General features: G+C 35.7%; 7 protein-coding genes and 1 pseudogene across 9 annotated transcripts; 3 read left to right on the forward strand and 5 right to left on the reverse strand.

Annotated features, from left to right (window-relative positions):
* Positions 1-7,553: 7,553 nt before the first annotated feature.
* LOC130932736 (cystinosin homolog) lies at positions 7,554-11,633 on the reverse strand. The gene is made up of 8 exons (XM_057862144.1): positions 11,411-11,633; positions 11,198-11,330; positions 10,639-10,728; positions 10,401-10,525; positions 9,354-9,396; positions 8,974-9,091; positions 8,839-8,888; positions 7,554-7,954 (listed from the first exon to the last, which is right to left on the reverse strand). The coding sequence occupies exons 1-8, from the start codon at positions 11,527-11,529 to the stop codon at positions 7,799-7,801; spliced, it is 834 nt and encodes a 277-aa protein (XP_057718127.1). The 5' UTR covers positions 11,530-11,633; the 3' UTR covers positions 7,554-7,798.
* Positions 11,634-12,819: 1,186 nt separating this feature from the next.
* LOC130936590 (succinate dehydrogenase [ubiquinone] iron-sulfur subunit 2, mitochondrial-like) lies at positions 12,820-15,584 on the reverse strand. The gene is made up of 2 exons (XM_057866681.1): positions 14,773-15,584; positions 12,820-13,330 (listed from the first exon to the last, which is right to left on the reverse strand). The coding sequence occupies exons 1-2, from the start codon at positions 15,432-15,434 to the stop codon at positions 13,159-13,161; spliced, it is 834 nt and encodes a 277-aa protein (XP_057722664.1). The 5' UTR covers positions 15,435-15,584; the 3' UTR covers positions 12,820-13,158.
* A 2,378-nt stretch (positions 15,585-17,962) lies between these two features.
* On the forward strand, positions 17,963-19,026 carry LOC130934635 (serine/threonine-protein phosphatase 7 long form homolog). The gene is made up of 3 exons (XM_057864185.1): positions 17,963-18,669; positions 18,744-18,834; positions 18,940-19,026. The coding sequence occupies exons 1-3, from the start codon at positions 17,963-17,965 to the stop codon at positions 19,024-19,026; spliced, it is 885 nt and encodes a 294-aa protein (XP_057720168.1).
* A 6,076-nt stretch (positions 19,027-25,102) lies between these two features.
* On the reverse strand, positions 25,103-27,940 carry LOC130934636 (uncharacterized). The gene is made up of 2 exons (XM_057864186.1): positions 27,743-27,940; positions 25,103-25,540 (listed from the first exon to the last, which is right to left on the reverse strand). The coding sequence occupies exons 1-2, from the start codon at positions 27,938-27,940 to the stop codon at positions 25,103-25,105; spliced, it is 636 nt and encodes a 211-aa protein (XP_057720169.1).
* A 2,606-nt stretch (positions 27,941-30,546) lies between these two features.
* Positions 30,547-37,415, forward strand: LOC130936456 (NAD kinase 2, chloroplastic-like). 2 transcript variants are annotated; one of them, XM_057866522.1, is made up of 8 exons: positions 30,547-30,858; positions 31,988-33,943; positions 34,346-34,467; positions 34,558-34,699; positions 34,790-35,014; positions 35,489-35,563; positions 35,884-35,985; positions 36,961-37,415. In XM_057866522.1, the coding sequence occupies exons 1-8, from the start codon at positions 30,646-30,648 to the stop codon at positions 37,162-37,164; spliced, it is 3,039 nt and encodes a 1,012-aa protein (XP_057722505.1). In that variant the 5' UTR covers positions 30,547-30,645; the 3' UTR covers positions 37,165-37,415. The 2 variants fall into 2 exon arrangements, with proteins under 2 accessions (XP_057722505.1, XP_057722506.1); XM_057866523.1 differs by having other exon boundaries at positions 35,874-35,985; positions 36,961-37,197.
* Positions 37,416-37,545: 130 nt separating this feature from the next.
* On the reverse strand, positions 37,546-43,216 carry LOC130934637 (uncharacterized; annotated as a pseudogene).
* A 949-nt stretch (positions 43,217-44,165) lies between these two features.
* LOC130936730 (protein LOW PHOTOSYNTHETIC EFFICIENCY 1, chloroplastic-like) lies at positions 44,166-46,950 on the forward strand. Its single transcript, XM_057866871.1, has one exon. It carries the CDS (start codon positions 44,370-44,372, stop codon positions 46,764-46,766), a length of 2,397 nt encoding a protein of 798 aa, XP_057722854.1. The 5' UTR covers positions 44,166-44,369; the 3' UTR covers positions 46,767-46,950.
* Positions 46,951-50,286: 3,336 nt separating this feature from the next.
* Positions 50,287-51,264, reverse strand: LOC130932901 (ubiquitin-like protein 5). Of its 2 annotated transcripts, XM_057862357.1 has the most exons (3): positions 51,116-51,264; positions 50,715-51,034; positions 50,287-50,466 (listed from the first exon to the last, which is right to left on the reverse strand). In XM_057862357.1, exon 2 carries the CDS (start codon positions 50,949-50,951, stop codon positions 50,730-50,732), a length of 222 nt encoding a protein of 73 aa, XP_057718340.1. In that variant the 5' UTR covers positions 50,952-51,034; positions 51,116-51,264; the 3' UTR covers positions 50,287-50,466; positions 50,715-50,729. The 2 variants fall into 2 exon arrangements, with proteins under 2 accessions (XP_057718340.1, XP_057718339.1); XM_057862356.1 differs by lacking the exon at positions 51,116-51,264 and having other exon boundaries at positions 50,715-51,087.
* Between the last annotated feature and the right edge of the window lie 10,388 nt (positions 51,265-61,652).

Below are 61,652 nucleotides of genomic sequence, written 5' to 3' on the forward strand. Positions count from 1 at the left end.
TTCATTACCAGTTCCTCCAACATTGACAGCATTAACAGCACCCTTTCTTTACTTTGATATGAGTTGGTTAATTGTCTTTATTATTGCAAAAGTAAAGAGTAGATAGAATTCACACTGGGCCATGGTACTATCAACATAATATGTGATTTTACTATTGTGTACTGCTCATTTAACTCTCTCAAAATTCTAACAGCATATTCTTAGTCTCTATATTCTCTTATGATCTTCAGTCCACATGAGCATGATGCTCCACAGGCATAGGCTGAGATTGGTTTGAACTTATCAAATTCTTCCCAAATTTCTTTAAGTTTAGTGAAATATGCAGTGATGGATAAATCTCATCACAAACATCTCCTCTTGAAGATCAGCTATCCAAAACAAATCACCTTCATAGAATCTGTGCTTGAGATCATTTCAGAGCTCTGAGGCCACGTTACACCAAAGAACACTCTAAAGAATCTCTGTGCTTAGGAAAGAATGCAACCACAATAGTACAAAGGTGTTGCATCTGTCCCAAGCTTCATAGGTTGAGTCAGTTTTTTCAGGTTTTGGAATGGTTCCACTAATGAATCCCAACTTGTTCTTTGATTCAATGGATAGCCAAACCGATCTTTCCTATGAGTGATAATTTCAAATTGTAAGAGGAGTTTGAGTTAGTGATAAACCTGGGCTTTCATTTGGATGGAGGTAGAAGGGACTTATTTGATCTTGAATCAAATTCAATGTTGATCTCCCTATTTGCATTTGAAGGTTGGCAAGTTGATTCATTAATCTTATGAGATTTTGTAAATCATTCACTGAAAATGTTTGCAATTACGAATTTTCTGGATTATCCCTTCTCACTTCTCGATCTGCCATGGATATCACAGAAGGAAGGGTCAAAGTTCATAATTCTCCCTTAGCAATATTTGCAGCTCCTCCACACTCACCGCACCATGATGAAATCTGTTTTGAGCTGTAGATTTCTTGGTGAAAAATGAAGGTTCTGCTATGCAAGCTAAGGAAGAGAGAAATATGTCTATTGCATTAGTAGAAAAATTACACTTTTACAAAGGTTGAAGGTGTAGCTATATATAGCCAAAAAGAAAGAAAAAAATATTATGCTAACTACCTCTTCATATTCTTTATACATCTGTTATACTAGCTACCTTTTCATATTTTTTATACAACTGTCACCTACCAATGTCACACAATATCTACTATCACCAGCCACCTTCATATATCATGTATTAGTAGTACTCATACATTAATACATCTCTCTAGGACCTTGATAATGAGCTACCATATAACCCTCCTTGCAACCTTCGTTATAAACTCTGCCTTCATTATCATACCAGACTTCTAGACCTTCCTTCTTTATGTTTACAATCCATATTCCCATTACAATGTCTTTTAGTTTAAACATATGCCACAAAATTACAAAACTTAGTGTTTCACATATGTGTTTGAGATCAAACACAAAATTTACATTTAGCTTTAAACAAGTAATGGATTTAATTATATACTACATTTAAATAACCATCTCTGTATTTCTTGTATACTGTTCTTACTATGTCATTTGAAACAATATAGCCAAGACTGTGTGCCCAAGGAGGATAAGTTGCTTCACTCCATTCCTTGAACACAGTAGCAATAAGATAGATACTTAGATGAAAGTAGACAAAATAGAAAACAGAATCAAAGAGACAAAGATGTTAGAAAAATTGAGGTTCACAAGAATTTGTCTAACATTGGAAGTACCAAAAATAATTTTTCACAACCTGTGCAGTTAAATAGGCAACTCCAAAGATACTCAAAGTAGCAAATATAATGACAGAAATTAAGTAATCAAATACCGGAATTTTCGTTTTAAAGTTGTGGGTTCCACTTGAGTTGGGAATCCACCAACAAATTTCCCCCTCACCGACTCAAGTGGTTATAGGCTGCTCTACCAAGCCTATCTTCTCTTTGCAAGAATCAAACTTCTCTACAGGTAAACTCTTAGTCATCATATCTGAGTTATTATCATCAGTATAGATCTTCTCAAGTGCATGACTTTAACTCAAGCGCTTGACGTATCCAATGATACCTCACCTCTATGTGCTTCGATCTAGAATGAAAACGTCAGATTCTTGCTGAGATGGATAACACTTTGCCTGTTATAAAATAACACAAACTTTTCTTAATTGATGCCTAACTCTTGTAAAAAAATTTTATCCACAAGAGTTTCTTAGAAGCTTCAACAACAGCAATATATTCTGCCTCTGTAGTAGACAAAGCAACATATTTCTGAAGTCGAAATTGTCACAACACAGTGCCCCCTACAAAAGTCATCATATAACCAGAAGTAGACTTTCTTGAATTAAGATCCCCAGCCATATCCGCATCTGTGTAACCATCCAACATAAGTTGGCCACTCCCAAAGCATAAACAAACTTTGGAAGTACCATTAAGGTATCTGAAGATTCACTTCACTGCTTGCCAGCGTTCCTTGCCAGGATTAGGAAGAAACTGACTAACAACTCCAACAGTATGAGCAATGTCTGGCATTGTACAAACCATAGCATACATCAAACTGCCAACTACAAATGCATATGGAATCTTCTTCGTTTCTTCTTTTTCTTTCTCACTTGTGGGACATTGCCACGAACTCAGCTTGAAATGACTAGCAAGTGGAGTACTAACAGGTTTGGAATTACTCATGCTAAGTCTCTCTAAAACCTTCTCAATATACTTCTGCTACGACAACCACAGTTTCCCATTCTTCCTGTCAAGAGTGATACTCATGGCAAGAATTTTCTTTGTAGGGCCCAAATCCTTCATAGTAAAGGATTTGTTCAAGTCTTTATTAAGACTTTCAATCTTCTTAGTGTCATGTCCAACAATCAACATGTCATCAACATAAAGTAAGAGAATTATAAAATTATCATAAGAGAATTTCTTAACATACACACAATGATCAAAAAAAGTCTTACTATACCCAATTGTCTTGGCGCTTACTTCAGCCCATATAAGCTCTTTTTTAACTTGCACACAAGGTGCTCATTTCCTTCAACCTCAAAATCCTTTGGTTGTTTCATATAAATTTCTTTATCTATGTCAGCGTGAAGGAATGCAGTCTTCACATCAAGCTGCTCAATCTCTAAATTCAAGCTAGATGACAATCAAAGCACAACTCGAATATAGGACATCTTTACAACTAGAGACAAAATCTCTTCAAAATTAATACCTTTCTTCTACTCAAATCCTTTCACAATCAATTGAGCTTTGTACCTTAGCCGTGAGACATTTTTATTTACTTTCAGTTTGAGCATCCATTTATTCTCAAATGCTCTCTTATCATTCTGTAGCATCATCAAACCTATGATTCTCATGCAAGGATTTTATTTCTTCTTGTATGGCCTTCAACCAATCTTCTTTATGCTCATCAGACATAGCTTCCTGATAACTCTTTGACTCTCCAATCTCAGTGTTCATTACATACTCATGAGGAGAGTATCTCTGAGAAGAATGACGCTCTCTAGTAGATCTTCTCAATTCAGGCTCAATTAGTGGTTCAAGTGAAACTTCAACATCTGGTAAAACTTTTACATCTGGCACCTCAGGTTGAGGTGTAGATTCATCATGCAAATCATTACCATCATTATCAACTTGTACATCTCCCCCATCAACAAGAGGTCTAGCGGAAGGACCAAGTTCATCGTTAGTAGAATGTCAAACACTTATTGTTGGCTTATCTATCTTCTCAAGGTCTTCAATAGTTTGGTCTTTAAGAAAAATCACATCTCAGCTTCTAATTATTTTTTTTGCTCACCGAATCCCATAATCTGTAACTAAAGCCTTCGTGACCATAACCATGAAGATACACTGCTTTAACTTTCCATTAAGTTTAGACCTTTCATCTCTTGGAATATGAATAAAAATCCTGCAGCCAAACACTCGCAAGTGACTATAAGAGACATCTTTTTCTCTTTAAACTTTTTCTGGAACATCACCATTTAGTGGAACTGAAGGAGAAAGGTTGATCAAATCTACTACAGTTCTCATTGCTTCATCCCAAAAGGATTTAAGCAACTTTACATGAAAGAGCATACACCTGACTCGGTCATTGATAGTGCGATTCATTCTCTCTGTAACTCCATTATGTTGAGGAGTCTTAGGATCCGTCTTCTTAAACTTGATCCCATGTCCTTTACAATACTCTTCAAACGGACCCCTATATTCACCACCATTATCTTCTCGAACACATTTCAATTTCTTTCCTGTTTCTCTTTCAACACTTGCATGAAAGTGTTTGAAGATACCGAGTACCTGATCTTTAGATTTCAAAATAAAATTCCGTGCTTTTCGAGAATAATCATCAATAAAAGTAACAAACTATGATGCACCGCCTAGTGTCTTAGCATCCATAGTGCAAATATCAGTGTGAACTACATCTAGAATATGTGATCTCCGATGAGGTCCAAAACTATGAAATGATACTCTAGCATGCTTTCCAACAAAACAATGAGTACAAGTATTTAAAGTTGTACCTTTCACGGGAAGTGAGTACTTCTTGGCTAAGACGCTTAGTCCTTTCTCGTTCAAGTGACCAAGATGCATATGCCACAAATCAAAGGAGGAATCATCAACTACATTCGCCTCTTCTTTGCACAACTTTGCTTGTAATCGGTAGAAAGTAGTGAGACTATTGTCTTCTTTAGCAACAATGAGAGCCCTTTTGGTAATCTTGCATTTTTCACTACCAAAAGAAGTGCAATATCCCTCTTGATTTAATGCCTTCACTGAAATCAGATTGAACCACATATATGGCTCATGCCTAACATTCTTCAACTGCAACTTGCATCTCATGCTGGTTTCAAGCCACACATCACCCATACCAATGATATCACACGCCTCTTTATCTCTCAATTTGATTTTGCCAAAATTTTCAGTAGTATAAAAAGTGAAAAATTTATGCCTCGGAGTGACATAACATGAGGCACCAGAATTCATAATCCAAGTGGAATTATCACTGACAAGATTAACATAATTTTCATCATATGTAATAAGAATATATTCATAAACAATAGCAGCAGTTTTTTATCACTATCTTTACCTTTGTCTTTGTTTCTTTTTCTTGATTGTTCTCTTTTCAAGAACCTACAATACCTCTTGATATGCTCCGACTTGCCACAATAATGACAAATGAACTCCTTTGTTAGCTTGTATTTTTTTCTTGACTTGCTTCAACTCTCTAACCTGTTAGAACTGTGAGGTTTTCTACTTTCGCTTAGCTCCCGTGACTTTGAAACAAGTGCTTCTGACTAGGAAGAGACATTAATCAAACCCCGCTCTTTTCTTCTGACTTCTTCATTCAACATGCTCTCTTTAACCATTGCTAACATCAACTTTTCTTTTGTAGTTGAGTTAGTCAGTGTCACAACCAAAATTTTTCAACTATCAGGTAAAGAACTTAGTAACAACAAGGCTTGCAACTCATCATTTAAAGTAATGTCATTATTTGTCAGTTGGTTCACAGTCTCCTGAAATATGCTCAAGTACTCCAGTATTGATTTACATTCAATATATTTCATATTGACTAGCTTCCGAATCAAGAATGCTTTGTTTTGCACATTTTTTCTCTCATATAACTCCTTCAATTTCTTCCACATCTTCTTAACATTAGTTTCGATGTCAACATATAAATACACACTAAGATCGAGTCATTGTCTAATCAAAGCAAATGTCTTCTGATTCTTTTTCCATTCAGCATCAGATTTAGTACCTTTAGATTTATCCCCCTCCACAAGATCATACAAGTCCTTGTTGTACAGTATATCTTTCATGAGAATCTTCCAAATCGAGTAATTTTGGAATTCAATTTGACCATATTTAGCCTTTGAATATTTTCTTCCATTTAATCAACACAGAAATAAACAACCAAAGTTTTAGATACCACTTTGTTGAAAAAATTGAGATTCAAACAAGAACTTGTCTAACTGCGAAAGCACAAAAAATAATTTTTTACAACCTATGCAGTTAAATAAGCGACTCCAAAGATACACCAAGCAACAAATTAAATATATTGACAAAAATTAAATAATCAGACACCAGAATTTTTGTTTTAAAGTTGTTGATTCCACTTGAGTTGGAGACCCACTAACAAAAAGAAAAGACAATAAATAGCATAGATCTTTTTTATTCCAATTTCTAAGATAATATTAAGTTTCTTTGAGTTTTTGAGAATTCAACCTAATATGATAATTACTTTAGTAATGTTAAGGGATTAGTTTGTTAGCTAGGTTAGTTATGCAGTTAAAAAGAGTAACTACCTACTTATTATCCAATACTGTTGATGCGTATATTAAGTATATGGATATAAAAATCGTAATAAATTAACCCTTACTTCTTTCCCAAGTAACAAACCCTATACTCTCTGTTCTTGCTTACTCTATTAGCACTTCACTCTAAGGTGCTTTCATGGTATTTGGAGCCATTTTTCTTGCTTATTCTTTGTTATCATGGAAATCTCTCTCTTTCTCTCTTATTCTAACTGCAAGAAAACATTATTTTCTATTGATGGTAAAACAAAAATAACTACTCAGCATAAAAACATTTTGTCTTGTTCAAAATTCATAGTCTTAGAATAGAAAATCATCTAAACCGTTCCAAGATTTCTCTTCAATACATTACTGAAGAAGCCAAGAAGACTACTATCAAGTTTGAATCCTTCAAATCAGAGCGTCTTGAGAATCACGCACTCACAACATGAATTGTGGCATCTATGACAACCACGTTCAAGAATAAAGTGGTTCATTGCACTCAATTAGCTTGACATGATTCTATAAGACAAAATAGTAAATATTATGATAATGATCGAATATTACATGTACAATTTTATTTTTTATTTTTGAAAAAAGCTATTCTCTATATATTTTTTATTGTTATATGTACGTGCTGTTTAGGTTTGAGCTAAATGGCCAGTTTTGTTTGAGTTACCAAATACATATATCCTGGTTTCTATTATACGTGATTTAAACATTAGTGTATTGGATTTATTTTACAGTTATGATTTAAAACTATAACTCGTGGTTCGAATATTATTTTAAGGAGTGTGAACCTACCAATTTTTTTCCTTTTTTTGGTTCGATAAACTTACATTTAGGGTCATGTGTACAGTGTACCTCTTCAGTTTTGCTTAAAATAGGGTCATGAGTCAAACGGGTTGTTATTCAAGCTAGAGTTAACCTTTAAAGGAAAAGTCTATTGTGGATGCAAATTATAATAGCAAATCTAGTGTATTTTTCAGAATATATATATATATATTGGTGTTTTACGGGTATGTTTATGAATAATAGGCCTATGTTTATGAATAATAGACCTACACTCAGGCCGCTAATTTGCACTTCAGGCTAAGCTCCTTTAAGCCGAAACTCAACTAACCCATTTCCATATTAATCATATTGTACGATAGATATAGCTTGTGTGTTACAATCCTGATTTGGATACAGCTCTTTTTTTTTTTCAAATGATGATTTATTTATAGCTTTGATTAGATACATTTCTAATTTCTAATTTGATCTTGCGATATCTACAGAGGAATCAGCTTCTTGTGACAAAATAAATGCCAGGCACTTGATTAGATATGAATTCAGGATACAAATTACCATAAAGAATGTGAAGCTTAAATTATACAACAAATAATACCATTGGTGCTTCAGAAATCTAAACGGCGCCCCGGGAGTATGGCACTATAAAACATATCCTTTGGTTGTTTTGCTACTGATATGAAAATGGGAAGGTACTAATATACACACTACGAAACAGATCATGTGTCTTACACATTCTCTTGTGCTGTTTGATCAGGAGTGACAAGGTGCTCTCTCACTTGTTCATCTTGTTCGGAAGAGTCTACCCACTTGGAGCCTTTTTTAGCAGTTGGATACAACACATAATGTTGTATGATGAAAAGAATATCAAACAATACTGATACCTGCAGTGGTGTAGTCCATCAAAAAGACAAGAACTTTAAAACAGTAATATAAAAGCTTTAATTATTGACTGACCAATGTAAGAATGACTTATGTTTACTGATATTTTTATCTTTTTATTTTTATTTTCATCTTTTTGGATTATAATTTGAATTTAATTTTGATACACTAACGGTGTAAAACATTTTATAGAGTCATTTACTCATCTAATGACATTCATTTTTTTTGTATTACCATTCACACGGTCAATTTAAAAAATAAGTATTTTTGTTGATGTAGCATTACATAATTGAATGCACATATAAAACTACTTTACTACACCGTGCATCAAAATTAAATTCTTATAATTGTATCCTCTAAGTTATAAATAAATTTGCATAATGAACCTAGAGCAATGGTTTTAAAAATTAAAATAGATAGTTTAGGGTTGCAGCAGAATTAAGCGTCCACCCTTCTCTAACATAAAGAGACTTTTGAAATTAATCTTTTCAAAAAGAAAAATTCTCCTTCCCAACTTCAGAAGGTTTTCCAATTTTTTTTTTAATAATAAAAAATGGTGGTGTATCCAATACATTGAATACTTTTTTCAATGTTTTAGTTGCATCACTCTCTAGCCATGTTGTGACGGTTTGGAATAGAAACACATAATCTACTATTCTGTTTGAGTGATAAGATCTGTTGCTGTTATACCATCAATTTTTTTCCTTAACCGCCTTAGAATAGAATTATGAAATATGAATCTAAAGATTATTCGATATCACAATCAGAATGAGAACTAGAACCACCACTGCATGAAAAATTGAAGGAGAAGAAATAGACATAACAAATAAGTAAAACTCAAGAGTTGAGTGAAAGTGAAATGCTCCTCAAACAGAGTTTTCCATACCAGAGATAGCAGCACTTTGCCTATGTTCCCATAAAAGTTAACCCATGAATCTGGAAATTTGACATGTTTAAAATTTGTTAAATGTGAAAATACAGAATCAAATGGCTAGTTATAGCAATAGCAGAGATGACAGACCTTGATCTACAGATTGCACAACCATTTGTAAGTAGTTTCCGACCCCTCCCGAAAAATCAAGTAGAATGTTACCAATGCTAAAGCCATCAGTGCTTTTTCTTAGGAAGTTAAAGATTGCCTAAATTCACAACACAAGTTATTCAAGCGAAATAAATCTAGTCTTGAGACAATGATTATAGGGATTTCAAAAAATAAATAAATAATGAAAATATTCATCTGCCTTTGGAGCATAACCAACAAATTAGTTTCTGATAACAAATTATGTATAAAAAAAAGTCTCTGCTAACAGGTTTTAGTTTAAAAACAAAGAAAATAGACGAAAATGGGATTTCGACAATCATATAAATTCGAAGCAGAAATAAATTTGAAAGAATCCTTACCTGGGGAATATATTTTATAACTGTCATAGATACTTGAATTCCACTGCAATATAATCAATTTAAGAAAAAATTTAGAATGAAATTAAATCATATTTATGTGTCAAAGCATGGTGAAGCTGAAAGAGGAGAACAAATGTAACTCCACAGACTTATGACAGCTGATATCATCTGACTAAGATACCAACATACACAGTAGCAGGAAAAAGGAACACAACTCTAAGCTGTTGCACTAAGATAATACAATAAATAACCAACAAGTCTAATGGAAGGAACTGGGTACTGAGACACAAAAAGGAACACAATAGGAGTTGTACTTCAAATCATGTCTCCTAGACCCCTACCATAGAAAATGTTTTGTAGATAAGCCTATAATATATTATATATAACCAAAATATGAACCATCTCAAAAGAATTATTCATAAACCTGTCTAACACAACATTAAATCAAGATTCTTTGGGAGGCTTATCATGTAAGATTAAAAATTTTGTAGGACTCTCGAATTAGAACCAAAATACTTCCATTCAAAGCATCGATTTCTTAACACTCTTCATTACTTATTAGTGCTGACTAACTATATAGATGAATAGAATTTATTTGCATTGTTGCCTAAATTATTCAAAGTGACTACTTATGAGGATGTCTTCATGTTAAGATGATAACTAAGAACGGCTACATGGTTTGACATGTTTGACTAAATTGCTTATCATAATACTTGTTAATATCTTAACTATCATCTTCACATGAAAACATATTCATGTGAGCAGCCACCATTATTCAAAATGAGAAATAATCTTTCTCCTGATGTGCAACCAAAGTTCCAGTTAAAGGTGGAAGTATGATGGTCTCAGAATGCACTGAGATATATACCAATACCTACCACATCAGATCCCTCAAATTTATAATAAAACAAAATTAAATTCAACAATATCAAATCCCAATGCACTAAATCCAGTATAACGCTAAGATCACATCAAATCATATATTCTATGGAGTTAAATTGAAGGTTAGAAAGCAGGAAAGGGATGCAAATAAAAGCACAATCATACTTGAAAATGGAGAGAAGCCAGAGCCAGGAATGAGTAGGCAAAGCAATAAAGAAACAGACTGCAGCAGTAAGCCAAGCAACAGAGACAATTCCAATAGAAATTTTGGAGACTTTCTGTTCCCCGCGCTACAATGAGGGGGGAAAAAAACAAAAGTACCAAGTTCAGAAAAATAAAAAATTCAAGCAATAGAATGGAGAATCAAAATAATAATCTCAAATGGAGGAGATGTTCATCTTACATCATAGATTGCAATCTGGAATAGGGTGATTGCTGTTAGTAGAACAGCATGGATTGAGAAAGCAACATCATTGGCAGCCACAGGTATCATCTGAAATAGATTAATAAAAAGAATCAAAGTCGTAAGAATATGAGCTGATTTAAGATCCCAACATCAAAGATTTCATGAAAATGAGAACCAGATCCTTAACAGTATGGCATGGCACAAAAGAAACGAGTTTAGGTTAATGCTCACTTTGATTCTATATGCTTAAGCCATTTTATTTTCGAAAATTTTAACAAGTTAAAACACTCCCTATAGATAACAAACATGAGTCCACATTAAAGCAATAATCCGATTGGTGTTTGTTAGCTATATATTGAAATCCGAAATACACAGTCAAAATAAGTTAACCAATATATATATTTATACACAAATAATAATTTCGTGTGCAGATATCATTTTTGATATGCATGGGGACTAGAATATACATCAGTTAAACGAGTTTTGGTGCATTTCAAAGAAAAGTGAAAACAAATTGAGGTTACTTTGATTAGTGAAAAAAAGAGGAAAATCGAACCTCGCCATAACCGTATTTCTTGTAGTATTGGTTCTGAATAGCAGAGCTGAAGTACAGAGAAGCGTTGTATATGAGATAGGAACTGTGCTTTGTCAGATTCAACAGCACGAAATCGAAGTTCAGCCCCACAACACTGAAATTCAACACAAAATGAATTAAGAATAAATAGAAATAAAAAATAAAATAAAAAAGCGGAAAGGTCAAAGGAGGAACCTCTTCCTGCGAAAATTCAAGATGACTTGAGGGTAGAAGCTTATGGACCAAGAAAAGAAAGCGAACCAACCCAGGGCTTCGTAGGTGACTTGCAGTGGAAATGAATTCCATGAAGCCATAGTTTCTCACTCTCTTCTTCTTGATTCTCTTCTGTTCCTTCGGTTTCTCAGTTCCTATGCAAAAGTTTCTTCTCAAACTCTATTTATAAGAGGGACCGTGGACCCTTCATAAACTTAGAACTTAGTAATTTTTTAATTTTGTTAAATTAAAATTTTTAAATAAAATAATAATATATATTAAATTGATATTAGGAAAAATCAGTAATATTAAAACTTTGCATTTATTTTCAGATAAATAAAAACAGAAAAAAAAATGCACACATTTCAACAATGATATTGAATTGCTTTCTTCTCGTTGCAATGATTCATCACGTAACTGTGTCTCATCGGTGGATGGCTTCGACCATACCCATACTCAAAATCTCATGTTGTAGTTAGACGCTATTGAGGGCAGGTTCATGCTGAAAAAGTTTCTTAATAATTAATAAAATTATTAAATACAAATAGACGAATGAATATAGTTATGGATAGACCAATGAATATAGTTAGATCAGGATTGAATTAGTTTAATTAAATATTTAATAAAATTATTAATACAAATAATTTTATATTGATAATTTAAATGTTTTTTACATTTAATGCAAAGTAAAAGACCACTATGGATACTCTTATTTGGGGTTTTTTTTTTCCACATAAAAATATTTAATAATTTTTTTCTTTCACTTGTCCCTAAGGATTATGAATTTATGATTATATGTAGAGTCTATTTTGTCTATCATTGTAGTAGTTATAGTGTTATACTGGTTATCTAAATTTGACAACACTTAGAAAATATTATTAAAATTAGAAAAAGTATATAAAGCCAATAGAATAATATCATACTTTTTATTTATACTTTTCAAATTAAAAATTGTTTACAAATATTAAAAAATACTTTAATTTTATAATAGCCTTGAATTGAAATGATCTTCAACATTTTCCGTAACAAGCAAAAACCACCAAGGAAACCAAAGCTCAATTTAATCAGTCAAAAAGCTAACCGAATCCGGTAAAAAAAAATATGATAAGCAATTGTATCAACAATTTAGCAAGCAAACTGATAAACAATCAGCAACAACGTTGATAGCACAATTTCACTTATAGCAGCCACATGAAAGAGCACTTAATCAATGATATAACACATTGATGAACAATAAAAATTAAAACATAAGTAGCACAAATAACAGAGACCTAAACTTAATGCTAGAACAAATAGTCTTGTATTCCAATTTCCAAGATCTGTAGACCTAAGTGGCTAGACTTCAACACAATGGAGTATTCAGTTGAGGGGGAGATGGAGAAGAAAACAGATTATTTCAAATGAGGATATTCACATTAAAAAACTTCAAAAGAAAGTGTGTCAACTTTAGACAAATTGGTGAAGCCGTGCCTACTACAATAAAATATGATCTTGGCAAAACAAAATCACTGCAGCATGTGTAATTAAAAGGCTACCATCAGTTTGGTATCCAATTGGCCATTAATATTTATTCCAAAAGCAATGAACACTGACCACTCTAAATAAAAGAACGTTTTACAAAAGCGGGATCAGCTTTTTATTGGCTATTTTACCCCCGCATATGAAGGAAAAACAAAATCCCAGCATCAATGATGAAATGCAAACGTCATCATGCCTCTAAAATTAGAATTTCAAGCTTTGGGCTGAAGTGACTTGATATGTTGGATTTGCTTTCCGGGGTTCAAACCCTTTGGGCAAGCACGAGCACAATTCAATATGGTGTGGCAGCGATAGAGCTTGAATTCATCATTAATGGCCTCCAATCTCTCCTTAGTGTACTCGTCGCGACTGTCACTTATCCACCTGCAAATTTCATCAGAGACAATGTTTTAGGTTTAAACAACAAAACAAGTGACTAGTAAAAAAACCTAACAGAATACAGAAGATCTAGCACAAAAATTAAATGGGAAAGAAGAAAATAAACACCTTCTAACACTTATGATTCAGTAAGGTAAAAAAGCAATTTAAATTTATCCATTCCTAATAGAGAATGATTTATTTTTAAATCTTTGTTCATCTATGACATTGTTTGTTAGCTAGAACTACCATAAGACCTACCCATACATCTGATACAAACAAGAAGAAAAGCAGGGAGCTAATAATTCATAGAGCACAACGATAAGTTTGTACATCATGCACTATGCACAATTATCATATAAAAAACTCATGATAAAGCAGAAAAAGCAAGTAATGAAAGACAATATCTACTGCACTCAGTGATCTGCACAACCATAACATGAGTGACTAAAACAGAAACAACAGTATGCTAAACTACCAAACTAAGATCACATAAATATTTGAAAGCAAACAATACGAATATAGGGGAAACAAAGGGAAGGTAGGTATTAACTACCTACAACTGCAATATCATATTCAGTTACAAAAACGTCAAACTCTTTCGCATCAATCATTTTCATCAAGAACTAACAAACTCTTGGATATACATGCTCAATAACAAAAACCCCACAGAATTTAAAGCATGCACAACAGAACCATATATCGGGAAGCAACCATTGAATAAGAAACTACTGATTATTTTACAGGCCACAGAACCATCATTTCTTTCTCAATTATGAAGTATGTTCTTGTTCTAGATAAATGTTAGAAGAACAATACCTCAAAAGATTGTCTAATCGAACAAAAATTGTAATTAAGCACACTATGCAGGGAAGACAAAAAGGGTGAATCAAACAAGATCACAAAATAGAGCAAATAGCACACATAACCAAAGATTAATCCCTTGCCAAGGGAAACAGGTGAAGCAACATGAAAGCAAGATCCAATTTTTCACTATTAGCATAGAGGAAATCAGGAAAATATCCATAAAAAAAGGGGTTTTCATTTCCATGCAGTGTAATATATAGATGTAATTTAAAAGAAATACAACAGCCAAAGAAAGAGCTCAAAGTGTTATCCAATATTGCCGGAACTATAGAGAGATGTTTGATACTAATTACCCAATCATCAAATAATATAACCAAAGAGAAAATAATACAGTTAATATCAACAGTAGAGACTTTCTAATTTCTAAACTGATAAACAAATTAAGAGCACCACATTTCTAATGCATTTGAAAGGGAGACTGAGAATGGGAGACAGAAACTAACAGTTCCTATATTTCAGAACAAACTTCTAAACCATAATCCAGATAAAAATAAAACCAACAACCACCACCATACAGACATAACAACTAACACATAACATGCAAGAAAGCATACTTGAATTAAAAAAAAGAAAGGTGTTACCTATTAGCGTGGAGCAAGGCGGCAGGGCCCAAATAAGATTCAGGGTTCCACCAGTAACTAGGGCAGGATGTGCTACAGCAGGCACACAGGATACACTCATACATCCCATCAAGCTTGGAGCGGTCCTTCTTGCTCTGAAGGATCTCCTTCCCCAGCACCGACGGTGGGTTCTTCCTCTTCAGCCACGGTTCGATGCTCTTGTACTGGTTATAGAAATTAGTCATATCTACCACCAAATCCTTTATCACGAACATATGCGGCAGCGGTGTGATCGTCGATGCGTTAGACGAAGGGATCTTCGTCAGGCACGCGAGGCCGTTGCAACCGTCGATGTTCATCGCGCAAGAACCACAGATCCCCTCCCGGCACGACCTGCGGAACGTGAGCGACGGGTCGATCTCGTTCTTGATCTTGATGAGGGCGTCTAGGACCATGGGCCCACACTCCTTGAGGTTGATCTCGTAGTTCTTCAGCTCCGGCTTCGACGGGCTGTCCGGGTTCCAACGGTAGATTTGGAACGTCTTCATCGTGGAGGTGCCGCGGGCCTTGGCATCGACCTGCTGGGATTCAGGCTCCGACGCGTGGGCCCGGATTAGGGCCAGCTTAGAAGCCGGGGACGATGGAACCCTAGACAGAGACCTCCTCAACAGCCCGGTTGCCATAGTTGAGAAAGGACTAGAACAGAACAATAGGGACCAAGGAGAAAGGGAAATGGGAAATGAAAATGCCACGTAGGACTTCTTTTTCCCTTAGATGAAAATGGATATTTGTGAGAGGAGCCTCAGATTTTGATAGTCTGGGTTCTTGTGTATTTATATTGCTTGATAATCGGGTATTATTTTTCGTGCCGTGGAGAATGATGTTTGGGAGCAAGGGCGGCGAAAAGGATTTTGGTGATGACGTGGCTTAACGTTGAGCGTTTGTAGAGGGTGTTGCGACGTGGTGACTGGTGAAAGCTGCACTCCTTGTGTATTTTCTGGTCGTGAATAGCTGTGTCGCGTGGTCACCATATGCACCGCTTTTTCTTTTTCAAAAAAGAAAAAAAGAATTAACAAATTATCAAATAAAAAATTTTCATATTTTAAGCCTATACTTTAATCTTTAAAATATTTTAATTATCAAATTATTGCCTCATATTTTTTTTTATTATACAAATTTTAGAAAATTTTATGAAATTTTAAGTTGTTTTAAAATTGTAATCGACTAAATTTTTTCAACCATTCTATATGAACATAAAAAAATAGGTATAATTTGATAATACGTGTTTGATTTTTTTTTTAATTAATGATATTGTTGTAAAAATTTTAATTATAATATTAAAATAGTTTATATTAAAACATTTGATTATCAGTTAAAAAATAAAAATAATAAACTAAACATACTGTCATCACAATTAACTTCATCATATCTTTCTTTTATTAACCCCACTCCGAACAAAAAATAAAAAAGCAGAACATGAAATATATTTGTTCTAAATTCTCTTATTCAGTCACAAAAAAAAAATTCTCTTATTCTATTATCAACAGATCGTACAAAAGAAGCATAACAAAAGCAACATATAACATTATATTTATTCTAATTTTCCTTTAAAATATGACAAAATTAAAAAAAATTCTCAGCAAAAAAAAATGACAATTAACAATTTTCCTCCAAAACCATTTTAGCTTTCCAGATTTCACATATGTCTTGTACACTTTTTAATTTTTATATGGATCAAAGGGGTATGTTTTACCGGGTTATGGGAACCAGGGGGTGAACAAGGATGTAGTGTCAGGCGTTGAAGAAATCGGACCGTACGACAAAAGTTCTGCAAAACCGAAGGTCCAATTTGGTGCAACGAAAACGGATAGTCCGTTTTGTTGCATAGTGGCCACACGTCGAGCAATTGTATTTTCCCAAACGGTGTCCCACAGACCAAAATGATGGATGCATTAAGGAGTTTCACCCACCATCTGAGTTATTTCATTCAGCCTTCATTTTCAACCTCAAAATTCCATAGTTGTGCTTCCTTTCTCTGCTGCCGGTGGGTTTGCATGGTGAAAAAGATAACAAAATGCCAAAAAAAAATAAATCTAAAAATGTTGATCGCTCTGAACTTCATATAATGCACTATCTTAGTCATTCTGATTATGTAAGTTTATTTTAAATTTTTTTTAATTTTTATTATTATAATTATTATTGTTGAAAGTTAGTTGTTGTTATTATTATTGTTAATATCTAAACTTAGAATTAGGCATAGAATGGTTAGGACTATTTTTAATATTTTTCATTAATTTTTTCACGATTTCTGGATAAAAATAATTATTGTTAGTGTGTTAATGGTATAAACATTGTTGGACTATGTTGCAGTTTAAAAGAAAAACGCAATAGTTTTTTTAATTTTTTTAATATTTTTTATTATAATTATTATAATGTTGGAAGAAGGGAAAATATGAAAATATGTAGAAAATAAATTACAAAATGTTAACCGAATTGTTATTAATTTTTGGATAGAAAGTTTTTTTTTTTTGAAAAAATTTATAAATATTTAATTATTTATAATTATTAGAACATTAAATATTATTGTGGCCTTGCACATAGAAATAAATAAATAAAAACTGAATAGTTATTATTAATTTTTAAAAGTGTGTTACTTTATTCGTAGTTAATTGTAATTATGATTTTTAGAAAGTTAATTATTATTGTTATTAGAAAATAAATTTAAGAAAAAAATGACAAAAATTATTAATATTTTTTGAAATTTAGAAATTATGTGTATAATTTTACCTAACTTATCGTTATAGTTAATAAATAATTGATATTACAAATAATAGTAATATTAAGATTTGATTAGGAAATTCTTTTCCATATCACAAATAAATAAACAAACAACATCTCAAGTTTACTAATTTTCTTAAGATTTGATTAGGAATGTATATATATGTATGTATTATGAATCTATTTATATCTACTCTTTAGTTAATGTTATTAATAATAAGTTGACTGAAGCACTAATTATTTGTTTTAGTCGAATTAAGTTAAAAAATTTATGACACAGGTTTCAAGTAATATTTGTTATTGAGTTAGTTGTGCAGATTTTGTTAATGAGTGGTTGTAGCTTAAAAAATCTTGTCCTCTAGTAGTAAGTAATATAATAATAGTAGTTAATGAGTTGATTAATAATTTATTATGTTTCTTGCAGAAATTAAGAATGTTGACCTGTGATCATCCAATTCTGCCGGATCGGTACAACGATCGAGTGGAGGAGCATTTACGAGTTACTGGATTTTATCATGCATCTCAAATTGGTGTCGTACAAAATCAGAAAGCACTCGTGAATGCTCTAATCGAACGCTGGCACTCTGATACACATACGTTTCACCTTCCAATTGGTGAATGTGTCGTAAGTCTTGAAGATGTTGCTCTAATTCTTGGTCTTCCGACGGATGGTCTTCCAGTTACTGGGATGACAATGAGTAGTTTCCCAGCGTTGGAGGTGAAGTGTTTGCATCAGTTTGGAGTTGCACCGCGTAAGTCGGACTGTAGAGGATGCTGCATAAAACTAACTTGGCTGCGGGATCTAAAAGAAAACATTCAGTTGACTGATGAAATAAGTATACAAAGGTATGTGAAGTGTCACATTATGTTGCTGATCAGGACGATCTTGTTTGGGGATAAATCTGGGGCAGGTGTGCACTGGAAGTATCTACCATTGCTTCATAATTTTGCCAGTATTGGACAGTATAGTTGGGGATCAGCATGCCTAGCACACCTCTACAGGGCATTATGCAGGGCATCTCGTTATAACTGTAAGGAAATGGATGGTCCAATAACACTTCTGTTCGGTTGGGCTTGGATCCGAATGCCATACCTATCGCCGCTTCCTAGGGAACCCCACAGTTTTTCACTAGCCAACAGGTAATATTACGTTACAATCTACCTGTAACTTTATATTTAAAATCCAGTTTAGCTAATTGAATATATGATATTAGGTGGCGTAATTGGGAGCGTGGTGACAGACGATATAGATATCTTAATCTAGCTCACTTTAGGAAGGCCTTTGATGACCTCCAGGAAGGCAAGGTGTGTTTTAATTAAAGAATTCTTAGTTTCGGAACACACTTATTGAAAGGAACTCTGTTACAAAATTAATTAGCTATAGTGAGTGGTACCTATGTTGATGACCAGTTTCTGCAAGTACGGCGCCTTGAATTTTCTCAGAAAGTTCGACTCTATATGCCTGATGCAAAACATATGAAAAGCTCTAGGAGATGACCAAGCCCCGTTACTCTTTTCCACAGCTGCATTTATGGATTCGTGACGGTCGGATATCAGTTCCACACCAACCCGAGTGACAACATGCTGACGATGGTTACTTAGAAAAAAGTGTCACGCATCTGAAGTCTCTCCCTCCACAATCGCAAACGCAATTGGGACGATATTGTTGTTGCCATCTTGTGACACTGCCACTAGTAGACAACCCTTGTACTTTCCGTACAAGTGAGTCTCATCCACCTGGACAACTAGCTTACAATGTCTGAATGCTCTAATGCAGGGGTAATAACTCCAAAAGACACGATGCAACACTCGAATATCAGTCACCAAGTCATCGCCTTGATATGCAGGCATAGTCTCAAAATGAACAACAGCTGACGGCTCCTTGTGACACATGGCCTCAAACCAAATAGGCAACGCTTCGTACGATGCTTCCCAACCTCCAAATATTTTTTCCACTGCCTTTTGCTTAGCCAACCATGCTTTCCGATAACTAACAATGTAGTTGAACTTCGATTGCACCTCTGCTATAACCGATTTTACCTTTAAGGCGGGGTCAGCCTCAACCAACGGCTTAATTGCTTCTGCAATTGTGGTCGAATCCAGCTTCGAATGATCCTGAGAAATTGTTGCTCTGGTACATGTGTGACTGCCATTATACCTCCTTATAACCCAACAGTACTTCCGGCTGATCATGCTAACCCGGATAAGCCAATCACACCCTGACCCATACTATGTACACTTCGCATAAAATGTCAACGGCTCAGATTCATACACTCAGTAGTCTACACTTCTTCGAATAGTATACTCTTTTATCGCTTTAATAACAGCTTCCCTGAAACTGAATTTCATCCCAACGGCAAATTTACCATCTGCGACAAAAGGAATTTCTACCACCAGGACAACCATACAACCAATTTTAAAAAACACAAATATTTAAACATTCGAAAATTAAGGTAAAACATTCTTTACTGCATCAATTATTATAAAAACCTCCAAAATAATTATATTTAACTAATTTAGTAAATAAATACTAATTTATATTCAACTAACCGGCTAACACATACTAAATTTAATTTAACTAATTTGCTAGTTTACCATTCTATACTAATAAATACTAATTTATATTAATATAATTTACAAATTTACTAATAAATATTAGTAAATACCAATTTATATTTACTTAATTTACAAAATTATCTCATAAGTACTAACGGATATTTAATTAATTAACTTCATAACGAATAAATTTTAATTTATACTCAACTAATACAATAGCTCCCAAATAAATTTCCTATCTTAAAGTTAAATACACAAACAGGTAAACAAAAATAAATACTTATCGAGTATATTTTCACACACCTTACTACGCTACTTGGTCCAACTATCAAGATATATTAATAAATAATTTCAATCCTTCTTATGAGTTCGGAGAATTACGTACCTGCACTGATATAATTCGGAAACTCTAGAACATGCATGGCTTCCAAATCCAAAACTCGCATGAATGATGGCTCCTCAAACGGCACATTGTTTGCCAGTGCAGTTGCCACGTCAGACACATCCGGAGCTATAGCTCCCTCACCTGCAACCCCATCTCCATCTGGACCAACAAATTCGTAGTTGCTTTCGAACTCTTCTTCTCTATCACTATTGTAATCTTTCTGTAAATTATTCTGGTCGGCCTCAGATTGCTCAAATTTAACATACAACTCGATGAACAAGAGTTGACTCCGATTTTCAATATACATGGAAAACATATCTTGCATGCTCGCTTCGTCCGTTACATATTTCGTTTGAAACTGGACGAATCTACCAAACACTTGTATAGGATATCTATACAGAATACAAGATGTTCTTCTTGCCCTCTGAGAATTAATCTGTTCACAGATCACACCTTTGAGCTCTTCAAATGATATTGTGAAAGGAATCACAACATCTAACGGATTTTTACAAACAAATCTGACTCCTTCAGATGTTTGTAACAAAATCTGACCAAAATAATACACCTTCAATAATACTCTGTCACTCATTTCTCTCAATCACATTAACAAACTCATAAACTTTGGTTTTGTATCATGCGAAATTAGTAAAGAAGACAGGAACTAAAAACCAGAGTAAAGAGCCGTTGAAGAAGGAGAAGAAGAGGATGCGAGTTGTTGTTAGGCTCAGATCCAGTTTCACCAACTTTTATTTAAAGTCCGAACCAAATCGGACCATGCGATTACGTTTAGTGAATTCAAAAAATTAATAAAAAAATCATATCGGACCCTCCGATTTTATAAGCCAACACAAAAAAAGAATATTCACCTCTATCAAATCGGACGGTATGATTTACATCATCTGGATTTACAACATCTCTTCACTCATAACTCGGACCTACCAATTTGCTTTGCAAAAAATGAAACTCAAACAACTCGCACGGTCTGAGTTGTTGGGCCTCACAGTAATAAAAAAGCTGCCCCACATCTTTGTATTGCACCCCATAACTCTATATTCAGATAACACACACACAAAAGCCTCCATATCAAAAAAATTGAGCCATATCTTGTATCTTCTATGACACACAAATACACAGAGACTATTGTCCAATACTATACACTTTCACTTAATGATTAATAATATCATCATCATTCAAAATCATACATACTTAGTAGAGTATGTATAGTATTTAAATTACCAAATTTTTAAAATTACTTTCAAATCATAATTACACATTAAAAACAAAAAAAAATATTCTTAGCCAAAAAGACGGAAGAAAAAATAGAGATAAGACAGGAATAGAAACCATAAATAAATGACATAACATAATCAAAAGCCTACACAAAATAATCAAATTTAGTAATTCCAACCTTCATAATCATTAATTTCAGAAAAAACAATTGACAGGAATTAAGTGTTCTAAATTAAAGTCTCTATTTATATTAATAATAATAGTTGCAGAAAGCAAGAAACAGTTTTGTTCACACACCTTCACTAACAATGAAATGGATATAACATAAACGTTAAGCTGAATTTTTATCCAATAAAATTAAATGAATAAATAAATTGTACAATGAAACGGCCCACCTTCATTATAAACTGAAGTTCTTATTATTGACAATGCAACCACTGAAATACAATGAAATGGATATTACAAAATTTATTGATGCTAAAATATAGAAGAAAACTGCCAATTAAAATTTGGATTATTATGCTGACATAGTTCCCATTAGGCTCTTATATGGAAACATGGAGTTTCGGCATCTGAATCCTATTCTTGACAGAAGACGTAAAATAGTAAAAATACCGACTTAATCCATCTCACTGAGTTTATTGAGGAATAATTATGTTAATTATTTTTTTTCTTTTACTATTTTTTTTTTATTTGTCATACTGGCTTTTGTAAATTTGATTTTTGTTGAAACTGAGAACAGTTGTATTAATTTTCATTTTTAGGTGGATGAAAATGTTGTTGCATTGTGTTGTTTGTTTGACAATAAATTATGAGTAAATTAATGAATTATGGTTTTTTTTGGAACTGCAATATTTTTCAAAGACCGAGAAATATGTTTTTTTGTTTACTGTAGGTGATGATTTGGAGAGTTGACAGAAAGAACGGCCTGTGGTGGCAAATTCATGTCAGATTGACTGTAGCCGCAGCAAAGGTCAAGGACTTAAAAGATTTTATTTATTGTTGATATTTGTCTTTTTAACTGTTATCAATGCTTAAAATATATGTTGAAATAGTAATATTTACAGTATAAGTGCTCAAATTCAATTTAAAACACTTATGTGGCATTAAAAAAACATTTGTATATGTCTTTTTAACATTAGTTGTATTTGTTGTTTGAAAAGATATAAGATTTGAAGTAAATAGTGATGGAATTGGAAAAAGGAAATAAAAATAGATTAGGATTGAGACATGAATTTCATGTTCAATTGCCAATAATCCTTGAATCAAAGGTTAAGGATACACTTAGATTTAAAGATATATCAAAGTTTAAAATTGAAATATTTTTGTCTGTCATTTTTATCATGAACAAATATTTAATCTATAGTTGTTTGTAAGACCAATTTCTTATTGCTTTTTCTTTTTTTTTCTAACCTTTTTTACCATAAAGTTAAAATATTTTTATCGTTGTCTTTGTTGCAAACTGCTACATCTTGATGTAAATGGATTTTTGTGAGATTTGTGTTGAGATCATGATGAGTATGATATTGTGATTCTTCTCTATTGTTGATCTTTGGCCAATGCTTGATTTAGATTTGTTTTTAGATTGTGTTCTCTCTTTTTTTCTTATTTATTTGTTTTATTTTCACTTTTGAAAACATTCCAGATAAAAAGTCAAACTATTTTGTGTAAATTTCTGCAATTGAAAAGTTTCACTGTTACAAATTTATTTGTTTTATTTTCACTCTCACCTTTTTATGTCAGTTCAGTACATCATCTAACCCTATGTTAAATAGTGATAATTTATTAGCTAATATTCCTATATGCTTTGTGTTAGTCTCAATTGGTTCATTCCTTTTTCTAATATTTTCTTCATCTTCGTGAATTGTTTAAATATTTTTTGGTAGGCACCCTCCTCCCCTTCAGAATTCCTTCTCTCCTCCATTCTATGACTCACCATCTTAGCATTTTCCTCTACCTCCATTAGGGATGTCAATGGGGCAGGGCGGGGGCGGGGATGCCTCCCTGCTCCCCATCTCCACCTCCAGATTTACTCCTCGTTCCCGTTCCCGTTTTCTGCCGTGGGGAAATATTGCTCCTATTCCCATTTCTCACAAGCTCCATTCTTCACGGGGACCCCATTCCCCATTTATCTGATAATTCTAACTAATTATTAATTTTCATATGAATAGAGATGTAAGTATCTATTCTATATAAAAATAACAAGATTTTATACAAAAATCTAAACGACAAGATGGTGACTTCTTTCGAAAAGACGTAGTGGGAGAACGCAGCGGTGAACCAGAGGATAGAGAAGTGGACAAAGTGGGAGACGCGGCAACAGAGAGGAGAATAATGGACACGACGACAAAGTTACAGAAAGGAACGCCGCAAATAGAGAGCACGACGCAGTGAGGATCATGGCATGGTGAGGTGTGACGATGCGGTGAGAAGGGAGAGCGGCGAAAGGGTGGCTGCAGAGCGGTTGGATGGAGTATGGACAACATTAGGAATTTCTGAATTGAAGAAGAGTTATGCAAATGAGGATTAGGAGTTTTTGAGTTTCTTTGTGTGTGTGTGTGACTAAAAAACATATATGAGAAATGGATTTGGATCCTCTAAAGTTTGAATTTCACTTTAGAGAGTAAAGTGTGATCTTCTACTCTTAAATAGTTTCTCTTTCATATTTATTCTTGGTCCCACCTATAAAATCAATGGTGAGAGATCACACTTTACTCTTTAAAGTAAAATTCAAATTTTAAAGGATCCAAATCCATGAGAAATAAACTATTAAGGACAATTCAGTAAATTTATGAACTTCAGGGATTAGCGGGGATGGGGCGGGGATCCCCGCTCGGGTCCCCGCGCTTGCCTTGAGAAAATTTTGTCCCCCGTTCTCATCCCTACGGAAAAAATTTTCCATAGTCGGATCCCCATTCGGGGCAGTCCCCGCAGGAATCCCTGTGTCTCGGGGAGTTTTGCCATCCCTAACCTCCACTGCTAGGGATGGCAATATCACCCGAACCTGCGGGTACCCATCCCGCTCCTACCTGCTCGGGGCGGGTAAATTACCCGCCCCGCACTAGGGCGGATTTTTAGCGGGCGGATTTTCGGGAGGGCGGGACAGGGTTGGGTTTTGGTAATACCCACTCCTACCCACTCCGCTCTATATATAATATATATAATTTTAATATATAATATGTATAATATATATAAAATAATTAGTAAATAATTAATAATATTGTATCATATTTAAATTTTTACTTTAATTTATGTTATGTATGTGATGATGGTTATATAAATTTTGAAATTTAATTTTATTTATTGGATTTTAAAAATTATAGGGGCGGGTAGGGACGGATAGGAACGGGACGGGTTAGGGTTCAATATATTTACTACCCGTGGGTAGAAATGGAGCGAATTCTATGCGGATTGATGTACGGCGTAGTAGGATCGGGTAGAGCAAAAACCCACCCCTACCCGTCCTGTTCCCCTATCCACTGCTCCCCTCTTCAACCCAATAATTGGATTAAGCTCTCCGAACGATGCTTTTCGAGCTAAGTGCTTCAGTTTCAGCTTCTTATTTCTACTCATCAGAATTTTTGAGTTTGTCCCAACTTGGAATGAACCCGAATTCTCAAGTTCTCTCTCAATTCCCTGAGCTGAGTTCTCTTTCATCATTCTGATATCTTCGATATCTTCACTTTGCCTCGCCACTGTTGTATTGAATTGAGAGATTTGCTGTATCCCTGGACTTCTATTTTCATCCGAATCCCCATTATCTTCGTTGCTGTTTCTATTTGAAACACAGTTTTTCTCAAAACTTTTAATGAGACTAACTGGTGTTGGTCGTCTTGCTACCTGTGCCAAACCATATTCCTATCTTCTTTTATTTGGGTGCTGATTCTCCTTCATCTCTTCTATTTTCCACCCTACAAAGCTCGCATTTAGATTTGCCCTCCATCTTGCCTCCAAGTTTTAATCTTCATGTGTGCCTTCCATTGATGGTTTCAGTGGCTAAGAGAAGGGGGGGTTGAATCTTAGCCCCTTTTTTGCTTGCTGACACTTGCTGGACTTTAGATGAGACTTTTCTGTTTTATCTCGTCCCTAGTCACGAGACATTTTCATTTTGTCTCGTCACTTGGCATGAGACATTTTTGATGTTGCATCTTGAACAATAAAAACAGAATTGAAGTAGGAGAGAGAGAGAGAAGATAACACCCAGATATATCGTAGTTCAACTGCTAAGTGCAGTGCAGCCTACATCCAGTCTCCATCACAACAATGATGGAATTTCACTATAATCATCCAGATTACAACTTGTAAAGTGCTAACCCAACTTACAAGGGGATTCCCACAGAATCATGAAACACAACACAGATGTACAAAGGAACTCTAAGACATCTATAGCTTTTTCTTTTAATTTTGCACTCTCTGCCTTTTTTCGCTCTATGGCTTTTTCTTACAAACCTCACTGTTTGCCTTTTTCCATGAGACTCAAGACATGACAAAATTAAACAGAAAAATACTAAACAGAAAACATTGAAGGAGAAGAGAACTACTAGCTTAGGAAGCTCTGAGAACTCTGTGCCTTGCACTCTCAAATCTTACTCCTTGCTTCAAACCATGACTGTTCACCTCTTTTATAGAGAAGTGAAGCCTTCACGGTTGAACCACAAACCTGAGCTCAGCTTCTTTTCCTTCAACAAAACCGGTTCGGCCATACAGAGAGAAAAGGTAACTCATGCAAAAACCAACATGCAAATACCTCTAGTCCTTCCTTGGTCATCACTCTTCATCAATCCGAGCGCTCCATCCTTGGCTTCCTCTCCAAGATGGATTTCTGGCCCTTGATGCTTCATGATGATGATGACTTCATCTGCTTCAATCTCTGCCTTCAACCATCACTTCGCCACTCTAGCTACTCCCTGTGGTGGTTGATCAGAAACGAAGACAAGTCACGCCTCCAAGATCTTTCTGCTGGCCGAATCTTCTTCATTCTTTTTGGGTATGGAGGATCCGAGATTAACTCACCAAATCTAACCATATTTTGTGATTATCTCAGCCACTACATACTTTATGTTTTCTTGCCATCATTGTGATGGACTTGTAGCTTGTTCTCCCTTCCTTTCGGTAGCTTACATTTGCTTCCATGGCTACCAATATTTTCTGTGTAATAACCGAAGAGAGAAGAAGAAAGAGATGAGAGAGAACAGAGAAAGTGAAGAAAAGCAATTCAAAACAAATTAAATGAAGATAGCTTGCTTTTACTTCCCTGGGTGTCGTGCAACACTAATCATAATGATTCCCATCAAATCAAAGTCAAGTTCTCTCTCATGTTCCCCATGCTAGTTAATTAAATTTCAAATCCTTCCAAAGAATGAAATGGAATCCGTAGGAAGCTTGATGCTTTGCTTCATGGATTTGAATAAAGCATGGAAACTTTCATTAATGTTGGGCTAGGTTGCAATAATATTTATTCTTGGCCCAAATAAAAGCATTTGCTTTCCTGATGCATATTGGATTCGGATCAAGCATGAGAAGCTTATTTTTGGGCTTGTAACAATGTTAATCTAGCCCAATAAATCATTACATCAATTCAGCCATATATCATTGAATATTTTTGAGTCAATGCTGAATTGGAAAGCAAATTCACACTTGGGCTGCAGCATTTTATTTTATTTTCGGCCCAATTCAATTCCTGCATTACAAAATTATTAATTAGCATATAATCAAATAACATTGTATTAATAATTTTGTAATTAGATATTTTAACAATGTTTGTTCATCACAAAAATTAATTTGGAGTTTTCCAAACTCATCATCCATGATTATGCTGCAGTTTTTGGAATCATGATCTATGAATCCACAAAAACAGCAATATAATCCTAAACGTTCATACTTCAAAAGGGGTAAGTACGATTTTGGTCCTTTAAGTTTAGTGCCAGAATCGAATTCGTCCCTTTTGTTATTTTGCTATTAAAGTCGTCCTTAATGTTTTTTTTCGTATTAAAATCGTCCTTTTTATTTTTTTTGGACAAAAATACCCTCACCACTACCAACACAATTACCTCCTCCACCACCACCACCACCAACACTAACACCACCGCCACAACCTCCACCAACACCACCACCAGCACCATGACCACCACCAACAGCACCACCACAACCTCCCCCTCCCCGCCCCCGCCTCCCCTTCCCCTTCCCCCCACCCCGACGTCCCCTCCCCCTCCCCAACACCACCACCAACGCCGCCGCCATCCCCTCCCCCCTTTCCCCTTCCCCCTCCTCGCCTCCCCTTCCCCCCACCCCCACCCCGCGCGTCTTCCCTTCCCCCCACCCCGCGTCCCCTCCCCCTCCCGACCTCCCCTTCACCACCACCCCCACCCTGCACCCTCACCGCCACCCCCCACAACTCACTGCACCGCCACACCCACCACTCCCACCTCCACGCCCTCCCCGACACCGCACCTTCACCGCCACCCCACACAATCCCAACATCTCCGCCTTCACTCCCATCTCCACCCTCCCACCCCCGCCCCTACCGTGCACCCTTACCACCACCACCACCACCCCCATCCCGCACCCTCACCCTCAACGCCACCCCTACAACCCACGGCACCACCACAACCCATCCCACTCCCCACCCCACCCTCACCGCCACCCCCATCGCCAGTCCCGCCTCCCCTTCCCCCCACCCCCACCCCGCGCGTCTTCCCTTCCCCCCACCCCCACCCCCTCCCCCTCCCCCTCCCCTCCCCGCCTCCCCTTCCCCTACCCCCAAACAGAAACAGAGAAACACAAAGCCAGAGAAACATAGAAACAGAGAAACAGAAACAAACAAACACAGAGAAACAGAAATTCAAAGCACAAAGAAGAGATCTGGTTCGAAGAAAGGCAGCGGCTGCAACGGCGGAACGGCGAGACTGCGGCGGCGGCTTCTCTTCTCCCTTCATCGTCATCATCATCAGAGTTCTGGAAGAGGCGGCGGCGACGATGAGGTCACGGCGGCGGCGACGACGGAGGCTCCCTGGCGCCGTCCCCCTCCCCCCCTCCCCCTCCCCCCCCTTCCCCTTCCCTTTCCCTTTCCCCCAACGCGTTTTTACGTGTTTTCTTTTTTTTTTAATTTTATAATTTTTATTATTAAAATAGAATAGGGGTAGTTTAGGAATAAAACAAAAAATTTTATTGAAAAGGACGATTTTAATACGAAAAAAAACATTAAGGACGACTTTAATGGCAAAATAACAAGAGGGACGAATTCGATTCTGGCACTAAACTTAAGGGACCAAAATCGTACTTACCCCTACTTCAAAAGCACCTCCGCAACACTTTCACCTGGGCATGCTATTTTGATTGTTTGCTTCAGCTGTTTTGTCACGTCATGTTCACTCTCACCTTCATCAATCGATCAATTTATCAAATTTATCATACTAACAAACTAAACATTTGATATATATTATAATAACATACTAAACATTTGATATAATAGTTCAAATTTATCAAATTTTATATAGATCAATTTTTTTCCATGGACTATGCAAACTGATTCTTAAAATTAGTCCTTTTCCACGCAAACTGATAGATTTTACTCTTTTTCTTTCTTTCTTTCAAATAATACGTGTAATAATTGGTATCATATATACACGAAATTTTTTTTAATTAATATTAATATTTTTATATAATTTGCAATAAAAAATATAAATTTAAAAATTTTGATGCACGGTCAGTGTAAAGCAATTTTATACATACATCTAATCACGTAACGCCACATCATCCAAAATAACTCTTATTTTTATTGACAGCGTAATTGGATGACTGTGTAAATTTTACACTGTTAATGTATCAAAATTAAACACTAAAAAATATATACATGATTGATTTATTGAATTAAAAAATATAGTATAGTGACAAAATAATTTTTATAAATACATTATCATAATTCACAATTGTTTTTATCTTTTATGAGCTTTAGAGTTTTAACTTTCATTTTTAGTTTTATAGACTTACTGGAAACCCGTTCAATTTTTTTAGATCGTTGATTTATAATTTGACCCAAAAAGGAGAGCAAAAAGTTTCAGAAGATTTTCAATACACCTTCAATATTGCCATGAAAGATAAATCAAAGCTCAGAATACAAAACAGCCAAAGTTCAAAATAAAACAGTAAAAAGCATCACACAATACACCTACTTTTAATTTTTATACAATTCAACTTGCACAGTAAACACCTTACATGCTCCTCGCTTATGTGAAGTTACTACTTACTCCATTGCATCCAGCCATCCACCATAAATTAAGCATGAGACCACAATTACAATGATCTCATTTCATTCCCGCGCATGTAATTTCTATTTTCCCACACTATTATATTACTTTTTTTTTTGGTCATACACACTATTTACATTACTTATCTAGTATTTATTCCTCAAGCACCCAATGAATACTAGTTTGCCCTTTTTTTTTGGTGACTATACTAGTTTGCCCTTTAACTTGAAGAATTGTGTCTTGTAATCTCGTAGAATATATAATGTTGTCGTGGCCCAATCATATTATAAAAAAAGGATCGGATAATGCGAAGAAAAATAAAAGAAAATCCATAAGTATCACATCACAAAATAATAGCAACAAATATAAATATGAAATATGAAATATGAAATATCCACTAGCAGGCAGGACAGTTTGCCTCCACCACAAAAATCATTTTTATTGTTATTATTATTATTGTTATTGACTGCAATACGATATTCCCCGCCATCATCCAACCACACATCTTTTGTCTAAATCCATCCCAAACAGACAGGCAAACACCAACAACGTATAACTGAACAGGTTAAAGCACATAAAAATATAAATATAAAACATAAAACAAATAATCAATGAAAATTATATCTTAGGGGATCGTTCGTTTCGTATTATGGTAACTTGTAATGTATCTACAAGTGACACGTGGTGTTCTTCGTCGTGATGAACCCGCGTCTGGCGGCCGGAGCCTTCTGGCCTTCGTATCTATGCTTCTTCAAGCCTTCTCCTCCGCCACTAGCCAATGCTGGAATCTTCCGCTTCGACTTCGTCTTTCAAAGGAAGAATAAGAGTGGACGGCTCCGTAGACCCTTCAACTTTTTCGTTAGCGCCCAACTTTCCAACTCCTTCTCCTTCAATTTTGGACTCGACTCTTCGGTACCTATATATCTCCTCTTCTTATCATCTGTTATACACATCTATATGTCCTAACTTGAAGTTGAAATATGTGCCGTGTACAAGTAAGGAAGTCAATCGTTCATGTTTCTAGTTAGCAGAAAAAACTTAGTTTTTTTTTTCTTTTTATATATATATATTTTTATTTTTTATTCAAGAGAAATGAGAGCGTTTAGTTTTCATGTCTGACATTGTTTCTATGACCTTCATCAAGTAATGCAAGAAATAGTTACTATTACTGATATAGTAATACATAATTAGATTTTTGTATCAAAACCTTTCTTACTAGAATAGTGACCATACATAGAATTTAAATCCAATATGAAATGTTTTGCAAATAATAGAAAGGGTAGTTCAATCTACAAGCTTGCACTTTACCGAGGAGGGTCTGAGTAATGGCAGCAGTTTGTGGATTGTAGGCTGACAGAAGCATCGATGGCTAACTGTACAGTTTGGACTGTGACCCTGAAGTTAGAAAACTTTAGTGGTTGCTGAAAGCTTGAAATTCTTTGCATAATAATATTATTAAAAATTACTTTCTATGAACTAACAATGTAAAAAACACTATGAGTGGATGAAATTTGAATGCACTAGTCTAATAGTGTAAAACTGATGCAGTAAAATCAAAATTGAATCTCTTTATTTGTTGCTAGGGTGTACTGTGATATGGCTATGAAACCATTGTCACTAGTATGGTTATGCTTTTGGGATATATTCACTTGTGGTCATGGATAGTGTAAATCCCATTTTTAATTATCATCACCTTCAACACCTATATAATGAAGTCCACGTTTTATTTGAATGGCATTAACTAGATCTCGATAGGGTGTCTTGTCTAACTCACTATATAGTTATACAAATATGTAGAAATAACATTTTCCCAAATTTTGATTCTATATTTCTATGTTACATCTTAGTGAATTAACTTTGAATGAATTTCATTTGTGATATACATTAATTTGCTCAGCTTCTTTCTCCTCACCTTCTTTCTCTGTTTACATAATAGATAATAATTTTTTAAAATTTGGTTTAAATGGATTAATGAATATCAAAGTTTCATGTCATCTATTGACATTCATTTTCAATGTTCTTTTTCCTTTGTACGTTTTAGAACCCAAGTCCCTTCCAATCCAATGATCAAACAACTTCGTCATGGATGGGTCCTGTCCCAGGTGATATTGCAGAAGTTGAGGCATATTGTAGGATCTTCAGGAATTCTGAAAGGCTTCATTCTGCGTTAATGGATGCTTTATGTAACCCTTTTACTGGGGAATGTAGTGTCTCATATGAGGTTCCACCAGATGAGAAACCTCATCTTGAAGATAAAATAGTTTCTGTTCTTGGATGTATGGTATCCCTTGTCAACAAAGGCAGGGAGGATGTTATTTCCGGAAGATCCTCGATCATGAATTATTTTCGTGGTGGAGATGTTAGTGCAATGGACGAACCCCCACTTGCTGTTTTTAGGAGTGAGATGAAAAGGTGTTGTGAAAGCTTGCATGTTGCTCTTGAAAACTATTTAATACCTGGTGATGATAGAATCTTAAATGTTTGGAGAAAACTTCAGAGATTAAAGAATGTTTGCTACGATCCTGGTTTTCCTCGTGAGGAGAGTTATCCTTGTCATACACTATTTGCAAATTGGACTCCTGTGTATTTATCTACTTCTGAAGGCAACACAGAGTCCAAAGACTCAGATGCTGCTTTTTGGGCAGGTGGTCACGTAACAGAAGAGGGCCTGAAGTGGTTACTGGATAGAGGTTATAAGACTATTATAGATCTCAGAGCAGAAACCGTGAAAGATAACCTCTATGAATTGGCTGTCAATGAAGCTATTTCATCTGGAAGAGTTGATTTGGTAAAAATCCCAGTTGAAGTTAGGACTGCTCCTACAATGGAACAAGTTGTAAGATTTGCATCCTATGTCTCAGATTGCAGGAAAAGGCCTATCTATCTTCACAGCAAAGAAGGAGTTTGGAGAACATCTGCCATGGTTTCGCGATGGAAGCAGTACATGACTCGCTCTGCATCACAGATTATTTCTAATCAATCAGTTGCTTCGAATGACATGTTACCATTTTATTCAAATGGATCTGAGAAACTGCAGGACTCTTTAATGACTGCAGAGCAATTGTCCAGGGGAAAAGATATCAATTCATTACAAGAGTATTTGGGGGCAACACATAGTTCTTTTGGAACATTTGACAAAAGTGACTCTAGTTATGAGAAATCACAAGCTGGGGCTACAAGTGGAAGTACTCCTGAGAATAAGAAAATTTCAGAATACAACGGGGACATTGCGGACAGATCTTTTCCAGGTTTCTTTGGCAAAATAAATCCTTTAGAAGCTCAAGTTCCTCCTTGTGATGTCTTTTCGAGAAGGAAAATGTCTGAATTTTACAGAAGCAAGAAGGTAACACCTCCCTATTACATGAATTATCAGATTGAAAGGTTGGAATGCTTACCCGAATCGGGGAACAAGCATGTCGGAGGACTATCTCGGGATGTGGTTAACACCAATGGTGATAATCCTGCTCCTAAAACTGTGGGTCCAGAAAGTTCCAACGGTTCAGCTCATCTAGATTATCCAACTGGAGAGCCCCAGAATACACTTGGTGACAACTGGAAGTTAGTTAATGGGAGTACATCTCATTCTTCGAGGAAAACTGTGCATGGAATTAGTGAAGGAAAAAGGCAATACATGTCTAATGCCAATGTCTCTTCCATTGCGAACAATGACTTGGATAATGGAACAACCAACTCTCAAAGGATTAAAGATGGTGTGGTTAAGCCTGGGTCAGCATCAGATTATGAAGACTTAGGATCCATCGAGGGAGATATGTGTGCGTCTTCGACAGGAGTTGTAAGACTGCAATCAAGAAAGAAAGCAGAGATGTTTCTTGTTCGAACAGATGGGTTTTCTTGTACCAGGGAAAAAGTGACTGAATCTTCTTTGGCCTTCTCTCATCCTAGCACCCAACAACAGATGCTTATGTGGAAATCAATGCCAAAGACAGTGTTATTGTTGAAAAAGCTGGGGGAAGAACTAATGGAAGAAGCAAAAGACGTATTTTACTTCCTTGATTTTCTTTTTTACTCCATAAATCATTATAAAATTGGCATCTCTGAAAAAGTTATTTGCTAAACAGTTTGTGGTTGTATTTCTTCTAGTACTTTAATGTTTTTTCTAATATGGAACCTGGATGGCCAAATAAATATTGTTATGGCAAGATGTCTTACATTTAGATAGAAAATGCTGAAACTATAGTGCAGAAAAGTTGATATATGGACGGTTGGATCTAGATTATCAGTACTGAGAATGGAACAGTGACATCTGAATGTCCTTATTTAATAAAGGAGTTGAATTTAGGGATCAAAACTTTGGACAATTTTTTGTTCTTAAGGAAATCATGACTGTCATTGTTGTGAAGTGTATAACTAATTTACAACTTCTATATCTATTCTGCAGGTTGCTTCTTTCTTGTATCACCAAGAGAAAATGAATGTTCTTGTCGAACCAGATGTACATGATATATTTGCTAGAATTCCAGGCTTTGGCTTTGTTCAGACATTTTATAATCAGGATACCAGGTATCTTGACTTTCTAATTCTATATGAATTGAATTGAATTTTTTTCCTATTCATTTGCATAAACCTGTCCTTTCAATGCCTTTGATCCAGTGATCTACATGATCAAGTAGATTTTGTGGCTTGCTTGGGTGGAGATGGTGTCATACTGCATGCTTCAAATCTGTTCGGAGGAGCTGTTCCCCCGATTGTGTCCTTTAACCTTGGCTCCCTTGGCTTTCTGACTTCGCATAGTGTAAGCTAGCCAAGTCCATTATTTTTATCGTAAAAGGATATGAATAGCTTCTTCTTATTGTCTGATTTCCATTCTGTTATCTGTATGTAGTTCGAGGACTATAAGCGCGACCTTCGACAAGTTATCCATGGAAATAATATGCGGGACGGTGTATACATTACTCTTAGAATGCGTCTGAGATGTGAAATTTTTCGTAAGGGTAAAGCAATGCCAGGGAAGGTATTTGATATTCTCAATGAAGTTGTTGTCGACCGGGGTTCAAATCCATATCTTTCAAAGATCGAATGTTATGAACATAATCGTCTTATAACCAAAGTAAGTTTATTATGTCTTGATATTTGTTCTCTAACTGAGTTACTGTCAACAGATATATGCATTCATTGTGTTAGAATATAATTGACATAGAAAAAAAAATACAAAAACTACGGTGATTTTACCGCAAGGAAAACAACCTATTCTCTTCAAGGAGGATACCATGACTCTGATACCATGTTAGAAACAAGAGACTAAACTGGAAAAAAGATTTGTGTATTATTATGTGTGTTCAAGTTGTCTATTCAAGTTGTTTAGAATGATACAATATAAAAGGGTATTTATAGGTATTAAGAGAATCGTAATAATAAAGACGTAATCTCCTATAATAAATATTTAGATATGCTAAATAATACTAATCGATTCTAATTGATCCTAATTATATTCTAACACATTGTATTCCATATTGAGAAAAATGAATTTTTAACATTTTCATGAGGCAGTGAAATATATTGAGACAAGTATCGTGTCTTTCAGGTACAAGGTGATGGAGTCATTGTAGCCACTCCAACGGGAAGCACAGCTTATTCTACAGCTGCTGGAGGTTCCATGGTAAGCTTGAGCTAGTGTTTGACTCATTAGAGTTATTTAGATTATTACCAGTCCTATATCTCTCAGGGTTAAGATTTTTAGATAGTTTATAAGTGACATCACTTACTTCTTGAGCTAGTTGTTGGAGTTTAGTTATGTTCATTTAATCTCAAATCTAATATGGTATCAAGACCCCAGACGATCATTCCTTCATGTTCTAGTTTCATGTTAGAATTATAAAATTTTGAGCTGTACATTGTCAGCATGACATTATAATTCATTGCTTTTTGCACTGTGAATTTAACTGATCTGATGTGAATCATGGGATAAGAAAACTGCAGGTCCATCCAAACGTTCCCTGCATGCTGTTTACCCCGATCTGTCCACACTCGCTCTCATTTAGACCGGTTGTACTTCCAGATTCTGCTCGACTTGAACTAAAGGTGAGCATATTTTTGGAAAATATTTTTATTGAAAACAGATTTCGCTTCTGCATTTTTTGAAAGCTGAGTATTGTTAATCATCTATAAGAACGGATAAATTAGTTTTTTTAGAAAAAAATAAAAATAAAAAGGTGTGTCTTATAAAAGTTGTATCCAAATATACACACAATATTATGGAGGTACTTTTTCTTAAAAGAAGTAGATCGGTTTTTGTTAGAACAGCTTATTTACTAACGATTCTAGGGAAAGTATTTTTTTTTCTAAATAATAATAATAATAACAACAATAATAATAAGGTATCTATGAAAGTCAATCCTAACGCAAGGATACCGAAAAATGGGGAAGGGGGTCGAAAGACACCAAATGCAACACTAAAATTCAGCCACCACGTCTTTATCTATATTTATATGTATTATCTTATAAATTCTTTTTTATTTTAAGAAATGCTAGGCCATCAGAATTTATTGGTTTTAGTCATGACTTAGTTATCAACTCAATTTCTTTAATGTAGTAATTTAACAATATATTTTATAGCTAACCGATAGCAAAAATTAATAAATTCTGATGATTCTTTATCATTGTTCATTTATTTTTTTAACAAAATAATCAACTTTAACAATAATCAAATATTTCATAAACACAACAAATTAACCATCACTATTTTTGTACTTTATTTTGTATTTTGATTATAAGTATAAAGCTATTGTGACTATATTATTTATGAACTTTGATTATATTTTGTGATTTTTTTTATAAAATTGATTATAAATGCATATGTGTGGGTTATTATACGTGTAGTTGATTGGTGAATGGTGTTCAGCATGGTTGTTTGTCTTTTTTGTGGTACTTAGTAGATATGCTTATTTATTACTGTGGGATATGCTAATTACTTGTTTGGCATTTGTGGTAAATAATTTAGTATTTTATAATTGAGAATTTAGTATGTACCTTACGTAGGTTTTATTAATAACACAGATTCCAGAAGATGCAAGAAGTAATGCCTGGGTTTCATTTGATGGAAAGAGAAGGCAGCAACTTTCAAGGGGAGATTCTGTCCGAATAGCTATGAGTGAGCATCCGCTTCCAACTGTTAATAAGTTTGACCAAACAGGTGATTGGTTCAGCAGCCTCATTCGGTGCCTGAACTGGAACGAAAGGCTCGATCAGAAAGCCCTATGATGCGTGTGAAAGTCAAGAGCAGGCAAGCATGTAATTACTGTACAGATTGTACATTCAGATTATAGAACATAAATATAGCATATACGTCCAGTTGCTTCCATTGGCATTCATTGTTAAGGTAGGGTTTAGCCAAGGATTTTTCACATGTGATAATTGCTAGATACTGGTGTATACATACACTTTAGAGAAATGTGGTACATTAAATTGCTAATCTTATTAGGGGCTCTTTATTCCATCTACTTTTTGCTATACTTCATGTCTTCATCTGTGTAAGTGGAAGGAGATGTTATGTTTGGTTCTGTGTAGATTATTGGTTTTTTTTTTTTGGTGACTGAAATAAATTAAACAAAGAAAAACAAAACAAAAAAAACAAAGAACTGCTTAAATAGAGAGGCAGTCTTGTTTAAGACTACTTTTAAACTCCTCCCAAGGTGAAAGAAGCTCCACGTGCGAAAGTTGTAACTTCATCGCCATCTTTGCCATAGTATCTGCTACCGTGTTTGCATCTCTCATAATCAAACGAAAGTCAACACGCCAATTCCAATGCATGATATCTCTTATTTTGAGCACCAATGGATCAATAAACTCAAAACCATCTTGAGTAACAAGATTAAATGCTTCCACACAATCCGTCTCACAAATAACATCTCGTTGACCCACATCCCAAGCTAAGAGATATTTTTTCCAAATAGCAAACAATTCTCCTTGAAGAATACTATTACTCTCAATCATTCCCAAACACTCCCTTTGCCAGCTCCCATTACAATCTCTAATAACACAAGCAAAACCAACACTATCACCCGAACCAAAATAACTAGCATCACAATTAATCTTAAAAGTATCAATGGATGGGGGATTCCAAAAACCATTTAGAGTAAAGGGAAGGGACATACGTTGTAATTCAAAAATATTCCTAAGCTCTTTTTCTGAGGTTAATGCCAGACAAATCACTTTTTCTGGAGGCCAAGTTTCATGGGGATTAAATATGTCATTATTCCTTGCTCGCCATATCCACCAAAATCCCGAAAAGAACTTGAACGGATGCTCTCTGCTATGATACAAGAACCAGTTCTTCAAATCCAAAGGATGACAAGAAATATCCAACCTATGCCAGACAAGCTGAGTTTTTGGACAATCCCGAATACAATGTAAAACCGATTCTTGGCTAGAAAGACATCTTGGACACCTATCCGATGACGACATCCCTCTTCTAAAGCGAAAACTTGCAGTAGGAAGAGCCTCCTTAAGACACAACCAAGCCAAAAACTTATGCTTTTCCGGAACAAGCTGACGCCAAAGCCAAAACCAATTCTCCCGCTCTTCCCAACCAAACAGTAGCTTACACAACCACAAGTAACCATTGCGTGAGTTATAGACTTTGGAAGCAGACCCACTCCAATACCAACCCACTTCCGGACCTGCTTGTTCATCTGGATTGTAAGAGAGAATATTACCTTTCAGATTTTGAGATAAAGGAGAATAAAGAGTATCCAAATGCCACCTACCAACCGACCAAATATCCTGTATCTGGAGATTCGAATCAGAAATGCGAACATAATCCATCTCATTAGATAACCGTCCTTCTCTCCTCCAGCTAGAAAACCAAAAATTCTGGTTCAAATCTCCAATACACCAAGCAAACCCATCCTTCAACACTTCCCAAGCCTTGCAAAGACACCTCCAAATGGGAGAGTCCTTGTTCTTAGGATAACTAAAACAGTCATATAGAGATGATCGGTACTTGGCATCCAACAATTGGACCCATAGCTTGTTTGGCTGCTGGAAAAAAGTCCAAACTAGCTTCCCAAGAAGAGCAATATTTACACAATAAGGATCTCTAATCCCCAAACCTCCATATTTTTTTGGAGTAACCAGTACCTTCCAACTAACAAGATTCAATCCTCTTCCATCAACTTGTCCTTTCCAAAGAAAATTTCTTATCATAGACTCCAATTTACTAATGATTCCTTTGGGAAAAATAGAGACCTACATCTGGTACGTGGGAATAGCGGCGGCAACAGAATTAACCAAGCAGAGTCTACCAGCCCGATTGAGTAAACTCCCTTTCCAGCTTGCTAGCCTACTCCGAATCTTATCCAGGACACCATTGAAAGCTGAACGAGTCACCCTAGAATGGCTAAGGGTAACTCCAAGATACTTGCCCAAGTCCTGGACAAATCTGATAGAGGATACTCCAGTGAAAACCTCTTTCCTTGTTGCAGAGACATTCTTAGAGCAAAGCGCTTTAGACTTCTCCACATTAATCTTCATCCCAGATGCTTTGCAAAAAGTCTCTAAAACCAACATCGCATTTTGCACTTGTCTCTTTGTAGCTTTACAGAATAGAAGCAAGTCATCCGCAAACATTAAGTGGGATATTCTTGGTCCCCCTCTAGAAATAGCAACCGGCTCCCACAAGCCCAAATTAACCTGATGACTAATAAAGCATGTCAATCGCTCCATACACAACACAAAAAGATAGGGTGACATAGGGTCTCCTTGTCTAAGACCTCGGCTAGGAGTAAAGCCATTCAGACGACTCCCATTCCAAAGAATAGATAAAGAAGAAGCAGTGACACAAATCATAATCAAATTAAGTGTAGGAATAGGAAAACCAAAGCTCTTAAGGGTATGAGCTAAAAAACTCCAGTCAACTCTGTCATAAGCATTCTCCAGATCAATCTTAAAGGCCAGTGTGCCTTTCTTTGATTTAGTCTTCTTCATAAAGTGGAGGACTTCTTGAGCAATAATGATGTTGTCAGGAGTTCCTCGTCCCGGAATAAATCCTCCTTGAAGCGGCCAACAATCTCCGCAAGATGAGGACGAAGCCTATTAACAAGGACCTTCGTGATGATCTTGTAAACTACATTGCAGAGACTAATCGGCCTGAAATCTTTCATAGATACCGGTGATTCAACCTTTGGAATGAGAACCAGTAAAGTCTCCAACATTCTCGGATCAAGAGTAACACCGGAGAATGCCTGCTTAACCATCTTCCAAACATCAAGACCAATGATCTCCCAATATTCTTTGAAGAAGAAAGCTTGAAATCCATCAGGTCCCGGAGCTTTAAGAGTTCATGTGAAAAACAGCTGTTCTGACTTCCTCCATAGTAACTGGTGCCGTAAGATTATTGCAAGCTTCCTCATTCAGAGAAGGAAGAGGCACATCACCAAGGCAACCCAAATCAACATCATCCAAATGACAGAATAAGCTTTTATAGAAAGACTCTGCTTCTTGACTCAGAACCTCTGGATCAGTTTTCCACACTCCATCCTTGAGAAAAAGGCCATGAATCTTATTATGCTTCCTTCACGCAAGAGTTTGAATATGAAAGAATCTTGTATTCCTATCCCCAAACCTAACCCACTGCTCTCTGGACTTTTGGAACCATAGGAGCTCTTCTTGCACTAGAGTATTATTATAATCATCAAGCAACTGTTGCTCTTTCTGACGTAAATAAATACTATCCACCACTTCCAAATGCTTTTGTAAATAATTAATCTGCTGCTCTAATTCACATTTCTTAACAAAAATGTTACCAAATACCTTCGAGTTAAACTCTAGTGAATTCTTCTGTACTTCCGAAAGCTTGTCATGAATCCCTCTATTACTAGACCACCATGACTGGTTCACAATATCCCTATACCCAGGATGAGTAGCCCAAGCAGCAACAAATCGAAAAGGTCGATTCCCTTTAGGCTGAGGACGACCTTTACAACGCACCAGAATAGGACAATGATCAGACTGAAGCATATTTAAAACTTCTGCATAAGCCTCTGGAAAGATAAATAACCAACTACTATTTATACAGACTCGATCAAGCTTTTTTGCCACGTCAACATAATTTTTCACCCTCCTGTACCAAGAAAATTGCCTCCCAATAGTCTTCAGATCAAACAAACCACTATCCCCTAATGAAGTAGCAAACATGTCTGCTCTTTGATGAGAAAATTGATAGCCCTTAGATTCATGAGAAAACTTGACTTCATTAAAATCACCAAGAACAATCCAAGGTCCTTGAAAAACTATGGATTGTGCAACAAGATAATCCCAAAGGAGAACCCTTTTCTTAAATTGTGGACTGCCATAAATACCACTACACCTCCAAATTAAATTATCAAACTGAACCTCAATAGTAATACCGTGATCAAAAGCATCAATGAACTTACAACAAACACCCTTCATAGAGGATAGAAACCAAATATCTCCCTTATGCCCCTCTACTTCTACTATACCAACAGAGTGATACCCCAACCTTTCCCAAAATAATTTTAAATGCTGAAAAGGGGAGTGAGTTTCAACCACAATAAAGAAAACATGTCTAAATTTTCTAACAAGTTCCTTACAATGCACCCGGGCTAACTTATTAGAAGCACCCCTAATATTCCAAACAATCATATTTAAACTATCCATAAATAATAGGGACAGAATAAATAAGAACATAAACTCTAAACAGAATCACCAACCTCAATAGGTGGTTTGTCCTGCAGTACTGGCACACTCTGATCCTTAATAATTGCCACCTTCGGACCTCCTGACACTGCACCTGCCATGCTTCCATCTACTAAAGTTTTTTCCGATGTGCCACCATTTTTATCAACTGGCGAGTTCTGCAAGGAGGAAGGCCGAGGACGCTTCCGTATAGAAATTCCACGACGTGCAGGAGTTCTGCGCAATGGAGATGGCGCAATTTCATGTTTTTCTCGCTTTCCCATCCTAATGCCAATTGATTTGCCTCCATCATCATGCAAATTGGGCCTTGGAACTCTTCTCGAACCAAACTTGTGCTGCTTTCCATCTTGGTCCTTCAAACCTGATGACTGGCCCATTGTGAATTTTCCCTTACGCAACACTTGTTGCCAGCCCTCTTCATCATCCATGCACGCCTCATTAACATGACCATCAGGCACGTGAGGAGCCAATGATTCCGTAACCACCTCCTTCCCTTTAACAACTCCTAATTTCTCACACAAATTACGAGGATTCTCACCTAAATCACGAGCTTCTGATTCAGCCTCTTTTTGAATCTCATGATTGTTGTGTGGCACTAGTGTCGGGAATTCATTATTTTTTCCATCACCAAAGGAATTTCCGTTTTCTTCCAAGGACTCCTTCTCCATGCACAACGATTTATCATGCCCATACCGTGCACAAGTAGCACAAATCAACGGTAAACTCTCATACTCCACTTCATAAGTCACACCCTCCACTATAATATGTTTAATTACAGGCAATTCAAGATTAATTTGAACACAAGCTCGGGCATATTTTCCTCTTTCTGCAAGCTTAGTGGCCAAATCTACTTTCACGGGAATCCCTATTGCAGAAGCAATTCGCAGCATTGCTTGTTCCTGGTAGCACCAAATTGGAAGTCCCGAGACTCGAATCCATACCAGCGTTGATCCAAAGGATTTTTCGCATGGCCTAAAATCCACATCCCATGGCTTTACTGCAACATAGTGACCGTCTATCAACCACGGGCCACCAAAAATGACTTTCTCACGATCTGCAGCAATATCAAATTTAACCAAAAAATATCCAAACCCCACATCCAACAAATCAAACCCTCCTTTGATGCGCCATACTATCCGAAGCTTATGCATGAGAGCCGTGTAGCCATAATGCTTATCGAGCACCTTGATTACGATGACTTCCTTATGAGGTTCAGCCAGAGCTCTTTGCCTCGTTAAAATTGATACTTGGTGCACGAGAATCACCCTTCTTACCTGTGACCGTCGCAATACCATCCCCGATAAAGACCCTACTAATGCAAAGGCCTTAGACTTTTCTGCACCAATGACTTTATCTCGAAAAGAGACCTTGGATGGCTTTTCTAACCCCTCTCGAGAAGAGCCCTCCTTAACACCGGATACACACCCACCCACGCTCTCTCCCTTATCTCTTCCGATGGCATGACCATCTTCCTCACCGTGTTTCACCCTCAACTGCTCGTCCCCGCTCTTTCATTCTCTCATTCTCTCATTCTCCTTGAGTACGGAGTACGTACTCTTTCTCTGCTAGGGTTTTTGAAAGGAGATGATTTGTACATATTTTAAAGAAAAATTATCCAAATCAGTCTTTCAAAAATTTTTAAAGTGAATATTTTAATTCAAAAAAATTAATATACAAAAATATCTCCAAAATTTTACTCAGACAAACATAACAATCTTCCATAAAAAAAATAAAATAAAATTATTATTATTATTATTATTATTATTATTATTATTTGTACAATAATATTATATCATAATTTTTATATTTTTTAGACAAAAATAATGATAAATTTATTTATTAGATTTATGTGTATATATATATAGTCACTAAACAACAATAATAACAACAACAATAATAATAATAATGTATTATGAGATTAGAGTTACTATACGCAGTGTGAATGAATTTAACTATTAATCCTAATTTTTTAAATTTTAAAATTTGTATTCAAATCATTATTAAATAATTAATTAAAATTTTGATTTTTAATTTTTAAAATACCTTTCTTTTTAAATTTATTGTATACATTATACACTAAATTTAAAATTTTATTTTAAAGTGTTTCCGTAATAAATACACTGTTCTCATATCTTAATATTTGAAGTTTATAATAAATGATTTAGAAAAACATTTTCTAATGCTTTAAAATTTTAGAAGATTAATAAAATAAATTAATAAAATTTTTAAATTATATTTTTTATTAATTATTAAAACTTAAAATAAAATATAAATATATTTTTTATTAAAAATATTATTTATACACTAAAATTAATTTTTAAAATTATTTATTAATATATTTATATATAAATATATATGTGATTTAATTTATTTTTATTATATATTTATATAATTATATTTTAATATTTATTTTATACCGTTAGTTAATTTTAATATACAACATTAAGGATGGTAATTTCTTTTGCATAAATTTGACGGATGGAATTTGGTTCTATTTATAATTTACAAGAACCTAGAAAATAGTCCATACCTGCTTAAATGCCTTTTACCGAGGCTTTCTCTATTCGAATTTATCCCTTTGAAATAAATGGCTAAGAAGAAGCCAGCATTGCTGGAAACACTGCAATTCTTCCTTTGATTCGGACCAGCCTCATTTGAAGGTACGACTACGAAACCATCATCTAATGCTGCTTCCTCATTCAATTTTATTTCATAATCCTTTATTTCGACCTCTAAATTTCACCTAGAATATGCACGCTTTAAGCCCTTTTCCTTCTAAAGGTAACCACTCGTTGGTTCCTTCTCTTTTTGCGGGATTTGAATCTAGTCCTTCTCCCAATAGGAGAAGAATGGTGAAGCTTGGTTTTGTGTTTTCTCTGTCTCGTAGAACATGTATTGGTGATATTCAATGCTCAAGAAGCTTTTCAAGTGGTTACAGTATTGTATCATGTGTTGGGAACCCAAATTTTGATTTTAGATTAGGGTTTTTGTTTGGATACTCTAAAGTGAATTTTGTTACACCTATGGCGTGGGCGGTGGAGGATCAGGGTATTATTGGTAATGAATTGGTGGAGGGGCGGACTAATTCTATTGACAGTTCATCTGTTAGTGGCGAGTCTGAGGGGGCAAACTCTTCGAATTCGGATCAAAGTGAAGGTATTAACTGTCAGCAAGAGATGCATGGTGGTGAATGCAGTGGGACTGAGTTGTTTGAGGAGGAGGCAGTTTCTGCTGATGGTTCCTCAGTTAGCAGTGAGTCAGAGGGTGTGTACTCTTCGAATTCGGATCAAAGCGAAGATATCAACTATGAACAAGAGATTCAGACTGAAAACAGTGCTGGGGAGGATGGAAGAGAAGAGAGTGATGTTAAGGTTGATGTGAGAGCACTTGCAACAACCTTGCAGTCCGCTAAGACGGTTGAGGACGTGGAGGATATTCTTAAGGACAAGGGGGAGTTGCCCCTTCAGGTGTATTCAACCATAATAAAGGGTTTTGGTCAAGACAAGAGAATGGATTCTGCGTTGATTCTTTTTTATTGGATGAAGAGGAGGAAGATAGAAACTAATGGTTCTTTTGGCCCCAATCTTTACATATATAATGCCGTGTTAGGTGTTGTTAAACAGTCTGAACAATTTGATGAAATGGAGACCATTTTAAATGAAATGGCACGAGATGGAATCGCCTATAATGTTGTGACATATAATACCTTGATGGCTATTTACATTGAGAAAGGGGAAGCTGGCAAAGCGCTCGATATGCTTGAAGAAATTCATAAAAATGGCCTTATCCCGTCTCCAGTATCCTATTCTCAAGCTTTGCTGGCATATCGAAGAATGGAAAATGGGAATGGAGCTCTAAACTTTTTTGTTGACTTCAGAGAAAAATATCGACAAGGTGGAATAGGGAGAGATGATGATGGTGAAGATTGGGAGAGTGAGTTAATAAAGCTTAAGAAGTTTACAATCCGTGTTTGCTATCAAGTAATGCGTCGTTGGCTTGTCAGTCATGATAATTCGAGCAACAATGTATTGAAGCTTCTCATTGATATGGACAATGCTGGAATTCCACTGGGGCGTGCTGACCTTGAGCGACTTGCATGGGCTTGTACTCGTGAAGACCACTATATTGTTATCAGAGAGGTATACACAAGGATAAGGGAAAGGTATGATAAGATCAGCTTGTCTGTCTGCAATCATGTAATCTGGTTGATGGGGAAGGCAAAAAAGTGGTGGGCTGCTTTGGAGATATATGAAGACTTATTGGACAAAGGGCCAAAGCCAAATAACTTGTCATATGAACTGATAACCTCTCACTTTAATGTCCTTCTCAGTGCAGCCAAGAAAAAAGGAATTTGGAGATGGGGTGTGAGGCTTATTAACAAGATGGAAGATAAAGGCCTAAAACCGGGAAGTAGGGAATGGAATTCAGTTCTTATGGCCTGTTCGAAGGCTGCAGAAACTACTGCTGCAGTGCAAATATTTAAGAGGATGGTGGAAAATGGTGAAAAACCGACTGTGATTTCATACGGGGCTTTGTTGAGTGCTCTTGAGAAAGGAAAACTCTACGACGAGGCCCTCCGTGTGTGGGACCATATGATCAAAGTTAGGGTTGAACCAAATGCATATGCCTACACAATCATGGCATCAATTTATACTGCACAAGGAAATTTTAGTAGAGTAGATGCAATCATCCGAGAGATGGTAACATTGGGAATTGAGATAACAGTAGTTACATATAATGCAATTATTAGTGGTTGCGCACGAAATGGCATGAGTAGTGCAGCATATGAATGGTTTCACCGGATGAAAGTTCAAAACATCTCTCCCAATGAGATCACTTATGAAATGTTGATTGAGGCACTTTCGAATGATGGAAAGCCTAGGCTGGCATATGAGTTGTATATGAGAGCTCAAAGTGAAGGCCTTATCCTTTCTTCAAAAGCTTATGACTTGGTTGTGCAATCCTCTGAGGCTTATGGTGCTACCATCAATCTAAGTTCTTTAGGATCACGTCCGCTCGATAAAAAAAGGAAGGTGCAAATTAGAAAAGCAATGAAAGAATTCTACAACTTGGCTGATGTTTCCGGGAGAAGTAAACCATTTGATAAAAGTGAAATTTGTTACACACAGTCACAAGAATTGAATTAGTTAGTACAGAATAGGATAATCAGATATTTTACGACCTTTGTATATTCGGCATTGTTGTTGTTTGAAAGAATTGTTGTAATATTTCTTCTCCATATGTGAGCGAAATCCAGAGGTCCGCACATTCTCTGAAATTATGGCTCAAATCATAATCAAATGTTTAGTTGCAAGATAAGTTTCTTTTTAGTTGGCATTATAATCAAAATGATTGTTTAAATATGCTGCCAAAACTCGTTATCCCTGAGTAGTACACTTGTCATGATTAAAATATCAAAGAATAACATTGATATCTTCACTGATCTCACTGTGCCTCAGAATCTTATTCTCCATCACTTAAGAAAATGAAGATATGGTAAGGAATAGAAACCAAATATTCTAAAACTAATGTTGTGAATTTATCAGTTAACTATATATTTAAAGACCATGTATGATGTGATGGTAGTTTTCTTTTTTCCCCCCAAAATTTAATTCAGAAAATATTATTATTATTTCAAAATCAAAACCCTACAAACATACACAACATACACATTGAAGAATGGCCGCATCTACTTACGAATAAAATAAAAAATTTCCTAGCATGAGTTAAAAACAATGGAACACAATTGGAACATACCAGTCCACAAAAAAATAAACAAATAAAGGAGAAGAAAGAAAAGGAAAAAGCTGTTATAGAACGCTCCCTTTGCTTTCACCGCAAGCAGTTCATAGGCAGACAATATGAAAAGCGATTAAGCTGCTAAAGAGACTTGTGTGATTCAGTTTGCATTATCCTACTAGCGACAATATATGCTACAAAACTGTTATATATTGACTTTTGGATTACAGCCATATGGTCTAAAAAAACATGAATACATGATATATCAATTGGTACATTCCTATACTTTTCATTTTTTCAATATGAAAGCATCATCCCTCATGCTGAAATACGTTTCGGTAACATGAACAAGTGTATCAATTACACTTCAGTCTTGTATCCAAAATGGAGGACTACCGTACACCTGCAGCATGATATTTTGTTTGAGTTTGTGTTCACTTGGGTCTATACAAATACACGTGTGAATCGTTGTGATTTTTATAGATTTTAATGAATCAAAAGAGTAATTGTGGAACAAACATGATTTCAATTAGTCATTTAATGGAACTAAATTCAACAATGTTTGCTATCTAAAAGAACTATCTTGACTCGTTAAATCCTACAGGAACCAAAATAATACAATCATGTACCTACAGGGACTAAAGTGAGCAATAACCTAATTTGTTTCTTTGGGTTGATGATAATAGCATGGAATTCTCAATCAAGGGCCTTCTATTTCTACATCTTTTACATCTTCCGAACCTTGATTGGAACCAATATTTCTTGGTCCCTTTAAGGATTTGAAGCTAACCATCCGAGCAAATGCGCTCTTTGATCTGGTCATTGTTTTCACTCCATGCTTCTCAGCAAAGTCATCCGACAATTATTTTACAAGATCATCGAAGCGGCGCTTGTAGGTTGGAAACCTTGTCATAGATTTGGTGATCCCTTGAAGTTTAAATATGTGAAAAAAGAAAACGAAACAAAATAAACAAAGCGTTGTTTCATGGATCATCAGGAAAATAAAAGTAACTATCTTTTGCGTGATAAGTAACTTCTAGCCAATGCATCAAGCTCGGCACATTTGACCTCAGATACAGGGGCTGGCGCAGTACTGGAATTTTTCAACCTCTCTGAATCCCCACTCAGAAGTACTAGTTTGCATAGGTAATCCTCTTCTGGGGGAGAAAGTTGTTCTGCTCTGATTTGTTCTTTAATTATCAAAAGAGGATTAAGAAACCATTCAAAAAATTTCTCCCTTGGTCTGTTTGTGGTAGTCAGTTCGGTATTATCATCTACAATGAGGAAGCAAACAAAATTTCTTCAACTTGGTTATAGCAAAATAATCTTCACATAAGTTAAAACAAAAGGTGGAAGAGAGAGAAGAGAAAACCAAAGGCTGCCAAGAGTTCAGATTTCCACTAACTTATCAATATACGCGTGGCATTAGCTTTTGCAGGGCGCAACAACCCCTGGAGAAGGCAATATGCATGCAGGTAAACTGATACTTATAACTCGACTCCCTTTACTAGACTTAGCTTCTTTAATGTCTTTAGGTGTTATTAGAACTTTGGAAACCATTTTTTCTCCAACATGACGACATTCCCTAAATAAGCCATCCAACAGCTACACACATGACGATTCATTAGTAGAGACCCTCAAACAGGCGAATATTTAATTTGTGCATCGTTGGAAAGGATACAAAATAATACAAAGCGTAACTCAAGTGATTTCAACTCAACAATATTATTTTTTATTGATGATGAACGAGAAGGCGCCCTTCGTAAGGAGCCGCTGTGTCTTGAGAAGGAATTTGAATGTGCAGTTCTCTTTGATGAGTCAACCATTTTCCGATATTGAGGCCTATCAAATCAAGTAAAACTCAATACAAGAGCTTTAGCAAGCTAGTCACATTGACAAATAGAAGGGGAGTAGAATAAAAGCTAGGAAAGCAGGATCCTTCTGGCATGTCAAGAATATCATTGCTGTATTCATCATAGAGGGCCAAAGCTGCAACGATGAATCGAAGGCCCAGCAAGAAAGAAGACTCCTGTTTTTCCAAAGAACAAATGTATGTACTTAATCTCAACATAAATGAAACTTTATGATGATTTTTATGTATGCCTTGAGGATGTTTCACTTGGCATTATCACCATAAAGGTACAATTTTGGAAGGAATTTGTAAAGCTTCATTGCACCAAGGTTTAAAATATTGCTATATTAGTTTTGTTTTTATCATGTGATGGGTACAAAAGACAACCCGCCATAGCTAACATATTTAAGCATTTTGGATTTGCAAGTTATTTTTATCATGTACTATAAAGGGAAGGGGAACAACACAGTCTCAAAATTAGACGCTGTGATGTATAAAACAACAAATGCTATGCCTTCCAATCCCCAATTTTTGCTTCCACGTTTAGTTTTACCGTACAATCACAACACTAGTTTACCAGTCCGGAACCAACTAAATTAAGTGTATCACTAAATTGCTACAAAGTTGTAACTTTGACTCGAGTATAACATAATTGTTTATGCCTATAGTACACAGGAAGTGGATATGAACATTCACCTGATAAGCAATAACACCTACATATGCACCAAGAAAGTAACTTGCCATCATGGATGCCAGAACTGCCCCAGCAACTGCCAATGGCCATAGAAGGATAGCAAGGCCAACAAAGTCTCAGACATACATGCTCAGCAACGAACCCACAGCAGCATCAACAGAAAACCTTACTACATAACAATTTAAAGCATGCACAACAGAACCATATATCGGGAAGCAACCATTGAATAAGAAACTATGGATTATTTACAGGCCACAGAACCATCATTTCTTTCTCAGTTATGAAGTATGTTCTTGTTATACCTCAAAAGATTGTCTAATCAAACAAAAATTGTAATTAAGCACACTATGCAAGGAAGACAAAAAGGGGAGGTTTCAATTAATACGAATCAAACAAGAACACGTCAAATATATATTATATAACAAAGTAACAGATTGTTCCAACAGCAAATTAAATCTCATATCATTCGGGTATGTACATTATTCCAATCAAAGGGGTTTGCAAGTCAAAAGTTACATTTGACACATTTATCCAGTTCCATATATTACGCCATTAATAGCACCTGAAACAAACAACAGCAAAAGATCAGTCTCAAGTACTATTATACTGTTCAAGGACGCAGCATGCACAGAAACAATAACATGAGCACAAAAATTGGGCAATTCCTCAAAGAAATAGCCTTTACTAGTGATGAACAAAATTATGAATCCACAATGTTCACCAAAGGTAAATTCTAACAAGCCAATTGTTAAATAAGCACAAAATCATGGGGAACCTAAAATAATCAATAGCAGGGAAGAAAGAAGAGACCTTTGAAGAGGGATTTTAGTTGTAGTAGAGCTCGAGGCCCATGCCGTCGTGGATCTCGTAATCTTTGAGGGTGATGTGATCCTTGTAGATGGTGTACCACTTCTGGATGCGAATCTTGTCGGCCCTCGTTCCTGTCTGAGCTGCAACCAGCTTCTTTAGGTCTCCGATGGTGTCGTCATCGTTGCATTTCACGCGGACCTTCTTCCCCAATCGATCGTTCAGAACCACCTCGATCATCTTCTTCTCTTGGTTAATCGTTCCCAGGAACTCGGAAGAAACCCTAACCCCCAATGCCTTCTTCCACGCCTTTGTGTTTGAGTCTGTGAGTAGGGAGATAGAAGAGTTGATTATAGCTTTGATTGAAAAGTTATTTTAAAAGATAAAAGTTTTAAACTTCTTACTCTAAAAGAGACGAGCACGACGGCGACGCGAGCAGAGAGGAATACAACTTCACAAGCAACGATAAGGAAATCGAACAAATAAGGATAAATTGTACATCAATAAAATTTTGAAATGGTTGGAATTAGGGTTTTTATTTTTTATTTTTTTTGGTGACTATTAGAGTTTCTAATTAAAAATAAGGTTTGAAATTTTGTTTTGAACTTAATAAAGATTTGAATCAGTAAATTATATATTTTTTTGGTGACTGAAATAACTTAAATAAAAAAAATAAAACAAACAAAATAAGGAATTGTTTATAGTACTAATCTTAAACTCTCCTCAAGGTGAAATAAGTTTTATATGCGAAAGTTGTAACTTTATCGTCATCTTTGTTATAGTATCTGCCACCGATTTGCATCTTTTATAATCAAATAAAAGTTAACACGCAATGCATGATATTTTTTATTTTGAGTACCAATTGATCAATAAACCCAAAACCATTTTGAGTAACAAGATTAAATGCTTCCATACAATCCGTCTCACAAATAACATCTCGTTGACCTACATTTCAAATTAGGAGATATCCTCTCCAAATAACAAATAATTCTCCTTGAAGAATACTATTATTCTCAATTATTCCCAAACATCTCATTTGCCAACTCCCATTACAATCTCTAATAACACACGTAAAACCAAATCAGTAAATTATATATAAACTATAAATATGTATTTTGTGCTAACTTAAAAGAAAGAAAAAATATTTTTTGTTAAAGTATTTGGAGGGAAGGTAAAATTTTAGAAAAAAAAATTTTAATTTATTTTTGACAATATTTATAACAATAAATTTATTAAAAATTTAAGAACAATATATAAATATCACAAATGTTGCTTGTTTAATTTACAAAAACAACACTTTTTATATGTACTTTAATTGATCAAAGAAAATATTTATAGTGTGTTATTAAAAAAAATTATAACAGCTTTGTCTCTATGTAACAAATATTAAGTGTTGTCTTTAATTAGTAAAGACAATATTTTTTTAGTGTTATTTGTTGTATATGTTATAATAGCTAAAAAATATTGTAGGACTGAAGATCAATCTTAAAAATCATAATAATGTAATTAAAATTTTAAGGACCAAGTCAATACATTATTTAGATTTCACAGACCCATTTAAAAATTTAGTCAAGATTAAGGATACATTTAAAAATATAATAATAATAATTTTTAAATTTTTATGAGTGTATTGGTTATGAAAAAAATTAATCTTTTTAATATTGTAATTTTAGGTTTAAATACCATGTGCTCCATTTTATAAGTAAAAAGATATTGGGACAAGATTTCATTATTTTTAATTCTGTTTAGAATTTCTTGATTTATATCCAGCATTGTTGTTGCATGAGCTTTTTCTATTCTCAGACGGTATAAGTGGAGGAATTGTTGTAATATTTCTTCCCCATATGTGAGCAAAATCCAGAGGCAGCACATTCTCTGAAATTATGGCTCAAATCATTCAAATATTTAGTTGCAAGATAAGTGCATTCCTTCAGAGATATTTTTTTCTGTCCTAGTGTTTCTTTTAGTTGCCATTATCAAAATACAACTCACACGCATGAAGAGGCATTATCAAAATGATTGTTTAAAGGGCCTGCTACACATACAAGCTTACAAGCTTACAAGTTGGCCCAGCCCAAATACAACTCACACGCATGAAGAGGCATTACACGGAGCGTCACATTCACGCGCTCATAACTCAAACGGTTACGTATCCTACGAGTAATGGGAGACTCTTCCACTTCTTCCACTTCTCAAAACGATTCGAAAACAAGGCAACGCTTCCATTTTCGAGCGAAAATCGAAGTTCAAAACATACAACTCGTCGCTAACCTTCGAAACCTCCATTAAAACACCATCAAACTCTCCATCAACAATCTGAAGAGAAAACAAAGCAACAATACTCAAGGTAAGTTCATTACGAACTAGGTTTTACTTTTCTTCTACGTCGTTGTTCTAGGGTTTACTGTTATTCTTGCTTCTTTGTTACACTGTTCTTCTACGTTGTTGTTCTAAGTTCTCCTGTTATTCTTATTGTTCTAGATCTTCTGGTAACTGATTTTTTAGGGTATATTCCGTAGATTGGGGGGTGTATACTGCTTGACATTGTAATGTTGCTTGATATTAAAGCATGTTTGAGTGATATCTGACTGATATATATATATATGGATGTATCTGAATCATATATATGGGTGTATCTCACCGTTATCAATGGGTGTATCTTACTGTTATTAATGGGTGTATCTGACTCATATATATGGGTGTATCTTACTGTTATCAATGGGTGTATCTTACTGTTATTAATGGGTGTATCTGACTCTTATATATGGGTGTATCTTACTGATATCTTTGGGTGTATTTTTCGTTTCAGAGAAAATGGCAGCAAGAAACCAAACAAAAGACCTTAAGTGTGCCACACATCTACTAAGTGATAACTTCAGAAACATGACCGATGAGAAGAAGGCGATTGTGAGGGATCTAGGATTCGGTGGGTTGATGTACATCCCACCACTAAGGGTGGATCACCAACTGTTAAGGGAGCTGGCAAACAACTTCAAACTTGGGGAGAACAGACTGAAGACAGGATATGGTACTTTCCAAATAACACAAAAAATAATAGGTCATGCGCTTGGCATCAACGCAACAGGTAACTAGCTCAAAATTACAGGTGTATATTAAGTTGATGCTTGGGTGTATTTAAGTTGATGCTTGGGTGTATTTGAACCGACTTTGATACTTTGTTGTCTTCCTTTTTCTAGGAGATCTATTTCCTGAGAAAGTTGAGTATAAGAAACTTTCTGATGATGACAAAATAATTTTTAGAAGATTCTAGGGTAAGACCCTCAAAAGTCTTACCGATGAAATGATGAAAATCGGCGTTGGCAACGAAGAGGAACGCCTGATGTTCAAGAGGATATTCATCCTCTATATACAGATGGCGTTCCTTTTGCCAACGACGATAAACAAAATATCGCCTGTGCACCTGGCCCCAATTTTTAAGATGGACGGCATATCGGAGAGAAACTGGGGTGGGCATGTTTTGACCTTCATGGTCAAGGGCATTACAGACTACAAGGAGAAAAAGAAGAAGGCAATTGATGGCTGCCTCTTCGTCCTAATGATAATTTACTTTCATCTTTCAAAAAACAAAGGCAAGAAGAGGAATGAAAGACCACCAAAATCGTGGATTGCCAACTGGAGTAAGGAGCAGTTGGTGGAAAGAATGAATGCAGAAAAAGAGAAAATTTTGGTAAGTAAACATAATATGTTGGATGTATTTTATTTACCTGAATGCTGTTAACTAAAATATCTAATGTTTCAGGGGATTGTGAAGATGGCGGAGACAAGAGAAAAAATAAAAAAAAAGAAAAAAAAAAGAAAAAAAAAACAAGAAATAAAAAAAACAAAAAAAAGGAAGGCGAGTTCAACATCGTCTTCGGAGACAGAAACAACTACTGACAGTGACAGTACTACCTCTGAGTCTGAGACTCAAGAAGACTCAGAGGATTCAGGAAGAAAACACCCCAGCAAAAAGGGGAAAAAGTAAGTACCATACTTGGATGTAATTTCTTTTTCGAGTTGGGTGTATTTTGTTGATCACGTTGGGTGTATGTAGTTTATTAAGCTGGGTGTGTTTCGTTTGCTGCGTTGGGTGTATATTGTATATTCAGTTGGATGTATCTTGTGCATTCACTTGGGTGTATTTTTAGTATGTTCTAAATGATGATTGTTTGCCTTCCAGAATGGACTCCAGAAAAAGAAAGAAGAGGCAAGAGGAGTCAGATTCTGATTCAGAATCTGAATCTGAATCAAGTGATGAGTAATGTCCTGAAATTATTACTCCTTTCTTTTGGCTTCATTATAAAGATTTCGTGTATTAACTGAAGTGTCTATTATTAACTTATAGGAGCGAAGAATCATCACTGGTGGAGAAGGAAAAGAAAAAGAAAAAGACAAAAACAACACCAAAAAAGTAAGCACTTCTTTGGATAATATTCTGTGATAAAATTAATTTTTTATTTCTGGTTGGTACTCTTTTTTTTTCCACCCAAAACACAACCAAAAAAGAAAAAAGTTGTTGTGGAGGATTCACCTCCTAAAGAAGATCAATACTTTGATGGGTACAGTACCTCGTAAGCTATATTACCGTCTATCATCATAATTATTTTTGTTAAAATCTTCTTTTATGAATGTAGTGAGAGATATGAAATATCAAGTGAAGAACTAGATGAATTGCTAAGGAAAACGTTGATAAATCTGCTGCAGAGAGGTATGTCTTGCTCGGCTGTCTATTTCAGATTTTGGTGTGTTTTCTTTCCTAATAATTGTTTCTTGTTTCGCAGGGAGAACAAAGCTGACCTGCGATCGACAGAAGGTCGCTATGTCTCCTCTGAAACGTAAGAAGCTTTATTTAATAAAATCTTGTTATCATGATTTGGGTGTATTTTGTGGAACCATTTGGGTGTATTGTGTTGATCAAGTTGGGTGTATGTTGTTTATTAAGTTGGGATATTTTGTTTGTTGTCTTGGGTGTATATTGTCCATTCAGTTCGTTGTATCTTGTTCATTCATTTGGGTGTATTTAATACCTGTCTCTTATTTTGTCTGAATAACATGAAATCTATTTAGAATACCGGCTGTGAACTTGGGAAGTAATGATCCTTCCTCTCAAGGACGCACAGAACAGAGTAGTGTAAACCAGCCGTCAGAGAGCATGTAATTTCTCTTTCAAATAACCGTTACTTTTGTTCTTATATTACCTTCTACTTCTAATTCTGTATATATTTTTTTTAGAAAAAAAAGTCCTTTATTATTTTATTCAAGAAAAAAAAGTTAGGAAAAAAAAGCAAAAACTGCAAGTATGTAAGTTCTCAAAAAACAAAGCATGTCTTCTTTTTGAATTGTTCGGGTGTATTTATTGACTTTTTTTGGGTGTATTTTAGGTTGAGTCCGGCTGATTCGAATATGATGGTTGTGAGGGAACAGACACCGTCGGATGTGCTTGCAATGTGAGTTTTTCAAGAATATTTCAACCTTATAACCTTATTATTTTCAAAGGCATTGTTAACCTTTCATTTTTCTTCTTGTTTAGAGTCCCGATTCAAGTTTTTGTGCCGCCATCCCAAACAACCATTGTGCCGGAACTTCAAGAAATACCTGAGTCAGATTTTGAACCAACCCCTCTGCCTCAGATAGAAGGAACTACAGAAACGTAAGAAATAGTATTGGGTGTATATTGGGTTAAAGTTCGGGTGTATAGTTGGTAACAGTTTGGGTGTATATTGTTCCTGATTTGTTTTTTTTACGCCATGATTAATTTTTTGTAACTGTGCATCACTCCTGAACCCCCCCCAAACAACTTCAAGAAACCACACCCACGCTTCCCCCAGCTCCAACTAAAATGTAAGTTCATCAGACTAAAATCAATCTTTTCTTCTTCATCCGTATATTCTTATTCTTATAATACGTTATACATGATGACACAGTCATCCAGCTGCAGAAGACGTTGCTGCCCTTATGATGATGGCACGGACAGCATCCTATGTTCCTAAAACAGATCCAGTGCCATCATTCAGCCTTGGCTTGACTGATTCAAGCCAGGAGGGAGCGTCAACGCAGGAGACAGAAAGCGCAAAATCTCCAGAAACTGCAAATTTGCTGGAACAATTAGACAATTTGGTCCAAAAATTAGCAAGCAGTGCAGCGAAGGGAAAAAACGAAAGTCCACAAATTCAAAGGGAGACTGGGGGAGAAAGTTCTGGGAAGTTTGAAACTCCTGAGGGAATAAATCAGATTACGGATGATATGAAACAAAAGTGCTACATCTGGGGGACGAGACTGAAGGAAGACGCAGATGGCAATACTAACGAGTATGAGCACATGTGCACTCTGATTGCCCAAGATAAATACATATTGATTAGAATGCACCTTGCATCCCTCCAGGCAAAAAGTGATATAGAATCTGCGGTAATATTAGAATAACATTAATATTTTTACACCAAAGTCAACTGCAATGTTTATTAATGTAAAATTGATTTCGGCATATATTTGTAGATTGTATCTGCCATCTGCCACATCCTCAACCAGAAAAATGAAAAGAGGTTTCAAGAACAAATATACTGTCTCCCCCCTGATATTGTGGTAAGTGTTACTTCTACGAACTTTGGGTGTATTTTCTGTATTGACTTGGGTGTATTTTTTACGTTCGATTGGGTGTAAGTTGTGTAGTCATTTGGGTGTATTTAAAGTATTCACTTGGGTGTATTTTTAGTAATTTATTTCTTGTTTCGCAATTCTTGCAGAACATGGCACTTTCGGATCACCCAAACGGGGAATTCATATCACCGAAAACGAATAAGGAATTCAGGGTGGAAAACTACCCGAGTTTTATTCCCTTCATAGATAGAAAAAAATTAACTTCGCATCCATATGTAAGTTTTCATTTGCTAAATTTGTTAGTACGCTTCTTTACTTATATGCCAAATAAAATAACACACTGTTGAAAATGTGGCAATCCTTCAGATTTTTGTACCTGTTTGGTACTCGGGGCATTGGTGGTTATGGCTGATAGATACAACGAAGCGGAGATGTCATATACTTGACCCGCTACACAAAAAAGCTCCCGGCGAAGAGAGAAAGCAGCTTAATAAATTCACTGTAAGTTGCCTCTGTCTTCTTTACTTTAAGTTGTATTGGGTGTATATTGTCCATTCAGTTGGGTGTATCTTGTGCATTCATTCGGGTGTATTACTGATTCGTTTTGGTATTTAAGGGATATGTATTTTCAAGATTGATAACATATGCCGGCGGGGAACCTCTGAGGAAAGGCGAGAAGGAGAAGGAAATTAAATCATCATATGTTATAATATCAGGCCAAAAATCAAGGTATAAATTTGTGACTCTAAACATTAAACTTTTGAAGATGAGATTTGTAATCTATTTTCTTCGTTTTCAACTATGACTGCGTTATCTACGTTATGAAGTGGATGGAGTTAATTGAGCCAGAAAACATTAAAAAGGGGAAGTATGAATGGGATAATTGGCCACAGGTAATTGTCTTTAGAACTATATAACTCTGTATTACTTTACTGAATTAATATTACTGTTTAAACAGAATATACTTTTTAATTGTAGGAGGAGGTGGACCACTATAGAGTGAAGTATGCTTCGCGGATACTATTCAGTGAGATGAATAAAGAGAGAGATCGGGCAATTAGAGAGAGTAATGCTATAAGGCTGTCGAAGCCATCCTTTGTATTACTGAGTCCGTTTTGTCAGATAAATTCTACTGATATAGAAACTGCGTAATCCAACTGCTGGGTAGTTTGTAAATTGAACAAATAATGTAAATATTTGCCATTTATCAACAACTTCTATTCCATGTATATTTTTTTCCATAGTTAAAACTATCTGTGCTGTATTCAAAAGCTGTATTACAGGTGGTAAAATATAAAGAAAAAAATCAAGCCATATATAAACGCAAATTATAAACTGTTACACCCAACGCAAGTCTAATAATACACCCAAGATTGCATAAAATATACACCCAAACTGTCTGTGCTGTATTCAAATTGTATGAATTACATGTACTAAAATATGAAGAAAAACATAAAATCAAATATACACCCATAACCTGCGAATTTTTACAGCTTTTGTTCTATATGTATCTATATATGTAGCTATATGTAAATTGTGAATGAACAAAAATACACCCAAAAGAACAGTGCTTTTACACCCATATTCTCTAAAACTATACACCCAAAGAGTTATCCCCTGCTGCTGCTACCCTGAACTGATAATTCATAATGTGTCCTTGATATTGGCTGGAATTTGAATACACCGCTGATGCAGCATCAAACAGGTTTATCTGAATATAACACTCACACATTAGCTAAACTATTAACGAGAAAAGTAAACTCAATCGCCACAAATTTAAAGAACATTACTTTTACCTCGCTTAAAACTTTCGTCTTCTTCTTCTTTGTGGCATTTGCAATCTGTTTGTCCAGCTTTGAACCTAGCCTATTTTTTGGACGTCCTCTTGTTCGAATCCTTGGCGGGCTTTGAAGCTCGTTAACGGATTCCAAGTTGGCGTCTTCGTGGGATAAAGAAGATGTCCCCTTCCTTTTGGCTTTTAATGATTCCATCTCGGCCATGACGTTATTGTACGCACGATGCAGAATTGCAGTCAGCTCCTCCGATTGGATGCAAATTCGCAAATATTTTGCGAACGAAAAATCAATTGGTCGAACCTCTTGCTTCTTGGCTCCATCAGTGGCTCGTCGTGGCTGCTCTTGATGTGTGTGTGTCGCCTCTTTACCTTCTTGCTCCATCGTTCCAGTATATATCTAGGTGACACTTGGCTTACTTGTTCGAAGCTTAACACGCTTAGTGCGTGACGGCACAGAATCCCTCTCGACTCGAATAATAAGCATTGGCATTTTACCTCGGCTGCAACTGAGTCGTAAGTAACTACGAACTTGTTGAATATTGAGCTGGAAACTTGTTCTCCGACTTCGTATACTGAATAGCCTAGAGCGGAATTCTTTAATCTGGTGATGTAATTCGCCTTTCCTCTGAATTGCGCTTGGACTTCCCTAAACTTTGCATGAGTGTACGCATCTTGAAACTGAGCTTCAATGGAGGATTTGGTTGCACACGGTATGACCGTATGAAAATCTGCAGCATCTGATTCTCTCTCTGCTTGCTCCCTGCTTCCGAGGCAATTATCGTATTGTTTGACGAACTGAATAAGCGAGCTGTTCCGGGTGATATACTTGTTAAAAAATGAATGCATGTTCTCGCTCATCTGTGTGCTTCTCATCCCTGCCCAGAAGTGGTGATCCAGATAGATAGGAACCCATATGTGACGGTCTTCGTACAGATCTGCAGAATACACCCAAACACATACTATAAATACACCCGAGGGAACATGCAATTTACACCTCTGCTGCAGATTTTAAAAAGACATTACCTGAAAGCCACTTGTTGTCCGCAAGACCAAAATTCAGCAGAAAATCATTCCAATTCCTATCGAATGAGTCTTTGCTATGAGAGTTCCAAACAACTTGGCTCATTTCTTCTTCAATATCGGCATGTCCCTTGTACCTGTTTAATTTACTTGGAATCTTCTTCATGATGTGCCAAATACACCAACGGTGAACTGTTGTTGGCATACAGGCCTCTAAAGTCCTTTTCATTGATGCGCACTGATCGGTGAAAAACCCTTTCGGAGAGTTTCCTCCCATGCAACGAAGTCAGCATTGAAATAACCATTTGAATGATTCAATTTCTTCGTTCTTCATCAAAGAGCATCCGAGAAGTGTTGACTGACCGTGGTGATTCACCCCGACAAAAGAACCACATACCAAATTATACCTGAAACAAATTACCATAGTCCAGAATGCAAAATCAGTAGGTACAACCCAAAAAATGCTTCGTATACACCCAATGAAACAGCCAATATACACCTCTGCTGCGGATTCATAAAAATAAATTAATTTAGCATCATAAACAGGGACAGTTTGTTACCTATTTGTATTGTAGGTGGTGTCGAATGAAATGACGTCTCCGAAATACTTAAAGGCAGCTCTGCTTCTTGCATCGGCCCAAAAAGCCAGCTTAATCAATTGATCCTCCTCAAGTTCGAGCTCAAAAAAGAAATTCGGATTCTTCTCTTTCATTCTTAACAAATATTTTCCGAATTCCTTTGCATCTTCTTGTTCGGAAACATTCCGCACTTCCCTGGTAATGTAATTCCTCACGTCCTTTTCGATAAAATTTAACTCGCGGTGACCCCCGGCAGCCGCAACAAATGATTGGTAGGTTTTGCTTGGTCTGATACCGGCCTCCTTGTTATTCTCTATCGTACGACGAATGGACATGCTTAGTTCCCTGTGCTGTTTGAGCATCTCTGCTTTGCTTGGACAGCAGGGGTGTAAATGATCCAGCACAACCTTTGAAATGATCCAAGCACCGACATCCTTCAATGTGGGTATATAAATTCTTGCATGACAGTTTAAACCGGCTGTCGGATTGGTCTTCTCGGTCGGAGATACTTTAGATTTCCATTTTTCCTCTCTGCTACATGTAATCAGTTGATTCTTAATCTCATTTTCCTTCCTATTTGTACACCGAACTTTTGTAGAGAAACCTGCAGCCTTGGCGTAGTTCCTGTAAAATTTTCCAGCATCTTCAAGGGTGGTAAAGGTCATTCCAACCTTCGGAACAAGCTCGTCATCAACAACCGAGAGAGGCTGCACAATACACCATGTCAGAAAATTGTGAATACACCCATAGATATGATTCAAATACACTCAATCATGTCTAACATGATACACCCGAACCGCTACAACTCAACTACAGAATGACCTTTAAAGCCATAAACTGTAAATACACAGGCTGCAGAATACACCATGTCAAAAACTAAAAACACACTCAATCATATCTGATATAATACACCTGAACAACAACAACTCAATTAAAATAACAAAAAACCAGTAA

Source organism: Arachis stenosperma, chromosome 6 (assembly GCF_014773155.1).
Source record: "Arachis stenosperma cultivar V10309 chromosome 6, arast.V10309.gnm1.PFL2, whole genome shotgun sequence".
Taxonomy (NCBI): domain Eukaryota; kingdom Viridiplantae; phylum Streptophyta; class Magnoliopsida; order Fabales; family Fabaceae; genus Arachis; species Arachis stenosperma.

Excerpts from the sequence above, each read along its gene's own strand:
- LOC130932736 (XM_057862144.1), bottom strand. The coding sequence starts at position 11,529 with ATGGCTTCATGGAATTCATTTCCACTGCAAGTCACCTACGAAGCCCTG. Across the intron at positions 10,729-11,197 it reads AGAAATACGGTTATGGCGAG|ATGATACCTGTGGCTGCCAA; the intron begins GTTCGATTTTCC and ends AATCTATTTCAG. Across the intron at positions 10,526-10,638 it reads TCCAGATTGCAATCTATGAT|CGCGGGGAACAGAAAGTCTC; the intron begins GTAAGATGAACA and ends CCCTCATTGTAG.
- LOC130936590 (XM_057866681.1), bottom strand. The coding sequence starts at position 15,434 with ATGGCAACCGGGCTGTTGAGGAGGTCTCTGTCTAGGGTTCCATCGTCC. Across the intron at positions 13,331-14,772 it reads GCCTTGCTCCACGCTAATAG|GTGGATAAGTGACAGTCGCG; the intron begins GTAACACCTTTC and ends TGAAATTTGCAG.
- LOC130934635 (XM_057864185.1), top strand. The coding sequence starts at position 17,963 with ATGTTGACCTGTGATCATCCAATTCTGCCGGATCGGTACAACGATCGA. Across the intron at positions 18,670-18,743 it reads AGTTTTTCACTAGCCAACAG|GTGGCGTAATTGGGAGCGTG; the intron begins GTAATATTACGT and ends ATATGATATTAG. Across the intron at positions 18,835-18,939 it reads ATGACCTCCAGGAAGGCAAG|TTTCTGCAAGTACGGCGCCT; the intron begins GTGTGTTTTAAT and ends GTTGATGACCAG.
- LOC130934636 (XM_057864186.1), bottom strand. The coding sequence starts at position 27,940 with ATGGCGGCGGCGTTGGTGGTGGTGTTGGGGAGGGGGAGGGGACGTCGG. Across the intron at positions 25,541-27,742 it reads GTGGTGGAGGAGGTAATTGT|GTAGCAAGACGACCAACACC; the intron begins GTTGGTAGTGGT and ends GGTTTGGCACAG.
- LOC130936456 (XM_057866522.1), top strand. The coding sequence starts at position 30,646 with ATGAACCCGCGTCTGGCGGCCGGAGCCTTCTGGCCTTCGTATCTATGC. Across the intron at positions 33,944-34,345 it reads TAATGGAAGAAGCAAAAGAC|GTTGCTTCTTTCTTGTATCA; the intron begins GTATTTTACTTC and ends TCTATTCTGCAG. Across the intron at positions 34,468-34,557 it reads TTTTATAATCAGGATACCAG|TGATCTACATGATCAAGTAG; the intron begins GTATCTTGACTT and ends CCTTTGATCCAG.
- LOC130936730 (XM_057866871.1), top strand. The coding sequence starts at position 44,370 with ATGCACGCTTTAAGCCCTTTTCCTTCTAAAGGTAACCACTCGTTGGTT.
- LOC130932901 (XM_057862357.1), bottom strand. The coding sequence starts at position 50,951 with ATGATCGAGGTGGTTCTGAACGATCGATTGGGGAAGAAGGTCCGCGTG.